This window comes from Taurulus bubalis (genome assembly GCF_910589615.1).
Source record: "Taurulus bubalis genome assembly, chromosome: 1".
Classification (NCBI taxonomy): Eukaryota; Metazoa; Chordata; class Actinopteri; order Perciformes; family Cottidae; genus Taurulus; species Taurulus bubalis.
The window spans coordinates 37,622,415-37,693,124 of NC_136589.1; the positions used below are offsets into that span (position 1 = coordinate 37,622,415).

At 41.1% G+C, this 70,710-nt stretch overlaps 7 protein-coding genes across 8 annotated transcripts in view; 5 read left to right on the forward strand and 2 right to left on the reverse strand.

The window, feature by feature from the left end:
- The first annotated feature begins 30,733 nt into the window (after positions 1–30,733).
- On the forward strand, positions 30,734–32,531 carry LOC306742648 (ATP synthase subunit g, mitochondrial-like). Its single transcript, XM_079225047.1, has 3 exons — positions 30,734–30,830; positions 31,095–31,255; positions 32,343–32,531. The coding sequence occupies exons 1-3, from the start codon at positions 30,779–30,781 to the stop codon at positions 32,439–32,441; spliced, it is 312 nt and encodes a 103-aa protein (XP_079081173.1). The 5' UTR covers positions 30,734–30,778; the 3' UTR covers positions 32,442–32,531.
- A 40-nt stretch (positions 32,532–32,571) lies between these two features.
- On the reverse strand, positions 32,572–34,743 carry ift22 (intraflagellar transport 22 homolog (Chlamydomonas); the record flags this gene model as incomplete). Its single annotated transcript, XM_079220479.1, has 5 exons — positions 32,572–32,926; positions 33,012–33,214; positions 33,346–33,432; positions 33,583–33,665; positions 34,705–34,743. 5 exons carry the CDS (start codon positions 34,741–34,743, stop codon positions 32,778–32,780), a joined length of 561 nt encoding a protein of 186 aa, XP_079076605.1. The 3' UTR covers positions 32,572–32,777.
- An 822-nt stretch (positions 34,744–35,565) lies between these two features.
- LOC306746027 (outer dense fiber protein 2-like) lies at positions 35,566–41,044 on the forward strand (the record flags this gene model as incomplete). Its single annotated transcript, XM_079228891.1, has 16 exons — positions 35,566–35,726; positions 35,828–35,924; positions 36,028–36,159; positions 36,342–36,416; positions 36,812–36,883; positions 36,991–37,107; positions 37,198–37,383; positions 37,468–37,577; positions 37,665–37,800; positions 38,041–38,151; positions 38,627–38,731; positions 39,135–39,293; positions 39,651–39,751; positions 39,839–40,001; positions 40,590–40,715; positions 40,828–41,044. 16 exons carry the CDS (start codon positions 35,566–35,568, stop codon positions 40,999–41,001), a joined length of 2,025 nt encoding a protein of 674 aa, XP_079085017.1. The 3' UTR covers positions 41,002–41,044.
- Positions 41,045–43,529: 2,485 nt separating this feature from the next.
- On the reverse strand, positions 43,530–45,422 carry LOC306735723 (CCN family member 1-like). The gene is made up of 5 exons (XM_079217259.1): positions 45,327–45,422; positions 45,016–45,229; positions 44,471–44,797; positions 44,170–44,372; positions 43,530–44,051 (listed from the first exon to the last, which is right to left on the reverse strand). Exons 1-5 carry the CDS (start codon positions 45,366–45,368, stop codon positions 43,746–43,748), a joined length of 1,092 nt encoding a protein of 363 aa, XP_079073385.1. The 5' UTR covers positions 45,369–45,422; the 3' UTR covers positions 43,530–43,745.
- Positions 45,423–57,700: 12,278 nt separating this feature from the next.
- Positions 57,701–60,287, forward strand: bcl10 (BCL10 immune signaling adaptor; the record flags this gene model as incomplete). Of its 2 annotated transcripts, none has more annotated exons than XM_079220462.1 (3): positions 57,701–57,772; positions 58,469–58,757; positions 58,867–60,287. In XM_079220462.1, the coding sequence occupies 3 exons, from the start codon at positions 57,722–57,724 to the stop codon at positions 59,256–59,258; spliced, it is 732 nt and encodes a 243-aa protein (XP_079076588.1). In that variant the 3' UTR covers positions 59,259–60,287. The 2 variants fall into 2 exon arrangements, with proteins under 2 accessions (XP_079076588.1, XP_079076587.1); XM_079220461.1 differs by having other exon boundaries at positions 57,722–57,772; positions 58,870–60,287.
- Positions 60,288–60,803: 516 nt separating this feature from the next.
- On the forward strand, positions 60,804–65,135 carry mcoln3a (mucolipin TRP cation channel 3a; the record flags this gene model as incomplete). Its single annotated transcript, XM_079220449.1, is given in 13 exon segments — positions 60,804–61,025; positions 61,135–61,302; positions 61,396–61,549; positions 61,817–61,898; positions 62,081–62,177; positions 62,274–62,373; positions 62,798–62,910; positions 63,618–63,767; positions 63,884–64,018; positions 64,020–64,079; positions 64,083–64,205; positions 64,323–64,529; positions 64,640–65,135. Coding segments are annotated over 13 exon segments (1,752 nt in total). The 3' UTR covers positions 64,781–65,135.
- An 816-nt stretch (positions 65,136–65,951) lies between these two features.
- The window catches only part of ssx2ipa (synovial sarcoma, X breakpoint 2 interacting protein a), a 5,548-nt gene continuing 789 nt past the window's right edge, over positions 65,952–70,710 (forward strand). Inside the window, exons 1-13 of the mRNA XM_079220491.1 lie at positions 65,952–66,027; positions 66,801–66,947; positions 67,159–67,325; positions 67,441–67,650; positions 68,087–68,197; positions 68,536–68,671; positions 68,759–68,834; positions 68,929–69,109; positions 69,236–69,383; positions 69,574–69,710; positions 69,926–70,099; positions 70,201–70,318; positions 70,595–70,710. The exon at positions 70,595–70,710 is cut by the window's right edge and continues 38 nt beyond it. Of these exons, the coding sequence (XP_079076617.1) occupies positions 66,905–66,947; positions 67,159–67,325; positions 67,441–67,650; positions 68,087–68,197; positions 68,536–68,671; positions 68,759–68,834; positions 68,929–69,109; positions 69,236–69,383; positions 69,574–69,710; positions 69,926–70,099; positions 70,201–70,318; positions 70,595–70,710 (1,617 nt within the window). The 5' untranslated portion in view covers positions 65,952–66,027; positions 66,801–66,904. The remainder of the gene's footprint in view (positions 66,028–66,800; positions 66,948–67,158; positions 67,326–67,440; positions 67,651–68,086; positions 68,198–68,535; positions 68,672–68,758; positions 68,835–68,928; positions 69,110–69,235; positions 69,384–69,573; positions 69,711–69,925; positions 70,100–70,200; positions 70,319–70,594) is intronic.

Consider the following 70,710-nt stretch of genomic DNA (forward strand, 5'->3'; position numbering starts at 1 on the left):
TTGGGGAAAGAACAAATCATGATTTGGGTTTAAAAAGTCCCGCCAAAGTCCACATAGGGAGCCTAATACTGTTGAACCGAGGGATTTGTATGTCCACCAAGACAAAAGATCCTAGTAGTCCCATAGAACAAAAAGGTATTGTATAGGCGTTACGTTTCTCTAACAATCCCACAATGCAATATATTACACAAACTTTGTTTAACACTTCATCTGTTAGGAATGACACAATATGAGGATGGTGTTGTTTGTAATTCTATCAAGCAATGATCAAATGTGAATTTGTATATTGTATAGATTACCCAGCTGGCTTGTGTTTTTGTGTGGTCACTTCACGTTCGAAGGTAAGTCATTTACTAAAGAAACACCCACGGTCTTATCTGTAAACCACTAACTCGCATGACCTTTCTAATGGCCAGCACAGCAATGTTAAACCATTAAGCACATTCTGCTATACACAACATTCTAAGACACAATTTGTGTTGGTGTTATTTGTTAACACAGCCAGTGAAATATCACACTGAATTATCAATCCACTGCACCCAGAATGCATACGTAAAAAAAAATACCTGTGACTAATTCAATTATGTAGAAATCAGAGCTTGAACACTATGAATAGGAATTTGGTTTTATGTAAGAAACAATGGAGGCCCATTTTGGAGATAGAGTGAAAGGATTGTAAATGCAATAATATTGCATTTAGTTTACAATACAATATAGTTACTTTGTGTCTGATACTGTTGTGAGTATGAGTATTAAGAATATACAAATGTATTTATTTCCCCATTGCATTTGTGTTCAAAATGTCCAAAAACACATCTTATCAGTGTGCAAACAGAGCTATTTTGCTGTTTGTGTGTATTGTTGCAAATCATTTTTAAAGGAGTTGGTTTCTTTTTGAAAGAGTTAGAAGATCTTTAGTTTTGTGTGTCTATGTTTTTATTTGTGTGTGTGTAGAGTTTCAACAAAGAGGCTCCCAGTTTCTGATATTGTCTTTTAGTAATTGCAAAAAAACTGCAATGCCTTTTACTTGAGATGGAAAAAAACAGTCTTTCTGTAACACCTTGGCTGCCTCTTCCTCCCCTCCCTCATCTCTGCCAGGTCTTACTTCCAACCCAGCTATGACCCTCTCCCACTGGCTCACACCATTACCGCCACACAGCACACAGCAGGTCTACTGTACACTCAAGAAACAAATGAGGCGGCTGGAGCCGATTGGATTTCACCAGCTACACCCTGCCGAACAGCTCTCACCTGTCTTGGCAGATCTCTCCAGTCTGTTCTTACATCAGAGCATCATTCTACCAGGCTGCTTTAAAACATCTGTCATCAGACAGAAGATTACAAGCATGAATGACTTCGGTGGCATGAAGTGCTTTGAGTGACTTATCTCAAAACCATTACTCCAATATCCTCTGCAGGGCGCATAAATCTACGGATGATGCCAGAAACCTGCAATATTCTTACAGCACCCCGACAACACACACACAGACAAATGTGCCAGCATACTGTTTGTAGACTTTAGCTCTGCTATCAACACTGTGTTAAGAGCCTACCCGACCTACTGATTAAAAAAAAAAATCCACAATGACGGAAGGCCTGACTGCCAGCAGATTCATGACTTCCTTTCCAACAGGAAATGGTTATTCAAAGTCTGTGACCACATACTTGCAGAATCACTATACCCCAGCACAGGTAACCTGCAGGGCTGTGTTCTCTCTCTCTTCTGCTCAGTACATTTGTTCTACAATGATAAGCAGGGTCTTTGACAACATGTCCAAATGATCAGAGTACTTACGTATTTACAGCGCCTGAAAACAGTTGTCTAGTCAATTATGCAAGGAGAAAAATACATGAAACTGAACCCTTATTTCATGGTCTGCTGGTTAACATCAATGGTTTTCTCCAGACTGTTTACATTCATTCACTTCATTGCAGCGATGGTGAATATTTTGACATGTTATATGTTTTTTTTCTTCTTCTAGATGTAATCCAATTCAGGTGACAAAGATGATTTGCCTCCTAGAGAACTGGTCAGTGAGACGTTGCTCCAGTGCAGCAGTGGAGGACTAATGGAGCACACCCGCCTCTGTTTAAGTGTTTCCATATTGTCAGATTGCCTTTCAGTCATACATTTTACATTTGACCTTTCTGCTTTGCCAATTCACGTACCATTACATACTGGGGCAGCTTAATGTTCCCTGGCACTACAACACAGATAATATAAAATGGCCCCATTCTTTTTGTGTGCATGCTGCCAACATATCCGTGTGCTTATGAATTTCAATGTGCAGGCCTGATCAAGATGATTTATTGACTTTTCTATGCTTCCAGCGGAGTCGTTTAAAGAGTCATTTGAGGATTTCTCATAAACAGTGCATATTGTTTCAGTATAACGAGTGTGGAGGTATTGACATAATGTTGCGCTGTGAAACAAGACAAAAAGTTGTCCGATTAGCAGGAGTGATGCACAGATGGACATAGGGCGGACAATTAGGAGAAAACAGAAAATACATATTTTTTCATCGTTTTACTTTGAGAGCCGGTAGCTGCTAGAATAAACATTTCATTTAAATGATGTTTGCCGCAGGGTAGCTGCTGGCGGGCCACTCAGGTTTGAAACCTAATGGGAGGCATTAAAGGGAAATTAAGGGGCCCACATGGCCTCACACTCACTTGATCTCCCTGCTAGCCAGCGACTTTGGTCTTTACCCTCTTAGCTCAGAAGAAACTTCAAAGGACAGGACCTCAGAGCACGAGCAGCACAGATTCATAACTGGGAACAGAATTTACTGGAGCCAGAGCGGCTTGTTGTTTCTCTCTTTATGTTTTTTTTTTACTGCTATGGAGTTTATTTGATGAATTGACACATTGAAAATAGTTTCTTTGCCAGAAGCAGATGGTGCGACGATTTCAACCCACCGGGCCCCTACACAGCATACGTGCAGCTGCCACGGTAGCTAACTGGAGCAAAACGAAGTCCGAAAATGTGATCTGCAATACATTCGTACTGCAAACCAGATGCAGAGTGGGAACTGTGGATCAGAAATATTGTGATGGAAATAATGAGGCTGAATACATTAAGTTCTCATACGTGGACCTTTTTTCATACTCACAGTGTCAGAAAATCTGATATGAAGTCAAGGTTTTTGGTCGGATGAAGGGTTAACACCTGCCTGGTTCACTCGTCAGTGTAACAGCACACCGGTTTATGACCTGCTGTTGACATGCTTTGCTGTATTTACTGCTCAATCTTAATTAAAAGGCATGATGTGACATGAGCACTTGGGCATTTGGGATACATATTAAGTAACTGAATCCATCAAAAGAATATGAAATACAACCAAGGAAATGTTATTGTTTCCTTGTTTTCTTTAGTTTCTTTGAAAAACTAAAGATGAACAGATGCATTATTTCATCATGTGGTCAATGTAGTTATTGGCCCCTGCTTTGAAATGAAGACTATGTATTATGTTTTACAACATAAAATACAGCATCATGATGATGCTACCTAATCTTCCCTGTTTACTTTTGTTGGATGTTTCCAGTTAGCTGCTTCTCTCTGTGTCTTGTTTATCATTAGTTTGGCGTCTTGATCATTATCATTTTTAGAGCACTTTCTGCTTAATCATTACAATTATCTAATCAATCATTTTTCATTAAATTATTGTTCAAGTAATGTTAACCACACCTGTTCTGCTGTCTGTTTCAATCCTTTTGTGTTTCATGAACGCCTGTGTCAACTCCTTGGCTTAACTCTCCCAAACATGTACTTAGCACAAACAGCTCAATCTGCCCCATCTTGAATTACAAGAATATTAAACACATAACACAATAATCATCTCCCCACGACAAATCATGTATGAATAAAAACGCTTTCTTGATTTGTACATGTCATTTATGCCACATGTAGTCTGTGCTGACTGCAATGTAAATGCATCCACATAACTATCGTTGATACGCTGTCCATGATGGAGTATAAAATGCGACAGAGACAGTTTATGTTGGGTGGGGAGGTGGATGGGTCACAAACACACAACTTGCAACCATGAGACCCATTTGTTCCAAAATGTACTTATGTTACGTTTTCCTAAACCTAACTAAGGTGTTTTGTTGCCTGAACCTAACTACGACTGTTTAACGATAACAACGTGGCGTAAAGTCACACGCAAAAATACATTTGAAAGACTTAACAGCAATGTCTCTTTCCAGAAATCATGACCCGGTTACTTCAAGATAATCCACAGAACTAGTTGTGAACAGTTTGAGACAAGCACATTTTATTTGATGTACATGTTTTTATATATATATATATATAAAAGAAGAAAAAATAAAAATAAATATATTTCCAAATGTTTTTATTCAATATATATGTTCATAAATGTCTTCTTCTTTATTCTCTTCTTCTTTTATTGATGTATACTTCATTATGGCACTCTTTTGACTCCATACCCGCTCAACTATAACTCAAAACCTATGTCATGGGTATCTATGGCAGGATCCCTGTGAACTTCTGCCAATGGAAATACATTCAGCTCCAGGATGTCAAACTGAATCAGCAGCTAAAACATGTTAAAAGGATTAAGAAGCTAACGCTACAGATCACGGTGTAAAAGTGAACCATAACGTCAGCTGGCGATCGAGACAGAAGATTAAATGGTAAAGCTGGGTCGGTCTTTATTCACTGTTAAGCGTAGCAGGGTGCTAATGTACTCTGCTGATGTTAGCGCAACAGGTTTTTACGTAGAAACATTGTGTTTTAGAAACATACATCTCCTTCCAACCTCTCCAGGTAACGAGTATCACCGTTATACACAACGTTTGACCATGACTAGCTCAAAGTCCACAAAACCAGACTGAAAATGAAGAAAATGTGAATTGCATGAGAGTCTATGGAAGCGAAAGGTCAATTAGCTCGCTAACATGAATACGAAAAACACATAAAGAGTACGCCTGAGAGTTGTTCAGAGGAGATAGAAGAAATGGAAGACGTAAACATTCAAACTTTTAACCTAGCCTTTATTTCGGTAATATAAACCCGATCCTATCACCCAGTCTGCCAGAACTGTGTCCATATATTGTCCATATATAAATGACCCAGGTTTCAAGAAAGGTCCCAGTTTTAAATTACCAATACAGCACTGGTGTAACGTTTTAGTTGTGACATTGTAAATATGATGCAAGATAAAGTTGGTTATGTCATCCTTTAATTTAGAACAAAATAACATGTGGTTTTAAACCAATACATATTCCAGTAAACAATCAACTCAACCATTTCTGTAACAGGCCAAAAATAGTTGCAAAACAACTTCAAACGTTTCCAACAAAAGCACATCTTCAGTTGGTAATGTGCACCAGGAAGTAATGAAAAAAAGGGATTGAGAAGGATATTCTTAAAGAACGAAACGTCAACAAGATGAAGACACTTCACCACAGACACAGTTGAGGCATTTGACTTCAAAATTCTATTTCTGTGAAGATTAATAAGCTCCCAAGACAAGTCCTGCGGCTGCTTTATTTTAAATGAAACAGAAAAGAATGACCCTATTACAATTTGTGCATTACCCCTCCAGTGACAGACGGCCATATGTAGTATTTTGTGGGTTCGGCCAGACACAGAGTGACAGAGAAAGACAGAAGGAAAGAGGCGGCGATGGGATCCCTTCGCTTCCTTTCAGAGGAGTGACATTTGGAACAAAGAGGCCAGTTATGTGAGCAGTCCTGACTGGGACCGGCAGACTTACAGAGGCCAAATACTCCCAGCCCGCCAAATCAACCGCCCACGTAGGGTGGGGTCACTCCAGGATGACTCATTCATACACACACAGGGAAACAGGAGCACACACACACACACAACTTTTATTCCGTTCATACTCAAAACTTCCTTCGAAAACATCAGTTCTCCGAGGCAAAAATACGCAACTGTACAAATCTGCAAGGAATCGTTTAATGGTAAACGTCAAGGGAAATACATTTCGTCCTCTTCCACTTCCACGTTTCTTCCAGCGCTTTTCGTCTGCAGCACAGGTGAACGTGTTCCTGGTGGGATTGCCCGTCTGGCTGTCTTGCTCTTGTCACTGATTGTGTGTGCGTAGGCAGCCTTTGTTTCCACTTGCCATGTGGGCAGCCTGCCAGACCAAATAAGGCTTTTTTTATGCTTTGTTTCTCGACCCCTCCTTTGTGAGATAGCACTTGATATCCTTGGAAGGGCTTTGTCAATATTTCAGCATCCATTAAGTCACAGTACATTACGCCAGCCACACAAATAAACACCATTTACTGGAGTTTGTGTGGCTTTGGTATCACTGAAGTCAGCTTGACGACCAGCGGCAGCTTTTGCATCTTTCCCTCGAACATTTCTTTGTGTTTCTGTGTGCCACCGGCTCCTTAAAAGGGGAAATTATGACATTTGGCATGTATGTTGCTGCCGTTTACTGAGCTGTTAATGTTCATTTGATAAGTTCGATAGAGCTGGCTGTTCCCTAGCAACATAATATTTGGCCATAAATAGAAACTAATGGACAAACATCGCCCGTCTCGGCAACCTTCCAAACACCACTTCTGGTTTTGAACACCATTTTTATGAATGATTCCTCCTTTGAATGCTGCACGTATGGACTTTGTAATAATTGTGTTGTTAACATAAGCCAGAGGGACTTTCTGGAAAGGAAATATGAAACAGTTGAGGAGAGGAGTTGTTTGTTTACACACCTTGGATACAAAGTCGTCAGTGTTGAGTCTTTCTTGTTTGGTCTGAAATGTAATGTAAAGTTTGATGGGATTTTTCATTTGATCATTGAGTCCAGGAGGTTACTGGGCGACATGCTTTTACCAAAGCAGTACAATTCAGACAAACATCAACAAAAACTATAAAAACATAAATGAGCCACACTGTTGTGGCAATAGGTCCTATGTTACTTCATTCATCCCACATACACCATGCTGCTGCTGTAAATTAACTGGAGCACCAAAATGTGTATTTATCCGCTGCTGAAAATAGTCCCCAGCAAATACATGAGAAATAAAGTGCAACAGGACGTTTTTTTTCATTGAAAAATATATATATTATTACATATATTAAAGACCCATTTTTAGGAACAACTATTGTATTGGGACTGAGAGTCACGGACAAAGAAGGGAAATTGGAAAGTTCGAGAGACTAACTAGCACATTGTTGGTTTTGGTGTTTTCATTGGATTCGATAACGACAGCAAAAAGTTAGAACATTGGCAACGTTATCCTTTAGGGTAAGTTCCACGTAGACTAGTTTTCCAGATATCGTGTTGTCCCATGCAAAGTTTTGAAGACTTAAATCAAAAGCCATGTGCAACTAAAATCTATTTAAAAGATGGAACGTGGCACTAACTCTGCCACGAATAGAGGTTTAATTCCCGCCACGGCGTACTTCACCAAAAGGCTCTCGTGTTGTAATAAAGTGAGATCAAATAAACGTCAGTGGCAGAAGAATCGCTCTGGGATCGCACATGTTTGGTTAACGCCAAACAGATGTCGGCACACTGTGTGATTACTGCATTATAGCATAGATTGTATACCCACTCAGACAGGAAAGAGATGGCAGCTGTTAGCCATCAGCGTGGAGGCGCAGGCCGCCCCAAACTATAGGCCGCAGCCGTGCCTACTCAAACACTTGTGAACGTATGCACATGTTTTTGCAAATGTACACGCCGTGCAGACGGATGTGCAGACACAGCGGAGCATGTGGAGGCACGAAACACACACAATCTAATCCCTTTTATCTCGGTAATCCGATGTTTAACGTCGGTGCCCACCGTACGCCTACCGCCATCTTAAAAAGTACAGAGAAATAGCATAAACATCGGGAAATGACTGCTGCTCTGCGTCACTGTGTTATTTTCACAACAGAGACTACCCGCCGGGTTATTTCAAGACTCCGGGTGACCCCGAAACCAGAAGTCTCCTCACTCCTCCTCTCTTGTTATTTAAGGAGAACTTCAGTGTTTCCTTTTCTGCTCTGTATCTCTCTCTCTTTCTCTCTCTCTTACTGGGTGTGGTTTTCAAGAGGCAAACTTGTGTGAATGATGTGTACTCTCGATAGTCATAGCTTTGCCTCAGTCCACACCCTTCGACTTAAAGAGGAGTTTGAAGGAGGTGGAGCAAAGCTGGGAGCACAGTTAGAGCTTGGACTTGAGCTCGGAGGCTTTTGTACTCTGTGACCTGTGCTGTCTCTGAGCTGCACTCTGTGACTCTTGGATCTCATCAGTGTCAGCGCGCGTAGAGGCGTCAGGTTTTTCTTCTTTTTTTTTTCTCTCTCAAACTATCTCTACTCAAAGGCGTGTGTGAGTTTGAGAGACATTTCTGCTTCAGTAAAGTTTCAGAGGTGAGTGAAGTCTGCATGTGGCGGCTGTTGGGAAGGTGAGAATGAAAGAGTGGATTCACGACGTGTTTTGGAGAGTTGTGCTGGTTTAAAATGATGTTTTATGTGTACTTTATTTTTTGTTGCAGCTTTAGTCATTTTTACTCAGCGTATTCATGTCCATTCATATTTTCTTTTGAATTTCAAGATACAATTATGAATAGTTGATCTCTGCACTTGTCAAAAATAATTTGTTCAGAGGGGATGTATTGTTTTTTATGTAAGGAAACACATGCCTGTGACAATCAGGGTTTGATTTAAACAACGCAATATAAATGTAAGCTTCAGCAAACAAAACAAACGTACAGTGGTAACAAATATGGAAAATTGGAAATATGTTTCCCGCTTCAGCTTGGCTACTCTGTAGTTTCTGTGATAACATGAACCAACACTAAATGCAAGAAAGAAAGTGCATAAGAAAAGTCCCATTTTGGTGTTGTTGGTGACAGCTGAGTAAATATTAATCAGATCCATAGTCTACGTGGCAGGCTTTGAATTGTTCCCCTTTGTTTTAAGGCTACTAAACGTCTTTTAGTCAAACAGCTCTTGCAATTAAAACACTTTGTGCCCTGTTACTGTCCCTTTTTCACCAGAACTTGAAAGAGTTTCAATTGTCTGTATAGGAATATAACTGACTCTTCCATTCATCATTTCTTAGGCCACCTTCAGCTTTCCTCATCAATAAACGACTCTGTTTCCATACGAATCTGCTGCGTTTCATGTCCGTGTTCGGGTTGATTGTGTTTAACTGTAACTTTAACCGGACACACGGAGAAAGGAAACCCAGCGCATGTGGCTTCTCTTCTCTAACTTTCTCTCTTTTTCTTTCTCGTTGTCTTCCTTCCTCTCTCCATACGTACAAAAATTGGCACAGACGGAGGAAGTAGCCAGTCTTTTCCACCTGACATCATTTAGCCATTACACACGTGTACACACATGTACACACATGCACACACACACGCACACACACACACACACACACACACACACACACACACATACACAATGGGGACTCCCCCAATTCCCCAATTCACTGCTGCCCAGTTGGATTTACTAGCAGGATTTCTTCTTCCCGTAACGAGCCAAACTCTGAGTGAAATAACCCAGCTAGAGTCTGTATGTCACAGGGAGAGTTGAGACGATCCACAGTTGGTTTAACTTCTGGAGCACTGAGCAAAGGACCGGTAGGAGCGATAGCAGGCCGCCATGACAAATTGCTGCTGACAGTAAAATACGCTGTAACATGAAGCCTGTATTTGTGTGTAAATTAAAAGAATGCAATTCATTTTTACATTGTTATGCTGATGCTGATGCAGTAGTGGGATTTATGCTCCACAGAGTGAATCACAATTGAGAGCTGGATGCATTTTTTTAATCATATTCACTGCTGTTTTGTAATGATTATTATTATTTATGGTCTAAGTGGCCTTTTTGTCAATGACAAATGGGAAAAACGGACAAAACAGCAGGAAAACATACTTTCCATGCAATTTGGCAGCAGCATGCGGTTTTGTACGACTGCTTTACATCAGCTTTGGATCTAATAAAATCCGACACATCAGTGGACGTGTACTGAGACAGTGTCCAGGCCCTGCTGATTTACTTTTATTGAGGCTGATTGTAATGTGCAGAGTGGAAACCGGGAAAAACACTCCCAGATTAAATATTTTATGAGGCTGTTTTACGGACTGCTTATAAACACTAAAAATTCTGGAAATAGTTTGTTATTTCGTGAAGAGGAAGAATTCAAATTTAGTATTGTATTGAAATAAATGTCACTCTCTTTCTCATATATTGCACAGTGTAATCCGTCAAATCCTGTTGAATAAATAGTATAAAAGCCGTTAAAAATATTGTAATTTCTAATTAATTACCACAAAAACTATTAATAATAGGTTTTTACATTAAAATAAAACATTTTTAATTAAAAATAATAAAAATGAAAAGCTTCCTTCTGGAGTCAAGAAAAATAGAAGAAGTGCATTTATGTCAGCGAGGTGCTCTTTGGACAAGTCAGGGAAGAAATGGAGAGGGAGGAAGAAGATGAAGGGACAAGAGACAAAGGGGCGAACTGAGAGAAAGAAAGCTGAAGGTCAAAGATCCAAAGCTGAAAGTGAAGCGAGGGAAGAAATGCAGGCAAACAAAGATGAACGTTCAATTCTAGGCAGCAGTGGAGTGTTGGTCGAGTGTGAGAGGATTTCTTCTCCTCAGTCTTGTTTACAGGAAGTTATTCTAAAGCTCCACAGATGGCTGCATTCACAGAAAGGTCTTTTATTGCATTTTTTCCAAGCCCCATAAACTCCCTATACCTTCATTTATGTGTGGGAAAGTATGATTGCTGCTGCCGCTTGGCTCTAGTTTGGTCTTGAGTTTTTATCAAAGTGGATTGCACGCTTGCTGTATGTTGAATGCCGAGTGTCATCATCACCTTCTGAATTATGGATTTTCTTTGGCAGTGTGTGTGTGTGTGTGTGTGTGTGTGTGTGTGTGCGTGTGTGTGTGTGTGCGTGTGTGTGAATCTCATCTTCTGATCAACACACGATCCACACTGTAAAATTTACAGCAAAATACTTCAAACAAAACGATAGTTGAGCTTTATGCAAATAATTCTGCATACCTGTATGATGTAATGTATTATATATATAACATGTCCAAATCATTTTAAACACTCCACTTCAAGTACACTTAATCAAGCATGTAACGTTCTTTCTTAAAATATTAAAATAAAGTAATTGCATACATTATTCAAGTTATAAACTAAATTTGAGAAGAAAAAATATTGTTGCGATTGACAATTTGTCACTTTGATCCTTTTTAAGTAGGCTATTAACAATGAATCAATTGTCAACAATGTTTTAAATCGTTTAAGCCCTTCATCGAGGAAACTTTAGCGACCAAATATTTGTTAGTTAAGGAATATCAGACATGAAGCTTTGCTTCTCTTCTTACCATTATATCACTGGTGATTAAATAATTTAGCTTTGTGGATATTTTTGATTGTTATTTACAATTGTTGCCATTACTTGTGTAATAAATTGTTAAAAATCGATAATGAAAACAGTCGTTCGTTGGACCCCTAACTAGCGTGTAGTAGGTTATACTCTAGTCTATAGTACATAAAACCAGCCTCGGTGTTTAGTATTTTTGGACGCCCTCTTCTGCTGATGTTTGATATTTGTCTTCATATTTGTCTTCATAGTTAAAGGGTTTGCTTCCCAGACTTTGAGTCCACAGAGGGCGTTTTAAAAAGCTGCAAAGGCTACGTTCCCCCGGTATCATGTTGAGAGGTAAATACAGTTAAGGGCTCCTTTAGGCCTCCTCGTCGGTCTGTAACAGATTTAGTGGGCAAGGAGTTTCTGCAGAAGTGATTTGTCTCCAATGGCCAAACCTCAACCAAATTACTTTTGTTGATTTATTTCACAGGCAAATGTGAAACCATCTTATGGTTTATAATTAGGCTTATTTTTAGGCTTTTTTACATTCTTTTACACATATGTTGACAATTGAGACTTCATCTGAAAAAAGATCTATGTTCTAGGTAATGTTTGGAAATTACGTGGCTGAAAGTCTTCAAAGAAGTGCCAGCAGAGAACATGTACTTAATTATGAATAATTCAGTGCAAACATCAGGAAATACGAGTCTCTCAACTTTTAAAATAACTAATAATAAGCACAGCAGGAAAGATCAAAGAAAGATTTTGAGCAGTTTATTCTTCTGAAATACTCAGTAAACTGCAATAAGTTACTGTTTAGTCAAAGTCTGTTTTATAGTATACATATACTACTGTGAAATGACATTACAATTACTCCACAGTAATAGTTTCAAACCTGAGGAAGAAAGAGGACATCCAGTATTATTCATGATCTTCATGTCACTAAAACTAACTATGGACTGTCTGATGTTTCAAGTCCTGAACCAAAAATCCCCAAATCCCAAAACCCAGTTGAAACAGCTTGAAACAATGGGTAAACAGTTCAAATTGATAACTAAAAGTGATGAATTGACAGTTGAAAGTAATGGATGAATGCTTAAAATAGCTGTAATGATTGGAAGCTCATGGGTGGGGTCAGTGAAGGGGTGCTTGAGTTCGTCTGGTAGAGATTTGGGAGTACATCATGCAACTGTTGAAGTCAGGGTTGGTGTCTTCAGCTGATATGTACAGATTGACATATGTTCCTTGTTGCTTCAAAAAAGACACACAAAAACAAGTAAGGGATAATCCTTGAGAGCAATGCATTCTGACTTTTAGAAATCTGCTCTGGAGAAGTAGCTACAGGCTATCTGACATTAAATCTCTCTGAGGCTTCTCTGTCTGCTCATACGTCATGTCTCTGACTTCCCTCGATTCTCTCTTCCTGTGTCTGCCCCCCTCTTCCTGCTAATCAGTCTGTCCTCTCCTCACACATCGGGCACAAAGCCAACTCGGGAAGCCCTCCCGTATGTTCAGGAAAACGTTGTGCTTTGTCCACATTGACGTGGACACTATGGTGCCACCACTTGATCCACGAGCTCAGAAGCTTAGGATGTTGACAAGAGATTGACTCACAGAGTCCCGATACAAACCTCTGAATGTTATGAGCAAAACTGATCCGAACATTGAGTTTCTGCAGCTTTCTTTTATTTAGCGCAGGTTAACTCGGATAAACTAAACATGAGTAAGCTCCAGACAGACTCTGACCGATCATGTGCGCCCTGGGCCCAGTCCCAAAAAAAAAAGATGTGTCTAGCCAAAATACAGCACAGCTTAGGCTGTTAAAAAAATAATCACGGGGTAATCACAAGAGAAGGGTCCTGGCCGGTAGCTCTCCGGAGAGGGGAAAGGTAAGCTGAGGAAGAGCAGAGATTGTTCGGGCACCCACACATGAGGCCAATCTATGTGTTGAGTGGCGGGTTAATGCATTTCCAGGTTGAGGCGGCGATATCAAGGCCACCGCAGCACTCAAACATACCTTTTTTTATACCTGACGAGGGAAAAGCTATTTCTTTAAAATAAACGTTATAACCGTCCTTCTAAAGAACATGCCAGCATTCAGGATTCAGGAGGATTCAGTTATGAGCTTCAGGTGCTGTTGCAATCAGTATGCAGTGGCCGCTGTGGATTTCCATAGCTTGACTCAGAAGAATGCTTCTAGTTAGTGTGAGATGCCTCCCTTCCAGCTCTGAAGGCTGATGGGGCATGAACAGTTTTCTCTCTTCTGGTGCGCTGATTACAATTTCATCAAATCTGTCATGAGGTGAAGGATACGTGTGTCTCTTTAGTCATCTTCTGTATCTGATCATGTATTGGGATGGACAGCATTGCCCTTTCAGTTTTATTTTTTTGCGTGAAGCATGAAGGTCGGTATAACAGAAAAGAGAAAAGTGAGTGGAAGGTATGAGTCATGTACGTACTTCCTGCTGTTATTGAGTAGCCTGGGCGGTCTGGAGCGAGGCCAAGGCAATTGTTGCTCATTTAGCTGTCAAACAGCCATAGCCCAGAGGCAGACACAGGCGAGCTTTATACTTTTTGCTGGTTGAAATATACGACTTTATTTTAATGGTGTCATGTGAGTGTGCTTTTTGGAGACATGTGATCAGTCCTTTGAGGTTGAAATCAGGGGTAATTTTGTTCTAGCTTTAATTTGTTTCACTTTGGGTGCTTCTGTTTTCGATTTGTTGGTTTTGCAGATGGAAGTATATGCTCACCAAGTCCCAGTGTGCAGATTTGTCACTCTTGCCAGCACTAATGCAGTATAGTGGTAATGCATTAGTGCACATCACTATTTAAAAGTACTGCTCTGGGATGTCATTAATCAGTTGGAGAGAATGCGAGGGAGATGGAAACACAGACGCAGACATGCAGACAGCTCTGAGCTATTGAATTAGCGGGACTGGCTGTCAAAGTCGAGCACTGCAACCGACTGGCTTCGGGCTATCGATGTCAGCACCCTGGGAATCCAGATAAACGTGACAGAGGACAAGAAAGTTTGAGCTAGTGTAGCAAACTACCGCAGCACTGAAACCAAGAGACAGATATCCATAACAAAATCTCTTGTTTCCACCAAAGTAAAGTAAATTAAAACAAGCTGTAAGCTAAATGTTGATATATTATCACCGTTGGATTTGGTGAACAACATTATCTTTCACTCTTTTAGATCTGTTTTGGTCCACCATCTCCTGAGGTTAATATCTGTCTCTTTAGCTGCTAAATGCTCCACAATGTGGCTGTTAAGATGTTTATTTTCACTGAGAAATAGCTGCCTGTTGTGTCTTGAAACAACACAATAAGAGCAGTGAGAGAGAACCAAAACAACAAAGTTGCGGGCCTTAAAAACCAAAACAATGAGCTTAAAGATGTTAAAATCCTATGTTAAGTTGTGGGCAACTGCAGCTTTGGGTGATAATGAGTGAAGAACATCATTTGATTCTTTGTTAATATATAAATATTGATTGTAGTAGCTTCAGAGCTGGACAGATGTAGTTTCTGCTATTCAGTTTCTTTTAAGAAATCCCTGGTTTGCAGAAATAAAGGCATTATTTTGTACATAATGACATTAAAAAAATGATTATTGGAAGAGAAAAAGAAATAGGTGACTAACATGTGGTTAAGGTCCCAGCTGGATCAACCCAGATGCATTGTGGATACATAGCGTATACAAAATAATGGTTTGAAACTTTCCAGAGCATCATCGGTCAACAATACATAATAATGACAATGTAATTACATTTTTATTATTATGTCTCGAGGTGTTGGACCACCTGGTAGCCAATATTTACCTGTATAGCTTGGACATAAAATAGGTTTCATTCGATTCACTGGTTCTAAAGGTTATTTCAAGATGATAAATGTGTATTTGAGCCGAGATCTAAGCAAACTCTTCCCAAAGAGCACCTCCCACCTCGTGCTCCATATTAAAGCAAACTCTCGTGATTGAATGAATCTGCGTTGGTAAATTTGAAAGTTAAGGCAGCACAAACATGTATCTGAGAATATCAGCATCAGGGGGAGAGAAAGGCTGCTTATCATGGCTTGGTTATTATTATCATTATTTTATGTTCTAACAAATACTCTTTTGAGAAGAATATTTGCAAAAAGCCCCAGTAGTCAAATCATATTTTCTCCACTTCTTTGAGTCCTCTCATACATGAAAAGGAGGCTGTGGTTTCCATTATACTTGAAAAAAAAGTATAATGAAGCAATGACAACCTGTATAAAAGGACAAATAACTGCTTTTTGAAATGTGCATAATCCTTTGAATGGCATACTAAATAATGAATGCCTTTTGTTCTATATGACGTCGCTGCTGCATAACTGCATAAACTCCTCTTTGGTACTTCCCTCTTTTAGTTTTTTCCTCCCCATCTTTACCAGCACACTCAAGTGCTTCATGACGGGAAGCTTGTGGTGACAAATGCAGGAACACCATACATGGCTTTACCTACACTGTGAGAAAAATATATCCTTTCAAACGTAGCTACACGCTGCAAATGAAGCCTTAAATCACCTTAGATACGTCAAGCCATAAGAGAGTTATAATGCTAAAGGATGTGAACTTTTATATAGAAAAACGGCTCAAGGGGTCGCAAAGCAAATCTGAGGAAAAGAAAAATAGGAAAAAAAGGAAAAACTATCCCTCTTTGGTTGAGACAATGCTTTGTTGATAAGGGATCACAAGCCAAAAGATGTTGGTGACATTGAAATAGTTCATCATAGAGAGAAATTGGCAATTGTGAGAGTAAGTTCCACATTCAATTTGAAAACAAAAATGTCAGTTAATGGTGAAAAATTACAAAATTACATTTTCATCTAAAATTTCACAAAAACTTGTGTGTGATTTGAAAATGTTTTGCATTCACTGGACACCAGACAAATATCACATCCATGTTGGTGATTTGGGCAGCTTCACTTTTGAGTTTACATGGTTTCTAAACTAAATAAATGTATGGGGTAACACCCTGTCATCAAAAACTGTAACCAACACAGTCCCGCACAGACGTACGCATGAGCTTTTGTTGATCCTTCACACACACACACACACACACACACACACACACACACACACACACACACACACACACACACACACACACACACACACACACACACACACACACACACAATGACAGCCCATAGATTTAAAATACTGTTTGTCCAGGTGCGGTAATGACAGAAAACTTGACCGACTCTGCCAACAAGAATGAGTGGTGTGTGGGTGTGCATGTGTTAACATTTAAAAGTGTGTGTGTGTGTGTGTGTGTGTGTGTGTGTGTGTGTGTGTGTGTGTGTGTGTGTGTGTGTGTGTGTGATTATTTCCCATAATCACATAGTGATGAGGGAGTAAATGCTCCGATAGACACCTGCTTGCTCTCTCTGTCCTCAACTGCAACCTTCTTTCACCACAACATGCATCTGTTTTCTTGTCATTATCTGTATGTCTACTTGTCATTCGCTTCTCAATCCCCACCTCCCTCTCCTCCTCCTCCTCCTCCTCCTCATCTCTGTCTCCGTCTTCCCAGACATGCTACTGAATGGTTGGTTTAGCTGGAAGGATTCCTGGCAGAGTGATTTTGTTGTGATGTAATGTAAATCACATTGCCAGGGATTTCCAACCAGCTACAGCTGAGACCAACACCCGATGGCAACACCGTTGTTTGCAGAAGTCTTTTATATGCTTTCTGGCCAAGGGTTAGATGGGAAGATTGATCACTCTACATGAAATAAAGCTATTGCAAGCAGCTTATCTTAGCATAAAGACTGGAAATAGAAGGAAACAGCTATTTTCAGTTTTAACACAATTCAACATCTTTAAATATTGCACATTATGTCTTGTTTGTTAAAGTATAACAATAAAGAAACATAACAAAAAAAACACATGTTTCCGTTTTATATGGTTTATACTCCTGACTTTTAATCTCACTTTTTGAATGCATTGCACAAACTAGATATTTAGAGGTACTGGTACTGGACTTTGTTACCTTTGGACAGACACAGACTGGCTGTTTTCCCATTTCCTGTCTTCTTAAGCTAAGCTAACTGCTCACAGAAGTTGACATGCATACAAGAGTTGTATCTTTTCATCTGAGTCTCAGCGAATAAGCATATTTCCAGCGCTTGATGGAGGGGCAGGACTTAGCTCGCTCCGTGAACAGTTAAGTGAAAACCTGTGTTCACAGTGGCTAAGTTCCGCTCCTCACAAGCCTTTCCAGCATTTAGCTCCCACCGCTACAACAGCTGTAAGAAGTCAACATGGAAGCAAAGCATTTTATGTGCTGCTACGATGGTAAATGGTATAAATGGACTTATTATTATTTAGCACCTTTCTAGTCTTCTGACCACTGATGGCGCTTTACATTGTATAAACATTCACACAGGCGATGGCACAGCCTTCAGGAGCCATTTAGGGTTCAATATTTTCAGTATTTAATCTTCCGCTTAGTGGATGATCCACTCTCTTTCTGAGCCACAGCCGTCCCACCCCAATAAACATAATTGTAAGCGGCTTAATTTGAGAAATGAGGAGACGAACATATGTAAACATAAATATAATTGACATATTCGTTGTGTAACTGACATTGCATTCATTCATGTATTCATATCATGAAAACAATATCTGTTATATACAGTAGTCTATATATGTTATATTGGATAGCACAATAGAGGCTCAAGGAATTTACTTTCTTTCCTCTGTGACCATCCATTTTGTATTTTCTTGACAACAGATGGAGGAAAAACAGCATAATGCACTCTGAGGGAGAAAGAAGAAGACGAGGATCCTGATAAAGAGAGATGCGTAAGAGAGGAAGGCGAGAGGCAGGGAGGGGAGGGCTTACTCATACAGGAAGGAAGTACAGGAAATGTCCCATCAGGAAAACAAGGAGCGATGTAATTGTGATTTGCTGTCTGGGTGGTCGTGAATGAAAAGCACTGATTGTGTGTGTATCCATGTGTGTGTATATGTGTATGCATGCAGCTACGCATGTATCGTATAGGGGAAACAGTGAAAGAGACTTTAGTAAATTGACCACACAATGCTGCTAATTTTGTTCAATAAAGACTCTTAAAAAGTACATGTTTAGTTTGATTCCAATTATATTCCTGTTTTTATGTTGAGAATTATTGTATTCCCTTGCCTTCTCCTCACCATGTTATTCTTGCATTGATTCCATTTCCATTGTTATTTACTGCATGTTGTAACTTATACTGTATAGTCTCTCTCTCTACAGAGAGGGGGGGAGAGAAAGAGAGAGAGAGAGAGAGAGAGAGAGAGAGAGAGAGAGAGAGAGGGAGCAACAATGAGTCAAATGTGAACATTGTCACATAAAATTAGTCAAATTGCCAAATGTAAGACCAATGGCAGAAATAACGGGAATTAAATGCAGTTCACCTAAAGTAGAATAACATATAGGGGGCTATAGTAGCTACAGAGGCTATAGTGGTATATATAGCTGTACATGTATTGAGACAGCTGTACATGTATTGAGACAGCCTCCACCCCAATATGATTTAAATGAATGGAATATGTCATGTGATGGTTTTGTTAAGTGGATTAGTTATGATGTATTTACTGTACTATAAATCAGAGCTTCATAATTAAAATCAGCGGTATCAATTTTGAAGACTTTTGAAGAGAGATTGTGGCCTCTTTGCATGTCCAGACTTCCTGTAACAGTTTAGCCTCATCTCGGTGGTGCAGGTACCTGGGCTCAACCTTCTGTGCCTACTGAGCTGATAACAGTTTGATGTTTAACAAACACTGGCTCAGTTCAGCAGGAACCGGAGTTAGGCCCTCTAGAAACAACAACGGTTCCTATCACCATTCAAGAGGACAGAGAGAACAGCCGCGTTTCCATTCACATATTTAAATGTATGCGCGTTTTGAAATGTCACATCAGAAAAGTGTAATTGAACTTCCTCAATTGAGAAAAAACGTTTTTGCGCTCGCTTGTGGTTGTTTTTGACTTAAATAGTTGATGCGCTAAATGGACGCCTTTGCCGAATAACTTCTGACATAGCGAACATTTAACTCATGTAAGCTGTTGCTGCTGTCGATGTCTTCTCCGATATAACAGTTGGTCTATCGTAGCTCACACGAAAACCAATTAAAACTTGCCAAATTGAAAACCAATTTCTGGAGACCTCTGTCCATTTTCCTCTCTTAGAAGGGTTAGATAGCCAAGTCGGCTGTGTACTGGCAGATTACAGCCATACGTAGTATGTTACGAACTTCTGATGCTGTGGCCGTGTTTTCGCTTACAATTTGCTTCAGTTCACTTAAGGATGCTTAAAATTCACTGGAAACATGGCTAGTGTTGCCATAATACTGTAAATTGAGCTTTTGTGTCTGTAGCAATATATCTGGCTTTTAAGTGTTTTTCTTCCCTCTGAGGATGTCATTATTTCTTTACTGCTTTAAACAGCCTTTGCACTTTTTCCACAAAGCCCCATCAAGGCCATTCTCCAGTACTGAGGAAGCACAGGACTCATATAAACATAGCCACACATCCTCTCTGAGTGGTAACCTTGCACTGTTAAGCTTGTAATGGAGGAAATCTGCTTCTGTTGGTTTGGTATTACTAAAAGATCACAGGAGCAGAGTTTTTCCAGTTGTACTTTCTACATCGGACTGCACGAAGGTTACAACAAGACTCATTTGGGTGTCGTCGCAGTCACGTGTTGCAATTCAGTGTATTTCTGCGCTTCTAGCAGCATACGTCAAACATACACCTAATACTTGAGAACATCAAATGATGGTTAAAAGGGCTCAATACAGAATTCAGAGCATATCTATCGTCTCGACGCGGCTCTCGTGGAGAAGGCTGAGCTGAAAGCTAGAAGCTAACAGCGCTAACGACACAAACGGTTATAGTGCTGCCAGAGCTAGCGGTGCTAACCTGGTATGGAACCGTAGGCCTCGCTTGAGCCAGGACAGTGGGGCACGACAGAGAGACTCAAAGGCAACTTATATACGGATACTCTGAATTTAGAATTCAGCAACTTGAAGAAAAAATGTACAAAGTTGCAGTTGAGTTACTTTCCTACTAAATAAGCCTATATGTTTATGAATATCACTATGGTTTGTTAAATTATGTGACGGAAAGTTAACAAGTGCTAACATTGTTCAATAAAGAGTCTTAAAACATACATGCTAAGTTTGTTTTTTCTTTCTGTTTTTCTGTTTTGAATTGTTTTATTACCTTTCCTTCCTTATATAGTATATATTATTATTATTATTATTATTATTATTATTATTATTATTATTATTATTATTATTATTATTATATTATCTGACATCTGTAGTTACTGGTTACTTTTTAGGTTGAGGTAAGATTCTTTACTAAAAGATATTTGATAAAAATATAAAATGCAATACATTGTTAAAGATTAAACCACTTGAATTTCAAATGTAGCATATTTAATGTACGTAGGCTACGATACAATCACATTCAGGGCACATTTTTATGCAGAAACAAGTGCTTCTTCTTTTGATACTACATTTATCTGCCTCTGTACATTTTGAAGGCAAGACTTTATCTTTAATAAATTAGATATTTTATGATAGATTTGTCTCTGCCATCTTCACAGCATTTTTGTCTGTGGGAAGGATGTAATAATAATTTGCATTGCTAATCAATACATTAAGCACCACATCAGGTCTCTATATATAAACCCAGGGCATTGTTCCAGCCTGAATGCTATAATTCAGGCCTGTTTATCATTTATAAATGTCTAATCATTATGTAAGAACCTCTTTGCATAGCACCCACTCAGTGCCCGAGACTGCATCTGCTTTAAGGTAAGGGAGTTTATTGTCATTGTAAAAAACATACAATGAAATTAAGTTGGTGACTCAGTCAGTACAGCAGTAACAGGTAAAAACATGTATAAAAAACATTAAGACAGGACATTCTAATTTAAAACAAGACATTCAAAAATAAATAAAACATACAACACAGGCATCAACGGCTTAAACCTGAAAAAAGTGTTGTGCTATTGTCTATTTTTGTCCCCCAAAGTTATTGCTCTGACCAAAATGGCGTTTGCTAAAAATATTTCGGAAATAAATAGGTCAATGTGAGGTCAATGTGAGTTTTGTAATTTTAAATGTAGAAAAGAAGTTGGAACTGGTGGGAAAACACAATAAATGACACAACTTTTTAAAAGCATATTATTTTGTTTTTGCTATTTGTCTTTTCTGGTTGGATCTCATGTGCAAGTGAAAAGAACTTGAGAGATTTTCAACACCTTATCCTTTGTTTTCTCCGTTGGCATTCTGCAGCCCATGAGTCATGTACCTAGCGTTTGTCATGTGACCTGTTGTATCAGCGCACAAAACCTCCACAATAAGGTTCACACATGAACATTTATAAACACACCCGCATCAACACAGCCTCCACTCTTATCGAACCTTCATTTTACATACATGAAATCAAACTGTAGATCCATATACGATGCAAACATTTGGCTCCATTTGAACTCTGACCATGTAAAATCATTAACACGTCATCAGAAATAGTTTTTCAACTCTCCAAGACAGCTGTCAAGTCAAACTGAAGGAGACGCCAGTTTGCGTGATAGATCATCTTCGCTATGTGAGAGAAACCATAGCAACAGTTGTGTGTGTGTGTGTGTGTGTGTGTGTGTGTGTGTGTGTGTGTGTGTGTGTGTGTGTGTGTGTGTGTGTGTGTGTTGAGTGCAATACAAAAGATAAATCATTTAAAAGCAGGTGTCAAGCTTGTTTGTGACAGACTCATAGCCAAACCCAGTATGAGGTTTCAAATTTCGATAATTAGACTAGACTTTACACACAAGTCCATGCATGACTGGTTCATTTCAGAAACCATTTATCATGTGTGAATAGACTGGGCCAAAGCTGTCTCTAGAAAAGGCGCTGTACTGTTTTTAGACGTAACAAAAATGAATTTGGACAAACCTGAATAGACTCCGGCTATTTTTTTTACCTTCTGAACATCTAATGAAGCAACCTTGAGAGAAATATATGGGATAAACAGTCTGAGGCAGTTTTGAGGCGCTTTAATTGGTTTCAGTATACGCTTCACAAAGCTCTGAGAAAGCTAATGACTGTGCCCTCTGACCTGACTGGATCTGTATGTGAGACGTTCTGTCTGCTGGTTTGGTGACCTTTGTGTGTTTTACTGGTTTATTTTACCTTAGAATTAAAGCTCAAATTCATGGCCAAGCTTGTAGTTCTTACTGAAATAGAAAAGCATGATGTGATAACAGAATGTGCACACAATTGCTATAAGCCTTATGCATTCCTAAGACCAACATATATACGTATTACCCTCCTATTGGCTCAGTTTTTTACACACTACTACAACCATTCAGGGGGAAACATCCTGCAAAACTACCACAGGCCAAATGCTTGTGAGAAGTCATATTTCACCAGTATTTAAATCATCAGTGTGAACACTGCATCACACTGCATGTGCTAAACGGAAAAGATCCCAGTCACTGCAATTGGTCATTTGAAATGAACAACAAGGCACATACGTTGCTGACAGCAGCATAAGAGCATAAATCAGCAGGCAGCCAGACTCCATATGGCCCATAACAGCAGATCAGTTTGAGAAACTAAAAACTGAAACAGAAACAGACAGCTTACTGGTACTACCAAGCACACACACACTGAGATATAGCAGAGCAGACTGCTGGTCAAAGCGACCATTCCTCAAATATCCCTAACATTTAAGCCTTAATATAATTTAAATAGGTGAGTTATACAAAAATGTATCCCCGGGCATATAGACACCAAACCTGCATTTTGCACCATATTACAATGGTGTTTGAAAAAGTGGGGGTACTATTATATATTCCTGTAATACAGAATGTTTACACATTGAGCATTAGAGGTTTTTGTAGCTTTAATGTTGCTCGGCTAGTACATGTCGGTCCTAGAAATGTTGAGTTTAACATACAGCGGTTTCTGGGTAGTGTAGCGTGTTTTGCTTTTGCAGAGAGAAGATTCTCCTGGAGACCTTTACCTGCCAGGTGAAGAATCATCTGTCAAGCAGCCAAAACATACATATTAGTTTAATGAGCAGCTTAAAAAGAAAGAAAAATGCTAAGTATACCCGACCGCTTCCATGGTATTTTCTGCCGCTTGCATGCTTTTAAGGTTTCATAACAACACTTTAACACCCATTCTGAGAAATAATGTATTCCACGTTATGAAGGAAGAAGTTATTCACCTGAGCCCTAATTCTGGAGATCTTTGAGGTTACGGAGAGCTGTAGAGTCCAAGAAGCAGGAAGTTATCACACCAAATTAGCTACTACCAGTGATTATCAGTGCATTAAATGAAACTTTACTACACTAGAATAAACCAACTTCATTCACTGTCAATGCCATTAATATATATGTATATATATATATATACAGATATATATATATATATATATATATATATATATATATATATATATATCTGTATATATATATATATACATATATATATATATATACATATGGTATGTCAAATTGTTATGTATTCCTGTTGGATGAGGAGGCAGTAGCCCTTTAAGCCCTAACCCTAACCCCTAATCCTATTTATTGTTTGAGTTGTGTTTAGAGGTTGTCCATCGGGATTATATATTATTGTATGAGTTAGTCATTTGTGTTTGTACACACAAAGTACACACTTGGTCTTTGCTGTTCACTCCTTTCTTTTTCTCACTTTGGCATTCACACATTCCAACAATAACTCAAAACTGTGAAGCAATTTCTGGATTTGTATACAGATGTCCATCCTCATGGCACAATAGAGGTGTGTGTGTGTGTGTGTGTGTGTGTGTGTGTGTGTGTGTGGGTGTGTGTGTGTGTGTGTGTATGTGCGTGTGTGTGTGTGTATGTGTACGCGTATGTGTGCGTGTGTGTGTGTGTGTGTGTGTGTGTGTGTGTGTGTGTGTGTGTGTGTGTGTGTGTGTGTGTGTGTGTGTATTCTTAACAAATGATTTCTTCTAAAACCCCAAATGGGCTTCATTGTAAATGTTGATTGTTTAGCAGACTCCTCTGATTGAACATCTGAAACAATGGTTAAAGGGAAACAATCAACATCAAAATCCTTTCCTTTGACTTAACCACTTTACTGACTCAGTTTGATTTAAATGTGTCTCTTCAACTTCTCTACTGTTATTTTGTGCCACTGATTGATTGGTACTGCACTTTAATTTCCTTCATTTTGTTGTTTACTGTATTTTTAAATACCAGTATCATACATTTATTCGTCTTGTAGAAAATACTTTGAATTGCCCCTGCGTTAAGATAAAAACTAAAATTAAAATAGCTGGATGAAAGAAAAAAGAACAGAGTATTAATTTAGGAATTAAATCAAATTAACTTAAACAGTAGAAGTGCAAGAGTGCAAGTATGTATGTGTATATTAAGTGTGTGAGGTGTAAATAAAAAATAACAAACAATAACAAACAATAGGAGAGTGCAAAATGCAAATAATGTATGTAATATAATATGTGAAGTGTAGATAACCATAAACATGTACAGTGGTTAATCCACAGAGGATCTGGCAAGCGGTGACTTGTTGTAAATTCTTCTTGCCGTCGGCTGGATTGTTCTCCTATAGCGGTCCTTGGTGCAGCGGAGCATGAGGAATCTCTAGAGAAAGTGCTCCGCTGGCCCTGCAGCAGGGGGTGGAGAGGGTGGTCCAGGTTGTCCAATATGGCCAAAAGTTTCTTCAGCGTCCTCCTCTTCACCACCTGCTCCAGAAACTCCTGCTTGCAGCCAATGATGGAGTCGGCCTTCTTAACTAGCTTGTTAAGTCTATTGGTGTCACCGGCTCCAATGCTGCTCCACCAGCAGACAATGGAGAAGTACAGGGCGCTATATATATATATATATATATATATATATATATATATATATATATATATATATATATATATATATATATATATAGGCAAGGTTCTACAACAATATGTTTAAAAAAAGATTAAATAGGGAGGATGTTGGGATGGATGGGCAGGTCTGGTGTTTGTCTCCCAAATTATTATAAATGATGTAGGCTACACACGTTTAAGTTATTTTAATTATTTTTCTTTCCTCACAATGTAGTTTTGAAGCCTAAACCTAAATGGATTTCATGATGGCAGTGTGTATTTTTAACCCATCACGTGCCAACACCGAGTGATGTGCTGTCATGCAGTCGCAGTCATTTCACCTGTGAGACCACGTTGTCCAGAACTGTGATGTTTGGTGCTCATACTGATCATTAAAACCCACTCCTCCATTTATCCATCAACCTATTTTTGTAGCAGTGAGATCGGTCCCCTCAGTGTTTCTGCACAGGGGTCTCTTCACAAGAGGGAACCAACTCAACCGCCACATCACATGACTCTCTCACTATAAAGAGGGAATGACTATAATTGCCTTCTGCACTGCTGAGCTCCTGACTGCATTTAAGCTTGTCTCACCTGGAGCCTCTGGCTATAAGTATACAACAAAGATCAATCTGTAAATCAAGACAGTGAGGTTCTGAACTAATTGTACTTCATAATGGTCACATTACTGCTGCTAGCACACTCAATCGTCCACAGAGGAGTTAGCATTTCTGACATAATTGACAACTTTACACTGCTTGGACCCTAACAAGAATCTGCTGTGTTTCCGGTTCTGTGTAATATTTACTGTCACGTTTAGTTTAGGTTTGGGGAGGGTCTGGCTGACGGTACAGAGGGTTATCTGCTGTTTGCAGATGGTGCAGAGCATCTGCATCGTCATCCGGCGTCGACAATGTGTGCTGAAGCAGTTTGTGTCGCTCGGTGTGAAACAGGATGAAATCAAGATGTCTGATAATGTCCTCTCTCAAAGGGGAAAGAGGAAGAGTAGCTGCTTAAAGTATCTCAGATATATTCATGAGTGACAGTGAGAGGAATCCAACACCATTTTAAAATATAAATAAATGAGTCCAAAAACCAGAGATCATTTAAAAGCCTGCAGTTCATCACCTCTTCGGATATTGTCTTTTGATCCTCTATATAACATACAAGTATTGCTTTAAACAGCTTCGAGGCTTCAGGTGAAATCGAGTCACAGACACAAGGTGTCACTTGACATAAAAAAATAAAGTCGTGAAGCCTGTTCTCATATTAAAATGTGTGCTGGGTGATTGGATCACAAATGAACATGCAGGTTGGAATTAACACCGCCTGTGGTGTTTGGTGCATTTTGAGTTGGATGGCTTTATCCAATACTCAAATACAGACAATAATCCTCTTCTCTAGCTGCATGACCACAGATAAAAATGTGCAAGCGGGGAAGCGAAATCTAATCAGAGCGTGCGCAAGATCAATTTTTAAACACATTTTGAACCGCAGTCTGTTTCTGAATTATCTACAAACAGTCAGGATGTGTGGACACAAGATACTATCTGGACGTGTCTCAGATAGAAGACAACGAGAGAGAAACACTGATCAGGATAAAGATGTTAACTATGAAGAACAAATGCAATAAATTAATCAGTTTGGTCTCAAATTCAGAAGTATAGATACATGTGAGATTAAAGTAAATGATGTCATCATCTCACTCTTGGCAATAATCTGTACACTTCCCCACTGACGCACACACAGAAATGGAGGATGTCCTAATCTGTCTTCATACCGCCCGTGGAGGACTAAAGACTGATTACTTGACTGTACAGCTGCTATATCACCAAATGTGTGTTTGTGTCTGTTTGTGTTGATTGCCAGGGCTGAGGTGGTGATGTCATTTGTTTTAATCTCATCTGCCTGTATCATAGATTGTAGGCTGTACGATCTGTCTTAGACCACGAAAGGCGATATTTACTGAGTCACTGCAGCCTCCTCTCATGCCTGTTTTTGTCTTCCTGCCTGTCTATGCATATTTTGATTTGTCTCCGTCTGTTATATGACTCACACAGTCCTTCTGTATTCACTGTGTAGAACTAGCACATCACTGAGGAACATTGTGCTGTAGAGGTCACATGGATATGTGCAGGGCACGAAGACGTTATGCTCCTTAAATTGGTTTCTTATCTTTTTTTCATTTCATAATTTAAGCTAATTCCCTTAATGCACTAAGTTTCTCTATTTAAATGTGTCAGTCATAAGCCAGCAACTATGTCGTTTTTGCAAATGAATGTTTTGTCTTCAAATGTATTCTGCTCTGACCTTCAAGAAATAGTTCGACACTTTGGGGGAACTATTTGCTTTTCTTGACAAGAATAATGTAAAGATGATTACACTGTCGTTCCTGTCTGTGCGTTAAAGCAGCAAAAAACACTGTGTGTCTCTGTGAGGTCTAACAAACACATTAAATACATTTTCTTCTTCATAGAACGTTTGCTGATTTTGTTGTTGTTTGCATTCATGCCAGCTTGCAGTCTTCTTCTCTGCTGGCCCATTGCTACATTTCTGAAACCATTGGCAGAAGTGCGGATGGCATCACCACCTGTGTGTGCACGTGCATGTCTGTCCTTGTGTGAGTGCATGAGAAAAAACAAAAGATACTCATTCCTAAATAAAATGCTCCATAGAGCCATAGAGGTCAAAATATTGATTTTTTATGTACGCAGCCCAAAAAAAGAATCACTGCTACTGTTCCATTGTATTAACGTTTCAAAATATATAATTTAGTCACCTATAGTGACTTTTCAATAAGCCTCCCCTCGAAGTAAGCTCAACATTTTTTCCCACACTGCGACAATATCACAAAGCTGTTACACTCATACTGAATTAAATGTCAGATGACATTTTCATGGCTGAGATGCAAGTCATTGATGCCTTTTTTCTTTCTTGTGATGACAGTACCCCGTAATTCAGGCTGGCATATTTGGTATTTATGAAAACCATGGCAATTTGAGTTGACTCAAAATAAATTCTGTGGGGTTCAAACGGTGTTTTTCTGTGCAGTTAGAAATCATGAAACCACCCAAACCTCTATTGAGATGAAGGACTCCCCCATTAGGCAAGGCAATCTCCTTTTATAAAGCACATTTCATGACAGGCAAACTCAATGGGCTGAACATAAAAGTGCATAAAGCAACAACAGACATGATAATATGATGTACAAGCCTGGGAATTAAGAAGAGTATTGCACAACTTAAATATCAAACAAGGCTTTTGCAGAACAAAAAGTTGTTGATCATATTGGAGTTCAAAGCAAAGACAGTTTCCTGCTCATTATCTCTCGCTAACTGCGTTTGGTATTGATTGAAACCTATTAGAGAGCACCCTCTAGTGATTAATCCTTTGAAATATGAATTACACTTCATGTCAACTGCAGCAGGCGGGCTGCTCTCAGACCTGTTTCTGTACTGAACTCTGCAAGGATTTAGAAAATGGGGTGGGAAGATCTCAACACTCACAGCTATATATATATATATATATATATATATATATATATATATATATATATATATATATGGTATGTCAAATTGTTATGTATTCCTGTTGGATGAGGAGGCAGTAGCCCTTTAAGCCCTAACCCTAACCCCTAATCCTATTTATTGTTTGAGTTGTGTTTAGAGGTTGTACATCGGGATTATATATTATTGTATGAGTTAGTCATTTGTGTTTGTACACACAAAGTACACACTTGGTCTTTGCTGTTCACTCCTTTCTTTTTCTCACTTTGGCATTCACACATTCCAACAATAACTCAAAACTGTGAAGCAATTTCTGGATTTGTATACAGATGTCCATCCTCATGGCACAATAGAGGTGTGTGTGTGTGTGTGTGTGTGTGTGTGTGTGTGTGTGTGTGTGTGTGTGTGTGTGTGTGTGTGTGTGTGTGTATGTGCGTGTGTGTGTGTGTGTATGTGTACGTGTGTGTGTGTGTGTGTGTGTGTGTGTGTGTGTGTATTCTTAACAAATGATTTCTTCTAAAACCCCAAATGGGCTTCATTGTAAATGTTGATTGTTTAGCAGACTCCTCTGATTGAACATCTGAAACAATGGTTAAAGGGAAACAATCAACATCAAAATCCTTTCCTTTGACTTAACCACTTTACTGACTCAGTTTGATTTAAATGTGTCTCTTCAACTTCTCTACTGTTATTTTGTGCCACTGATTGATTGGTACTGCACTTTAATTTCCTTCATTTTGTTGTTTACTGTATTTGTAAATACCAGTATCATACATTTATTCGTCTTGTAGAAAATACTTTGAATTGCCCCTGCGTTAAGACAAAAACTAAAATTAAAATAGCTGGATGAAAGAAAAAAGAACAGAGTATTAATTTAGGAATTAAATCAAATTAACTTAAACAGTAGAAGTGCAAGAGTGCAAGTATGTATGTGCATATTAAGTGTGTGAGGTGTAAATAAAAAATAACAAACAATAACAAACAATAGGAGAGTGCAAAATGCAAATAATGTATGTAATATAATATGTGAAGTGTAGATAACCATAAACATGTACAGTGGTTAATCCACAGAGGATCTGGCAAGCGGTGACTTGTTGTAAATTCTTCTTGCCGTCGGCAGGATTGTTCTCCTGTAGCGGTCCTTGGTGCAGCGGAGCGTGAGGAATCTCTTAGAGAAAGTGCTCCTCTGGCCCTGCAGCAGGGGGTGGAGAGGGTGGTCCAGGTTGTCCAATATGGCCAAAAGTTTCTTCAGCGTCCTCCTCTCCACCACCTGCTCCAGAAACTCCTGCTTGCAGCCAATGATGGAGTCGGCCTTCTTAACTAGCTTGTTAAGTCTATTGGTGTCACCGGCTCCAATGCTGCTCCCCCAGCAGACAATGGAGAAGTACAGGGCGCTGGCCACAACCGACTTGTAGAACATCTCCAGCATCTTGCTGCACACATTGAAGGATCGAAGCTTCCTCAGGAAAAAAGAGTCGACTCATCCCCTTCTTGTACACAGCGTTGACGTTGGCCTTCCAGTTCAGTCGGCTGTCGATGGAAACACCCAGGTACCTGTACTCCTCCACTAAATCCCCGTCCTCTCCCAGAATACTCAGAGGACGAGGAGCTGTCGTCTTCCTCCTGAAGTCGACCACCATCTCTCTGGTCTTGGCCACGTTCAGAAGCAGGTGATTCTCACCGGCCCACTCCACAAAGTCACTCACCACTGCCCTGTACTCCTCCTCCCATCCATCCCTAATACACCCGACCACTGCAGAGTCATCAGAGAACTTCTGCAGATTAAAATGATGTAATTGTCCAGTTTGTCCTCAAACTTCTATATAGCTAAATTCACAAATTTTACCAAACTAATTATCTGCCTGTGTATGAAATATTTCATTTATTCAATGTATGACTTATTATGTTTTAAAGCGATTTTATTTTGAAAATAAATATATTAATTGCATTTGTCGCTTACCGCTTTTTATTTTGAAATCCACAACCCGGAAACCTCTCCTGACACTTTTCTACTTCTTCCTTCTTCTGGTTCCCTGAGCTCGCTTCATTATGGCTCAGGCAGTTCAGAAACTCGTTGCAAAAGTACCAACTTTAGTCGGTGGTAAGTTTATTCGTACTAATTATTATTCTTCTTCTTTCACCAATGATATGAGGAGGTGGAGTTAAACCGTGTAGCACTCGCTCGGTCACGTTGTTCCAGCTCGTTAGCAGCTGCACAACTTCAGTGTGACCTTTGGTCAACTCAGGAGTGGACACATCCACTCCGAGTCATCCACTGCGACAGGTTATCTGTTAGGCTCTGAGACTTTGCTGCTCATTACCCAATGTCATTTCTGACCGAGTGTCTTGTTTGAATAATTTGCAGCCGCTGTCACGTACTCCAAACCCCGACTAGCCACCTTCTGGCGCTACGCGCGCGTGGAGCTCGTGCCCCCGTCCCCCGCTGAGATCCCCAAAGCCTTGGAGGCAGCGAAGGGCATCGTCAAGAGCTTCCAGTCAGGACGCGTGGGACAAACGACAGTAAAGGTGTGTGTGTGTGTGTGTGTGTGTGGGTGTGCACACTTGAATGGCATGAATTAGAAACGTTTATAATCTAGTTTGTTGTAGAAATACAAGCTGCAGTCACGTGGTGTCACCTTCTTGTTCCATCAGGGAACAGTAAGGGCCAGAACATTGAGTACAGAACAATAAGTCGATGGACCTTGAAGCAACAGAAAATTAAAAGAATTTTGAATATAGATAAGATGCCGAACACTTGGTTTGATTGATTTTTATTTCAGCTTCTTCACTCAGACAGCTTTTCTCCATTTAATATGATGGGATACCTTTTATTGTTGGACTGTTGGATGGACAATGCAAGCTATTTGAATATGCAACATCAGGATATGAGAAGTGTTTTTTTTTTTTATTTTGTGACGTTATTGATTAAAGTTTATTTGTTTAGTCACTAAATTAATAATTTCAAAATAATCAACCAAATAATTGATAATGGAAGTAACTGTCGTAACAGTAAAATCCCTGAAGTCATTCCCCCAAAATAAAGATGCAAAAATGCCCGTTTGAATCAGCTGCACACTGAACACACTAAGACTGTGATCTTACAGAAGTTTGTAAATCTTTCTGGGATGTGACTGAAGTTATGAAGGCCAGATGGTTAGCCCTTTGGCTGTCCCGTTCCTCTTGTATACACCAGTTGTACGGTTGGGTTTATCTGCATATACAATACAAATGACTGAATAACTGTATTGTGACAATATAAGTAAACTTTGTGGGCCTCATGAGTAAACTACCAGTGGAGGAAGATAAAATACTCAGTTAGTTCACTGGAAAATGAGCAAAAAAAACAAGTAATTTGTGCAAAGACGTCACACAATGTAAAAGGTTAACAAGGACAAACGTCATATACAACAAGTCCAATTAAATGTGTGCGTGTATCCGTCGTGTGTCATCTGTGACTGGTGGTGCGTAATTGTATGCTTGAATTGTTTGTCATGTTACATTGTCAGGCCTCAGTTGAATATAAACTACCATCATTGATTTTCTAATTCTATAAAATGTTGTTAAAGCAATTGTCTTAAGTGAAATCCAAAATTGTCTTTGTTTTATTTCGTAGGATGCAATTAGGAATGGACTCGTGGCCACCGAGGTGCTGATGTGGTTCTACATTGGAGAGTGCATTGGCAAAGGAGGCATCATTGGATACAATGTCTAAATGTCGTACTGTTCTTTCACCTTTTGCACTTCTAACTGTCACATTCTCAACTACCTGCACCAAAAAATAAACAATGCCCATAGTCATAGAAGTATACTTGGTTTTCTCTTGAGTATTTATTTCCAAAGTGAATGAGTTAGGTTATATTTAATTCACAAGCAATGTACAAAATGAGACGAACACAAAAACAAGGTGGATGTTCCCTGCAAAGCTGAATGACAGCAAATATGTATATTTAAAAAAATGGAAAGTGCCCATGAATGTGACTTTAAGAGAGATTACTGACGCCAACAAAAATATATCCTCGTTAAGCTGCATATTTTACAGATGTTGCTGCTATGTAATGATGGACATCTCCTCTCGCTCTCGACATTCCGACATTGTATTTACAACATTTCCCAAGTATCTGCAGAAAGCTTGCCTCACGTCCTCTGGTTCCTCCTCCAGGTCGGAGTGAATAAGTGCCAGTCGGCCCAAATGTGAGGCTGCATCAAAAGAATGAACAAGTTAGCCCAGAAAGAGTAATAATGACTCAAAAAAACAGCTTTGGGAGACCTGCAGTGAAAGTACCTAAAGGCAGCCGTCCATCTTCCACGGTGCTGCCGGGCTTGTGATGAGCCATGAGTAAACACTGTTTGTCCTGCAAACCTTGAGAGGAGATGAACATCGAATACCACGTCTCTATTTCTTTGAGGTGACTTGGAACATCGGGATTGAAAATGATCGCCACACCGCTGGAGTCCTTTATCATTGCAGGCCAGCATGATTCAAATCTGTATGAAGAGATTATATTTTATATCTACGTTTGGGTATTATACACTGAGAACAAGGGGACTTTTTAGTATCACAAGATGGGACACGATAACATATAAGTCATTGAAAACATTTTTGATATGTAACTTACTTAAAATCTCCTGAACAGTCCCAAAGTTCAACTTCACACTTTGCATTGTCACCACTGCCTTCAAGTTGTGATTCAAATTCCAGTATCCTTAAAAAAGTAGAACAGAGTTTCATTAAGTTGTTGCAACTAACCCCAAATGGCTTGTTGGATCATGTTATTTCCATCGTCTCAAGGATTTCATATGTTTGGGTGAACTGTACAATGTAGAAAGCCGTAAAGTGGACACGGGGTTTGTACCTCACTCCTCGAGTAGGTCTGTATTCACCTTCCACATTTTCTACTGTGTCTGAGAGAAAATTTGCAAGAACTGTTTTCCCACTCTGAAAAAAACAAACTACGTTAGGAAGTAAAAAGTTACAACAAGAACATGGATAAATCCTCTTTAATATGACTCTACTTTTCACATGCAAGTTCATTTTATGGAAAATAGGAACTTCTCACAGCAGACATTTTTTTACAGGAGGAAAAGCACATCACTTATAACAATGGATGCATTCTGTTGCAGGGATCTGGTATTATGCTGTCATGACTTGGCAGTATGACTTAATAAACCCCCCAAAGGGGAACAGTTATCATTAATGTAATTACTTACACCTGTGCTTTTCCTGCGAGACAAAAAAAAAAAACCTGTGCTACTTTTACTGAAGTTAAAAGTTGTGTCAGACTGACAGTTTATAGCCAAGCAGCACACACACACACACACACACACACGTAATATTGCTTAATTACATAATGCAGGGAGAATTACATATTTCGGTTATTGTGCATTGTAATACCATATCCTTATTACTAAAACCTTCATGTGTGAGCAGCATTTCAATATCGAGGTGGAGTTTATTTACTTATTCTCTTCATGTTAGGTCATTTAATCTATAACATGGTTGCTGTGTGTTTTGTAATGGAAAACATCAACCTGTAAAGCAGTCAGTTGTAATATTGATTAAGGTGTAGTGAGAAGTTCAGAATGTAGCCTAACAGGGAAATACTTGAATTATGTAATGTACAAGTAGGAATTGCCTTAAAATAGTTTGTATTCCAACACTGCACGCTTCTCAACTAACATAAACAAACAAACAAACAAAAACACACACCCTCTGAAATGTAGACTAACCGGGAAATACTTGAGTTATGTAGCATAGCTATACAAGTAGGAATTACCTGTAAATAATATTTATTCCACCACTGCACGCTTCTCAGCAAACATAAACAAACACACATACACATACGCTCACACACACACACATACGGTTCAAGCTAGTCACTTTAGTTGTGTGATGCATGCAGCGCTGTTAAAACTATTAACCTGGCAGGAACACTAGGCTAACGTTACGCCGCTATGAAGGAAAGCCGTTTACGTACCTCGCTGGGACCAATAAAGAGTATTTTTGCTTTGAACATTTCCACTCGCCGAGCATGAACGTTAGCTAGTTAGCTGTCGAGCTAACTTCGACTGAAGAAACTCTGGCTAAACTACGTCACCAAAACAAGTTATAAAAAACCACTCCGTTCTAATCTGAGTATGTATGTAAAGAATGCTATGGTGGGGTTTTGAGTTTCACGCAACGTTACGTTAATGTACAAAGTGTTAATAATCTCCGTAAATTGATGTTAGCCCGATGTTGTCGTGAGACATCACGGCAATAAGCTTCCTTTTCGTTTCTATGGTTTCATCGGTTTCTTTCTTTTTCATTGGCTGTTTGCAACTTTAATCAAACTTAGTTCCGCCTACTTTATCCGTGGGGAACAAATCAGCAGTGAGCAAATACGTTAGCGTCTTTACTATGCGTCAGTGCTAACCAATCAGGTTCGATCTTGTAAGAGAGGGGGCGTGGTTCTTCAGTTTGGAGTAGCGTAGTTCTCAACGGACACAAGGCGAAAGCGTAAGTAATAGCGACAAATTCAGTGGTATTGTTTTAGAAGAAAATGTCATGTTTTAGTTGTATTAGCCGTAATGTAGACAGGGAATTTGTTTGGCAGACATTTAACATCATATATGCAGTGCAACCTGGACTGTCTGTTGCTATGGAAGAGGCTTAGTTGGCTTGCTTGACAACCTAGTCTCACTGTCTTTCTTAATTAATAATGTACAAGTTAGACTGTGCAGTTTAGCTACGGCCAAGCTGCTTTATAAAGTCACGTTGGTGTGACCTTGCGTCCTTCCCTCCTCTGTGTGTCAACATGAACGTCCACTGTGTGTTGTTCTGTCAGTAGTAAAGAGTCATGTCTCCAGATGATGAACTCCACAGTCCCCTTGGCTTCAGCTCCATCGGGGAGGATGTCCCTCTGAGCTGTGGGGATCTAGTTAGCTCTCGTGAGCTGGAGATAAGGAGCAAATCACGCAACCGTCTCCACACAAGAACCCCAGAGACCCACATCAATGGGTGAGGTCCTATAGTGCATTTGAACACTCACCTGTGGGGCCAAACCATCCCACTCACCAGCAGCCACAGCGTAACACATTTTCTTCCTGGTTTTCATTTAGTCGTGGAAAAAGCCCTTTCCTGAAAACACTGATGGATGCAGAGGCAGCCGCCAACTCTGCCGCCATACAACTAGTGTCCTTTAAAGACGCCATGGAGGATGAATTTGCTGTATGTTGCAATTTTGTGTACACGTTCAAGCATGTTGGGTTTCAAGCATGGGCCCTGCATTATTCTCACTTATGTTTCTCTTGCAATTAAGGATTCAAGACGGTGTGTTATTGATAAGCGCAGAATTACAAGGCAAAGAGGACTTCTGCTGGAGAAGTTAGAGGATTTTAGACGAATAAATAAATCAGTTCGACAGAAACTGAAACAGCTCCAAGATGCAGAGGTTGGTTACGTTACTTCCACCTTATTTATTGCTCAGGATCGTTAGTCATGGGTCTGTAGTATAGTAGTACTGTAATTACTTAAAGTTGATACCAGCACACAGAACACTCTGACTTAAATGCTTCTTGAAAATGTCTTTGTATATTTTTTTCTCCATTCGATAATTCATGTCTTTCCTTGTAGGCCAATCGAATTGAATCCGACCACCAAACGGACATCTTATTGAAGAAGATCTCAGGGGCTGAGATTGAAAATGAGGTGTGTTTCTTTACGTTTATGCAGTGACTCAAAGAAAATAACCTAATTTAAGTGTAAGGGATAGAAATGTCTGCTTAACAGTAACCTGTGGCGACCTGGTTGAATATTTAGTCTGTGAAAAAGGCTAATCTGACGTACTATATTGTGTATACTGGTTTAACTGGTTGAATTGGAACAATTTGAGCTGGTCAAATTAATGTCTAGGCTGGGTCGTCCAACAACATAGCTCTATTTGGTCTGAGATAAACGTGAAAACTGAAAGATATACAAACATATATGTATGAGACCAGCTGCCCTCTTAGAATAAAAGAGCAATTTTATTGCAAAAGACCTCTAAAATAATGCAAATTCCCATCTGAAATCGTGCACTGATTTCTGTCCTTGTCCTCCTGAAGCAATTAAAAAGAGACTTGCGCGTGATGGAAAGGAAAGTCGAGGAGCTGATGGATCTGCGGAGAGAAGAGCAGGTAAACACAGCGGGATTTTCCATATAGATGAGCTTGCAACGCAGACTGTAAAGCTGCGAAGGATACCGAGTGCATATTAAAGCTTCTGTCTGTAATGGAATTCATAGGAGAACATAAAGAGTGCACTTCACATGACCAAGTCTGTGGAGGCGGCTCGCGCTCACCTGCAGGGTCAGCTGCGCAACAAGGAATCTGAAAACAACCGTCTGACTGTGCAGCTGCGGGTACTAACGTTTACTTCTCTCTTGGCAAACCGCTTTAGAGAAAAATGTGCAATGTTTTAGCCGATCTTATCGTTTTGTCGTCGTCCCCAGTCTGCGGAGAGAACCCTGACCGAGCAAAAGATGGAGATTGATGATCTGAAAGGATCCATTACCTCTTCGACTGAGAAGGCGGCACAGGATAAAGAATCTCTGAAGAAAGCTACTCGAGCTCAGAAACAGAGAGCTGAGAGATTTGAAGCCGCTATTGAGAAATGCTATGCACAATTGAAGGAAAAGGTATTTAAAAGAAGGTTTCTTCCATGTGCACTGTTGCATCTTTCAGGATCGTGTTCTGACTTTATTTTCCTCGGTTGCCATCAGGATGCTCAGCTGGCCAAGGCCCGTTTAGAAAGAGACTCCAGGAGACAACGGAAAGAGCGGGAGATGGAAGAGAAAGACAAACGTGTAGTTCACATCGAGCTGCTGAGAAGGTACGGCACTTTTATATCGGGAGTACACATCAGTACGCACATCAACCGATTTTTAACGGGACTTTTAAACGTGTATTTTCAATGAAGTCAAATTACCGACATGGCGGCGAGGCTGCAGAAGGAGAAGGACGAGCTCACCACAGCGAATGAAATCGTGATGCTACGCGTTGAAAAACTCGTCGCCGAAAAGGGAGATCTCGACGTCAATAATGCAACGCTCAAGGTACACGGTGCCAGACAGCCTCCACGTGAGAATCCTTTCCGTTAAAATTAAAACACTTGATGCATAGACATGTTGTCCATAATTGTTCAGAGAGCTATTTAGTAACTGACAAGCAGCTGACAGATAAACTAATCAATCTGTTGCATTTGTCAAATCTGAAACAACTTTCTCTCTCTCTCTCTCTCTCTCTGTTTCTTTATTTCAATCGCTAAAATCATTTTGATGTTCATTTAATTGCAGGCTTCTGTTGCTCAGCTGGAGCAGCAACTGGCTGATTGTGAGTCTGCCCTGACAGAAGGAACGGTTGTGTCTGAGGAGAGGAAGCATCAAGTGGAACAGGGCCAGCACCAGGTTGGAATCAGCTTCATTCATTGGAAAGTTTAGTTTTTTATAGTTTTAAGAACTTTAAGAAAATCAGCAGAGTTTTGCATTTAAATAAAGATAATTCACTATATAGTCAAAGAAGACATTTTACATAAATGAACACACACACACACACACACTAAATATTTCTGAACTAACTATGTGTATATTTTTCTGTTTTATGAATGGATTATAAACACAGTCATTTGGCCCGGAAACACAAAGTGATACCAACAAGTTTTAAGACTACAACATTTCCAGACAACTGTTTGATCTTTTCTTTTCATGTCAAAAATGATTCATGCTTTGAGCTTTGAGAAATGCATCACACAAAAGAGGATGATCATACTGATTATATAGAGTTGAAATAGTATAAATGATTCATCAATAATAATAGTTTGTCGTTTTGTGCTAGAGGGAAAACCCCAGCAGGTTGATCGTCCTGTTCTCTTTTTTCTTCTAGGTAGCAGAGCTTCAAGCTGAGTTCCAGGATTTGAGGATAAAATATGCAAATCTCCTAAAAGAGACAGAGAAGACACGAGACGGGAAAGATACAGATGTTGAAAAGGTAACCTCTCGTTTTGCCATGAACATCTAGTCTTGTATTTTATGAAATATTTAAACTCTTGACGTGCACAAGTATTAACAAATATGTATGTTTATTTAACAATATGTGTGATCTTTTTTCTTTCTTTTAATACAATTTTAATAACAAATTCTCCCTCTCCTGCTCTTGAATGGGTGAACTGTTAATGTCTCTTTGCTGAGTAACATGTGTTGCCCCTGGACCTTCTAACTACCAAACTTCCTGCAGTAATTCTGAGCAGCAAAAACAACTAATGAGCTTAGTCTCAAGATGGATCTTGGCCCGCCCTGCACGCTTAAAGCATGCACATCTATGAGCATCTCTTCGGGAGGTGTGCTGACTCTTCAGGCTAATATTTTGTCTGCCCTCCTCTGGAGCACCCCAGGTGAGGCAGGAGCTGCAGGGCCGCGTGGACGAGCTGAAGTCTTACCCCGAGTCACTGAGCACGGCTGAGCAGAGTCTCTTCGAGTGCCAGGACAACCTGCGACGCTCGAAGAGGAAGTGCTCAGAACAGTCAGAGTCCGTTAGGCAACAGCAGGTTAAGGTGTGCAAACGTGAGCATGTCGCGGTCAGAAATGCTGTCATTCCCATACAGCTGACCACTAGGCGGTAGTGCAACCCCGTGTTTCTGTCGACGCTTCTTGTTTTCCGGTCCTGCTGTGAGTTTGATGTTTGTGATTTTAAAAAAAGAAAACAAAAATCCTCTGATTGCTAGGCAAACAATCAGGTTCCCTCCGTTCAAACGTACCCGTTTGTGAGTGCTTTTGTGCTGTGAGAGTCCTTTTTAAATCACCCACATGTTCTATCAGCAATGATGAACTGGCGTCTAGAAAACTGCACATTGAGTGTTTGCAAGATTGTATTGATTTGAGTCACTGAGCTTTACATTCTGCATAATCAGATGGAGAGTCAGACAAACTTGCTGAGATCGTCTGTGGAGATGCGAGACTCCATTCGTGACGCCAATTTACAACTCAACGAGAGAGTGGCCTCTCTCCAAAAGTAAGACATCTGTTGTCTCAATGTCAAATGTTTTGCGTCTCCTTTGTGCAGATTAAAAAGAATCTGAATGGTTTCATGTGTTTGTAGGAATATGGACACACTGCAGCAGGAGAACCTGGAGCTGGTGCGGAGGCTGGCGGGTCAGGAGGAAGGTCTGAGCTACAGTAACCGGCAGCTGGACCAACGCTCGTCAGAGTGCCAGGCCCTCAGCAGGCAGCTGGAGGCGGCTTTATTAGACGTCAAGCAGCAGGTACAGCTCAGACCCACGTGAGGAAGGAGAGCAAAAACATTATGAACATATAAACGTTATGAACATATTTTTGAGACTGTAGGTGTTTGCAGATACACATCTGGCACCCAGAAATGGTGCTAATACATTTTATTTTCCCATATGCATGGTTCTTACGGTCATGGAAAACCTGGAAAGGTCATGGCATTTTAAAATGGTTATTTACAAGCCTGGAAAAGTTCTTGAAAAAAATGTAATCCCAAAAGTTTAGGAAAAGTCATGGAAACGTGTTGTATTTATTTGTTCATGTCGTTCATTTACGCTGAGTTTGAAATAATGAATATGCTTTTAAAAGAAAGACGCTCAAAATACAAGCAGGCATCCATACAGGCATCTATATAAATGCTTATTCTTTTAATCAAACTATTGTCTCTCATTCATTTGTGTCATGTAAGTAAGTACTGTATACTTTGTATTCTCATTGTTAGTTTAAATCCAAAATGTTTACACCGAGATTTCCTCAAAATGTTTGGTCATGGAAATTGGGTTTAAAGTCATGGAAATCCTTTGGTCAGAATGTGTATGAACCCTGCATATGTGTCCGGTCAGGTCAACAAAGTAAAAGACAAGGCTGCTTCCAGAGACGAGGCCCTTCAGACCAAAATCCTGGAGCTGGAAGCCGAGAAGAGCAGAAGGGGTAACGAGCTGCGACTCCTCCACGGGAGCAAGCTGACCGTAAGTACTGTGCACTACCTGAACACATGAAGCAAACGGCTCTCGTGGAGATGTGTTGATGTCGAGCAGAGATCTGGGGAAATTCACTGCCTGAGTGTTTCTTCATCTGCAGGCAGAGAAACAGTTTGAGGTGCGTCTGAAGGACCTGCAGCTCAGCCTGGACCAATCAGAGAGTCGCAAGCAAAGCATTCAGAACTACGTTGACTTCCTCAAAAACTCTTACAAGACGATGTTTGATGAGGAACTGCAAACATCAAGTTTTGGATCGTCGTATTTTTTTAAATGATCAAGGATTTATCTGTTTGCATTTTGTATTTATTCATTCTATTTTGTGTATGTAATATTTATACGGTATATTTAAAAATGAGAATGGAGGTATAAGCTAACAATTTGGGACGCTTCCCCCCAGATATCAGTGGAAATCTGCTGGTTTTGTGGGAGGTTTTGATATCTGTTTTTAGCTCGTGTCCCAAAAGACATTTAATGATATTCTCACCTCTGTGCAATTGTTGGGCTGTGAACTCTTTTGTGTGTGTGTGTGTGCGTGTGTGTGTGTGTGTCTTAGTGTGTCTTAAGGAGCCAGTTGCATAAATTCAGCTTCAGACTTGTCAAACATTAGACTTAGCTCTGATTGCCTGGAGTAAGGCCTGGTACCAGCCACACAAATGTAAGATTTTCCTTTACTACTAAATTGAATACCTTTGGGTTTTGGGTTGCAGGTTGTAGATGTCACTTTGGGGCCCTGAGTAACTGTAACAGACATTCATTCACTTTGTTTCGGATATTTCTTGGACTAAAATTATAAAAAGGAAAAGGTGTTTCCAGCTGGAGAAAAATATTGTGCCACTAGGTGGAACTGTTTTGTTAGCTTTTCTTTTCTGTCAAGTGTCTTAATTCTACCCACAAAGCACTATGCATCAGTTGTACCTTTGTCAATGCTAAATTGCTCTTTTCAATAGACAAAGTCCAATGTCTATTGCAATTGTAAGCCTAAGTCTGTCTTTCGGCAACTGTCTCCAGACCAAACTTTTTTTTTTTTTAAAGCTGTACTTTTACCTCATCATTGAAGCAATGTCAACCAAAGTAGTGCTTGAAAACCTAATGTTGTGTGGGTGCACATGTCCCTGCCAAGTTTACCTGCGGGAGAATAAACCATGTTTTCCAACACAAAATATGCTCCAATTTTGCTCCCATTCAAATCCTCATAATTCCTCAACTGTGTTAATGTTCTGATTCTCAGCTGGACTGAGATGAATGATGCAGAATATAATTTGTTAAACTGTCAGTTGTGACGCTCATGCCTTTAGGGCTGCAGACATAATTACTGAGGTACATTAAAACACCCAGACAGTTTCCAGACAGCCTTAAACTCTGTTGCTGGTTTGCTTTCATGCATTTATAATGGAAGTGACACGTATAGAAACACGATTTACCTAAAAACCTGTCTTATGTTTGTGTTGTACTGAACCTCTTTGTCGTGTTGTTCTTCTCTTGTTGCTCGTGGTCCCCGTACTATATCTATGAATATAAACTCCCAGACTTGATGTGTTCTTGCACTGGTCGTATTCCCCCGAGTAAGCAGTTCTCCTCTAAAGTTCTCGCATACAAAGCTCTATTGTTGTGTTCTCCGTCAGGGGATGGAACTATTTCATGGCTGCATGCGTCAGTACTCCTGTTTTTCCTTCGCTCTTGTTCTCGCCCTCTCGGTCTTGCCCGTTTACGTAATTCTATTGATCACACTGGGAATTTTCTATTCTATGCCATTTGCTGGAAAATGAGCTGACGTGTGACTTCTGGCAATTTGTTTGATATGATAGACACACCCTGCGCTCATGTGCTTGTTCGACTCAAATTAGTTGGATTTGTTATTGTATTTCATTATTTGTTTTACAAATTCTGGACTGCTGGACCAATGCTTTAAAACAAACAGATAGACTGTTGCATATAATAGAACATACAGTCACATACAGTGGCCTAACTCATGTATGGAATAAACTGAATATCTGCATTGACACAAAGTCACACTTCAGATTAGATTAAACAACATAGCATCAATTTAGAATTAAACAAACTTACTTTCAAGAAGAAAAACCGTCAGGGAAAGGAGTGACATTGCATACTCATTGTGTTGCATTCAATATTAAGAGCAACACATTTAACAAGTCAGACTTGTCCATTGTTCTGCATGTAACATTTCTCTGTGCAACGTTTAGATTATTCTCTGCCACCCTTTAACTTTGTCATAAAACAAAATTCTGCAGCTTGTGCTCAGCAGCTGTCCAGCAGCAGGGAAACCACTCTGAGGTTTACGTTACACTCGTTCCCTCAACTGTTCAGTGGCATGGAGGTTGTCTCAGAAGTGGGTCAGCCAGATGCAGTTGAAACAGTGTAGCTCATTTCCTATTGAAAACTGTTTCGCCAGACCTCCCGAGAGTTTCAATTTTTTCAAATTATGGTAAGCCCCCGAAAAAGAAGTTATCTGAAATCTGTTTTATGTGTTTATTTAAGAAAGATTTAAACTGCAGAGAATTGGTCAAACCTACAGTATATTTCCAGCCATATAAATTTGATATAGGCAAGTGAGTGTAGAGGATGTCGATCCAACATCATTATAGAATATCCCACCATCGGATACAACGATACACTGAGTGAAGTATTAATTCTTATAAATAAAATGCTGTAGAGTAAATCAACAGAAACATGGTGACGTACGTGTAATGATTTAGCAGCTGCCATTGTTTGTACGTCATTTCCATGTTGTCATGTCTCGTCAAGGGAGGTGTAAATATGATACGTATGTGTATGAAATAGAAGTGTAGAAAACATTTTTATTTATTTCGAAAAATAAGAATCTTTACAATGTAAAAAAAGACAGAAAAAAGAGCTTCAAAAAGAAGCAAACTACAAGGCTCCAATATTATGAAGCAAAATCATCAACTATACATTCAAGAGATTCATCCTGCAGATGTATGCAACCACAAAGTGCATTTTTTTTAAGCCAACACTTAAAGAGGTCTTCTGTCCAAAACTTTATATTTTCCGTCTGTGGACATCATTAGGAAGTCTGTAGCGGGCCGGCGTCCTTTTTTCGTTGCTGCCGGAGCAGTTAAGGTTACATTTGCACGACTGAATCACCATCACCATCCTTGTGAAGATCTCCCCGTGTTTGCACCGGAAGTGGACGGCTGACGTCTGGGTTCGGTGAGGCCTGCAGCATCGCCCGTCTGAGCAGGACCCGCAGTACCTCGGCTGGAACGCTTTCAGGCTACGGCAGCCTGCGTAGGACAGTTTAACTGGACGGCTGGCCTCTTCTATGTGGTTACATTTCTGACCTTTCTGTTGGATGGAAAAAACACCAAACGCATGTGGAAATATGTAATATGTTTAGGCGCTAACACCACCATAATATGCAATAACCAAAATACATTTGGGACATTTAAAAAATGTGGAATACCTTCAATTTGGTCACGGCCATTTTGCACGGGCGGACTTCACAGATCCGAGTCTCTTTCACCAGTTTGCACTGGGTGTTGCTGCTGGTCGCCCTGGTGGACACCCCGGTGCCACAGGATTTGGAGCAGGGTGACCAAGCTGTGGTTTGAGACACACACTTGGCTCCTCTGACCAACATGTGGCCCTTTGGGTGACTCCTGAAAGCTGCACGGAGATTAAGGAGGTAAGAGAAGTGCAATATCACATGCATGTGTCAGCAGTTAAATTAGCAATGTCCCCAGAAAGGATTGGACGCTGCTCACCCAGTAAATAATTCGATTCCCCTCTCCACGCAGGAGCCAACTCATTCCTGTTGGCAAGCTCGTGTCTTTTTCTGTGTTTCTTCCCCGCAGAGCTCTCCGTCTTTGCCTCCTCGGGGCAGACGAGTCGTTCACAGCAGCGACCCCACACCTTGACCCGCTCGGGCTCAGCACAGCCCAGCGTGGACAGCGTGAGCTGGCGTGGGCAGAGGGAGACGCATCCCACGGCACCGTCCATGCAAGTGCACTGGTGTTTGCAGTTTGGACGGAAGATTTCCCCGTTCTGGTAAATGTTGTTGCTGTACTCGCATGTTCTTCCATCTGATTTGGCTTTTTTTTTTTTTGAGAAACAGAGAAAGTAGCGAGGTTTCAAATGAGAAAAGTAAACAGACAAATCAGAATCAGCTTTATTGGCCATGTGTGTTTTACACATACATGGAATTTAACTCTGGTGTCACATAGCTCTTATTGTATACATATTATATACAATAAACAAGTTAAATATAAAAAAGACAAAGACAACAGAGACAGGGAAGACAATAACTCACCTCGACAGATGCCCTTAGCAGAGCTATAGCCGCCTCCAAAGTTGCACTCCAGTCCCTTCGTGTGATCACATGGCTGCGTCTTGCTGCAGTCGTCAAAGAGCTGCCGTGTGCAAACTTTGCAGCATCCGCAGCCGTCCAGCGTGAGACTGACTCCAGCTGCACACCTCGGGGTGTCCGGGGGACACCGGCAGTCCTGCGGGCACGAGGCTGACACCTGAGGTAAAAACAGATATTTCTAATTGAAACGTTTGCTTCCCCAAAAAAATGGTCTGGAGAAGCAGCTGATGGATGAACAGTGATTGTTTCCTCACCAGTGAAACACAGAGGATCACACAAAAAAAGACGCTCCACATCTTCGGAAGTTGAAGTTTATCTTTCCAAAGTAGAAATGGGAAAAACTAATCTCTACCATACAGCAGACCTGGCAGTGAGTTAACGAGTGCTTGTTCTCCTTCCCGTCTCCTTTTATACACTCTGAGCAGACCTGACGTAAGCGCGGGCTAAAGAGTTGTCCTGAAACTATGAGAGGAATGCTTCAACCACGAGTCCTCCCATAAGGAGAACGCCTCCACTCCTCTCCTCACTCGGTGAGACAAGAACCACCCAGACGAACTTCCATTATTTAGGGGTTTCTCTCCAAAGTGACCCTGTAATTATATGTTCTATATCTGTTCTGTAATCATGAAGTAGCTCTTCTTAGAATTGCCCAGGCGGAAAAATATATACTAAGTATATTTAATCTTATCATACTTGAGTATACTTTAGTATACTTGAAGCCCTACTAATTATAAGTATACTTAAAGTGTGCTATTTTGGAACAAATTATTTTGTACTAAATATATTAAGTATATTACTGTGTATGTGCTAATAGTATACCGGTATATATATATATATATATATATATATATATATATATATATATATATATATATATATATATATATATATATATATATATATATATATATATATATATATTTGCAGAAAGTACACTTCTTTGCCAGTATATTTGAAATATACTATTGGAAATGTAAATATATTTGAAATATACAAAAGTATATTTATTTTTGGCCTGGGTGAGTAATTAAACATTTAAAAAAGTGTGATACCTGAAAATGTCCACCTAATGCTCGTGGAAGCAGTCCAACAGAGATTCAACATCGGGGCACCACAAGTTCTGACATAAATATTGATGAAAAGCTACATATTTCTATGAGCAACTGAATTTATATCGCGGTCGAAGCGGTGTTTAGACTGCTGCACCGTGTCTGGGATCAGCCTTTGTATTCAATCCAACCGCGCTATAGTGTCAGTCACCTGTGAGGGCGTGGATGGATTAGACTTCATTCGACTTAAATATTTTTTAAAAGACAAGAGCCTCATGGAATGTTTGAACCGTGGGACTCTTTTGTTCGGCCTGAATGAGAAACACACCAAAAGAAAGAAGAAAGCAAGAAGACAACTTAAAAATGCCTGAAGCAACATTCCACTAGGGATGAACATTGACGGTTTCTTTGAAAGAGCTGCCAGAATAAAAAACATCCTCTTCTATCCACATCAAAGAACAATAAGAGTTATCAGGGAAAAATGCCCTTCCTTTCATTATAACCTGTGAGAACAAGAGACGGACTGGCACAGCCTCCCCTCTTATCTAACCGAGGTTACAAGGGACGGTTTGAATCAGCGCCAGTTCAGGCAGATGAAGAGCGAACAAGCGTGAGCTCGGTGCATTCACAGATGCCTGGATATTGCTGACTGGAGTGGAAACTTCTCCCTCCAAAGTTGCAATAAAATATAGAATTTGCAGAACCATGTTAGGTAAGAGGGACATTGGATATATGTAAAACATAAAAGGCAGCTGGGGAAGTTTGAAAGGATTACAGTTGCATGTTAAACTGGCATGTTTGACAAAGTTACTGTCATTCTGTAACACATGCACGTCTCAATTAAAAATGTGTATTCAATTGTATAAAGCATTGTACTTAAGGGCCACGTTCTTTTAGCGTTTGTACTTTGTGTTATGTGAAGATTAGCGTCAAATATGTGTAGTTTATTTTTAGGCTTTTCATCTGTAAACCTCCTCTTTGGTTTTCCTCTATTCCTCTTGCAGCTCCATCTTCAGCATCCACCTGTGACAAACCTACAACAAACTGCGTCTTTTTTGACTTGCAAAATTGTCTTTTAAATTTTCAAACATAATCAGATCAAATAGATATTTATTTTTCATCATACAGTACATATTCTTTGCTGAAATAAGGTGATAACGAAAAGGAAAAGGACTTTGCCTCTGTGTGTTTTTTGACAGCAAGAGATGAGTCTTGAGGTCAGGATACTGAACACAATTGTACACTGTATATTATTTTGTATGTACTGTATATATTCCTTTAAAAATATATAAAATGTCATTTAGTGCTACATTGATATAGTTCAAGTTTGTATTAATATAAATGCTCTAAGTTGATGTAGTGGCATCAATAACCTTGACTTGGATGTTGAAGTCAGCAGGACTGGACAAGAGCGAAAAAAAAGTTGTTACTTATCAAAAATCTTACCTTTGGTCTCAAGTAGGTTACTGGAGAAATGCAATCTACTTTGAAACTATAGACTACTTTCAAATTTTTGCATGGTCTATAAAATTCTAAATGGTTTGGCCCCTCTTCCACTGCGTGACTTTGTGTACAGTTGCTCAGTAAATTCAATCAGATCCACCAGAATATCATCCATACCAGACTGCACCACTCCATTTCGCCGCACTGCATTTGGTCAAGCATCCTTTTCTGTGAAAGCCACAAATCAGTGGAACACCCTGCCTGATGCGGTGAAGAGCTGCCGCTCTTCACCGCACATTTAAAAATAGTTTTAAAAAAAATCAGTTAAAAGCTGCTCAGCGCTGTACTCATTGAGCAAAATGATTATGTTTTTTACTACTTACTTTAAATGTCCGCTGCTTGTATTATGTCTTTCATCCTGTACGGTTTGAACTTGTGTTTGAAGGCAAACTTGTGAAGACAAATGCAAGATTAGTTTGACTAATCTTTACTTAAATGATTGGGAGTATGAACTGTTTCTTGGTGCAGTCAAATATGATGCAATGTGTACTGTATTCAAGTCACTTACCTCTGTTGTGTCTCCTCTCCAGGGTGTTCCATCTAATAATTAAATTAAATTAAAAAAAAAAAAAAGTCCCTTGGGTGCCTGAGCACCAATTTATGGTCCCGGGAGATACCAAGTGATAATTGGTGAAGTTGATTTCCCTGTTAGGGCTTTATATGATCTCTATGGTGACATGTGGCACCAATAGAGATCATGCAGATTATTGACAGAAGAATGTATGTACATGTATGTATTGTGGAAAAGGTAAATGTGTTGTCAGGGGAGGGGCAGTTACTTGTGCTGTGGTGGGGTTGAGGTCCTCATCAGTATCAGGCTATATAAAGCTGCCTCATGCCATAGAGCGGGGTTATCTTGCTGCTGGGACCACATGATGCCCTTTGTACACCATGACTGTCCTGTTTGTCATAAGTGTTGGTGAAATAAACACATGGTTGGCCTCCATGAAACCTCTGTGTCGAGCTTCCTGCTTCAAAAATCCAGCCGCTATGTTGCCATCCTAACACTCCCATTAGGAATTATATAAAAACGCTGTGGAGACATCAAACAAATATCAAAACATGATAAAGTTACATAATATAAACTGTAGGACAAACAACTTTTAGCCTGCCAGAATGTAATTCACTGCAGCACAGTTTGACCCCTTCCCATCTCAACTCACCTCACTACCAGGCACTAATGGAGCCAGTGAGCTGCACCAACACTAACATGTGTGTGGATGAAATAAATATGCATTAGTGTGGAGTTCAACTTGGTGACTTTTGACCCTCACTGATGGGTGTTTTGACATGTCACAGTAGGAAAGGCATGGTGTAAATAATACATGTAATGTATGAGCTTACAGGGACACAGAACAGAGCCATCATTCATGTTATAACGCTGCATTTACAACAACTCGGAAAAACTAAGAAGCAGTTGTCTACAACACTGTAAATGGTCAACCATCAACTAAAAGTCAACCCTAAGTGGACTTGCCTGAATTTAATTAAAATAATACATACAAGGACAGTAATAATACATCTTCTGCATGTAAACTGATGTCAAAATATGTCACCAATCTGATTATGTGGCTAGTTACGTTAAACAATATCTGAAAGTTATTTTTCTCTGCCCAAAAAAATGTGGAGTCTGCACGGCTGAGAGTTCAGTTGTGTGTTGCCAAAAAGGCCCCAGTTTGTCACGGTCAGCCATGGTTTTCTAATTTACGTTTGGCGTTGTGCGCCTGGAATGCTTGGAGGTCGGAAGTTGTAAATTGTCTGCTGGAAGAAAGTCAATAGCAAGCTGCCGTGCCCGACCAACATAGAAGAAGCTAGCCGGTTAGCTGTGTTGCACCTGAACGTGGGCATTACAATGTATTGTGTCTGCTACAGCAACATATATACTTTGTACTCCTTTCAGACAACATTTTAAAAAAGACACCAAAATGGAGGAATTCATATTATTTTAAATGAATAGACAGTTCCGGTAACCGTCTACTTAGATGGGGACCGTATTCTAATATGAACCAATCCTGTAGCATGTTAGACCAAGCAACTTCTTATGAAACTTGTATTGTTCTGCCAAAACCAAAGTGCCTCTTTAATAACCTTTCTTTGAGCTCAATGATGTGTAAAGAAAATACCTCGGGGGAGTGCACGCTTGTTAGCTAGGACCGCTTCATCCCTCTTCAATAACTTAATTGAAATACATGTTGTACAATGGTAAACAAAAAGACAGGAATGATTAAATAGAGGCATGCTGTGAGCTAGAACAGCTGTTTTTTCACTCTTCAATAACTTTTTTTTAATAATTTGGTGAACAAAATGGAAGTGGGAAGGAAAAGCTCCTTCCAAGGGAGAGGAGTACACGGTGGAGCTATCGAGCATTACTCCTCAAAGAGCTGCTGCATGGCTGACTATTGTTGAAATCTACTCAATTACATTCTCGTCACAAATTAAAGCAATATTTAAATTTTTTAGAATTACAGCAGTTTTACTCTTTGGTGTAGTATTATAATAGACCTTTGACCAGTTTCACTGACTTTAAAAGTCATCGTAAATCATCTGTGACTAGATTGGCAACAAGACTGTGTGAATGAGAAGGTTTTCTGGGAATATATTAACAAGTCAGAACTTGAAACCATGGGAATTAAAAAGGCCAGTTTAGCTTACCATCAAAGACTGGAAGCTCAGGGAAACAGCTAGCGAGTGCTTTCTGACAGCGTCCTGGTCTGGAAAGGGATGACAATTATACAAAAGTAAAAAGACAACCACAGTTCATATAACCCAATGAGATTAATCTGCACGTCTTCACAAGAAATGTGGGTTTGGAGGCTTGGTGATGGGGTTATTTTTTTAACTTTGCCTGGGGAGCTAACGCTCACTGCTAACATGGTAGCCAGCAGGGGACATGGAAGTGTGAGTCAGTCACAATAGCATCCTGAGCAACAACACAGCTAATATTGTTCCATTTTGGACTCTCTTTGGGCTCTTCACTCAACAGCCGGCCAAAGTTTAGCAATCTCCGTCAACATGAAAAAATAACACTCTGCGATTTATCAGATTGTTCTTCTCCAAAATGACCAATGCTGGTGTGAAGGAAGCCACTGTGTCGCAAATTTGTCAACAAATAGCTACGTGTAGGCTACATGTTTTTACATTTCTGTTTGTAAATAGATTAAACAAAGATATAACTTGTTAGTTAGTGAAATTCAGGCATATTTTTTTTACTTTGACCAGTCATGCTAACTGTTTCCCCGTCTCCAGTTTTTACAAATTTGGAAGGCAAATCCTCTCATCTGACTTTTTGACATAAAGCAGTATATTTCCCAAAATGTCAAAATTTAGTCCGTTACCCTACGTCCCTGAAGATGACATTTGGGAAAGGTGGGTGGGCAGATACTTGATGAGAGGGTACACAAAAGAAGAAGAGTGTAAAAAGTTATTTCATACTTAAATACAATTGCAAGAATAAGGAAAAATAGACAAAATATGGGAATCAAACTCTGTGTGGCACGAAGACTGGCGACAGTGAACGGAAAGGCAGAAATACCTTCCCATTGCTACTCGTTGTGTGAAACCATAATGGTGAGACACACTTCCTTTGGCTGTTGTGAGTGCGGGTCACATACTGTAAGACAGACGGGAATGTCTGCGAGGGTCGTGACGATATGATTTCAACTCAAATTCAATACGTCCTTTCTGTCAACGACTGCCCCTTTTCTTTGTGTCTCTTTGTGTCTCATCTGAGCCTGAATCTTTCACAGATGACACAACATCATTTCCAGGGTACTGCTATCAGCAGTTTAACAGGAACGATGTGACTCATCATGGAGCTCATGCTCTGTTAGTTTCTATGCATGCTTTGTCACCATTTAACAAACACTGTTTTGACCTTTTAACACCTGACCTTTAAAGGGCATCTTTCTGCTCCTCCAGAAATTGTTGGGATGCAACAGCAGCCACGTAGTTATCGGAGCCTGTATTTTCCCCTCAATTTCAAATCATTATCATTACACAGAAAAACCTTTGAGCAAGCAACAGAAGGTGGTAGCCTGATTTACAGTTATCATTGCGTACTGCTTGGTGTTTTCCAGTTACACAGTACATTTTTTCATTGCAGGACGTGACAAAACAAGCCTGACAACAATCTCCTCAGGGAGCATCCATCCTCAAACGGTTTGCGGCATATCATGATTACAGGGAAGTGAAAATCTTGTTTTGCCATTTTCGTGATTTATTTCATGTTTACTGGGTTGTTATTTTGGTTTTCATCATGCACGGCAGGTCACTGTGCCACTCTGAGGACACTTTGTTATCGGTGCTTTGATTCACACTTTTCCTGCCGATCCCCTGTGCCAATTTAGACTTCCGACAATATGTATAACGATGCTTTAATATTTAATGCCATTTTATGCCACGAGCTTTCAACTTTACTTGTAGACGAGCAAAGTAGTTTACAAGACAAATTGATTATGTGTGATGTCTGCGTTGACTTTAAAATCACATTCAAATATGCAGAATTGTAATAAAGGTGACATTAAGAATATGGTGGAAAGTAACTAAGTACACAATTAAGCTATCTGTCGTTAGTTACTTTGCAGATTAAGATTTTACAAACAAAACATATAATCACTTTATCAAATATGATGCAGTGTTCTTGAACAATTAACCCATATATAAAGTACTTTAAATCAGCGGCAATATTAAGATGCTTCCCATTTGTTAATGCATGAGTAATTATAATTAAATATTTACACCGTATATAATAGAATATGCTGAACAAATAACAGACAAGCCGAGAGGACGCTGGCGTGTTTGTCGCCGCTTCTCAGTTCCGTAGCAACAACTTCGCCTTTTGTTTAAATCTGTGCCTACAATCACTGCATGTAGGAATAAGTTATCACTGCATTCCCTGCTGCTGCTGCGGTCCGAGGTTGGGAGCCTCCTCCACGGATTGCGGCTCCAGGATTTAGCTGGCGCTCCAGTGCTGCAAACATGGTGTTCTTCAAATACTCATCAACGCAACTCCTGGACCTCTTCTGTCACTTCATTCCAAACTGCATCGATGACATTAAGTCCCTCGGACTCCTACGTCGCCCTCGTTATGTCCATAGAGCCTCCCGGTGCAAGTTTGTTTACACTGATCATGGTGTTCCCTCAGTGCTGTCTGACGGGCGCTCCAACGCGCAGCTACGACGTCGTCACAACAGACCACACGTGTGTACCCTGAATAATCTGAGGTCCCTGGTCTGTGTTGACAGTGTCGTTCCCTCCACACCACCTGCCCCAGCATTCACTAACAACGGTGCAACATTTATGCTGCAGAATGCTCGCTCAATCAACAATAAAGCTCTACTCATCCATGATATCATCACTTACAGGAAAATTGACTTTCTCTGTCTAACTGAAACTTGGCAAAATCAGCAGGATTTCATGGCACTTAATCAAGCCACTCCCCCTGGATATGTCTACATACAAAAGCCTCGCTCCATGGGTCGTGGCGGCGGGCTGGCTGTTATACATCGAGCTGACATCCTGGTCAAAGACCTCCCAGTACCCAATGTCACCTCGTTTGAGTGTGTCATTTTCTCCCTGGTTGGGTCTACACAGCTCCAGGTTGTCCTCATCTACCGCCCCCCTAAAGCCCCCACCACCTTCATGTCTGAGCTATCTGAGCTTCTCACCTCTGTCTGCTCCATGTCTCCATCTACACTCCTGCTCGGTGACTTTAATATTCATGTGGACTCCACCAGCTGCTCGTTTGCCACCGAATTCCTGTCACTGTTGGACTGTTTCAACTTCACACAGCACGTTAAAATTCCCACCCACACTAAAGGCCACACGCTAGATCTGGTGTGCTCCACTGGCACAACTCCCTCCCATCTGCAGTGCCTGAACCTCGCGGTTTCAGACCATCTCGCTGTTCCTGTCACCCTGCCCAGGCAGCGCACAAAACGTACCATCCAGTACAGGAACATCAAGACAGTGAGTACACCAGCTCTGAACGACCTGATAGCGACCCATCTGGCCTCAGATCCACACGACAGCTCTGCTGATGGGCTGATTGCCCACTACAACGCCACTTTATCCGGCAGCCTTGACTCCCTTGCCCCCCTCAAAACCCGGACTGTCTCCTATACCCGTCCCGCCCACTGGTTCACCACTGAACTCCGCACCCAGAAGTCCACTGGCCGTCAACTGGAGAGGCGCTACAAAAGATCTGGCCTCACTGTCCACCTTGAGGCTTATAAAGAGCATGTGAGGGCCTACAAAGTATCTCTCTCCCAGGCCAAAACACTGTACTACTCCACCCTCATTACCAACCAACAAAACCACCCTAGACTGCTGTTCTCCACCATCAACCGGCTCCTTCGCCCCTCCCCTCAGGTACCCCCGACCTCTGCACTAAGTTCCTGGACTTTTTCCAGGACAAAGTCGAGTCCATCCATCAGCAGCTCCTGGTTCCTGCCCACCTCCCTCCACACACACCTCAGCCACTGGGCGTGGCTCCCTCGGATGTTCACCTGCCTCAGTGCTCCCTCTCCTTCTCCCCTGTATGTGCTCCTCAGGTTGCAAAGTTGGTCACTAAGGCCAAAGCCTCCACCTGTTCTCTGGACCCTATGCCCACAGCCTTGGTCAAGGCGTGCCTACCTGCCCTGTGCCCCATTATGGTGAACATCATCAACTCCTCCTTGGCATCTGGTCTTGTACCCGACAGCCTCAAGATGGCCTCAGTCACTCCCATCCTCAAAAAGCCAGGTCTGGACCGGGATGACTGCAACAACTATCGACTGATCTCCAACCTCCCTTTCCTGAGCAAAATTCTGGAAAGAGCAGTGCCCGCCCAACTCCATCAATATATGGCCAACCATGAGCTCTACGAAACATTTCAATCTGGTTTCAGACCACATCACAGCACAGAGACCACCCTCATCAAAATCACAAATGACCTCCTCATCGCTGCAGATTCTGGTCACATCAGCATCCTCGTCCTCCTGGACCCCTCAGCTGCCTTCGACACAGTCTCCCACACCATCCTCCTCACCCGCCTATCTGACTACCTTGGCCTCACCGGTTCAGCTCTCTCCTGGTTTCAGTCCTACCTCACAAACACAAAACAGTTTGTCACCATCAGAGACTCCAGTTCCACCCCGGCCCTAGTAAACTATGGCGTACCTCAAGGCTCTGTGCTGGGACCCCTCCTCTTCACCATCTACATTCTTCCCCTTGGTCAGATCATCCGCCACCATGGTCTCAGCTTTCATTCTCATGCTGACGATACACAACTATATCTCAGCACCAAACCATCCACCCAGCTACCCCCACAGTCACTTGTAAACTGCCTACATGCAATAAAAATCTGGATGTCATCAAACTTCCTAAAACTCAACAGCAAAAAAACTGAGCTCATGGTTGTGGCTCCCAAGGCCCTGCTCCGGAAGGTTGGAGATCTCCACCTGGACGTTGACGGCTGTTCCTTCTCCCCATCCTTGGAAGTCCACAACCTGGGTGTCATCCTGGACCCAACACTATCATTCCAATCTTATATCAGGTCCATCACCAAATCCACCTTCTTCCACCTCAAAAACATCTCACGTCTCCGGCAATCACTCTCTGACTCTGTGGCAGAAACCCTTATCCACGCTTTCGTCACCTCCCGTTTGGACTACTGCAATGGAGTTCTGTCCGGGGTTCCCAGCAAAGCCCTGGACAGGCTCCAGTATGTGCAAAACTCGGCGGCCAGGGTTCTCACCCGCACCAAGCCCTGGCAGCACATCACCCCCACCCTCATCCACTGGCTTCCGGTCAAGTCCCGCATTACCTACAAGATCCTCCTCCTCACCTACAAATCCCTCAATGCCCTGGCTCCTCAGTATCTACCTAACCTCCTCCACCCTTACACAGTCCCGGAACCTTCGATCCTCAGGCACGGGTCAGCTCTCCATCCCTCACACAAAAATGCGAACTTTTGGGGACAGAGCCTGCAGTGTGACAGCCCCCACACTTTGGAACTCTCTCCCCATAGAGCTCCTCAACACACCATCTCTGGACACCTTCAAAAAACTCCTCAAAACCCACCTCTTCACCAAAGCCTATGTCCTCTAGCTACTGTTGCATTTGTTATGTTTATTTATGTCTTTGTTAAGCGTCCTTGGGTTTCATGAAAGGCGCTATATAAATCCTAGCTATTATTATTATTATTATAAATAAGTACTCTAGTTTAGGTAAGATTTCAAATGGCAGGACTCCTAGTCTGCTGCAGGACTCAGACCCTGCAGGCTCACAGGTGTTTTCACTTATTCAGGCTGATTAGACCTGCTCAGGTTAAAGGTGGGTGGAGCCACTGCATGCTGGGAATTACACAAGGTCACCCAACTAAATGCACAGCACCAACAACAACAACAACAAAAGTGCTTTAACAAGGAGTGTGACGGAGTTGTTCGCCGAGCATGGTCCGTAAACGCCCACACGGTATTGAATAGAGGTCTAATAAGGCAAAATAAATTAAAACACCTGTGTTGGTGGGTCCGTGTGTGGCCTTTTAGCAAAAAAAAAAAAGCACCGGAAGCGTGTCAGCGACACACCGGATGTCCTCCCCCAGCGTGAGCCAAATGCAGAGGCCTTTTTATGGCCAGGCCACACCGGCTCAGCTGTGGCTCGTCTCAGCTGACGACCCGCCAATCAGCACCTGTAACAGAGGATCGAAACAGTGACACCTAGTGCATGGGAGGAGGGTCGTCACAGCGACACCTGGCTAATGCAGTCTAATACAGCAGTTCTGCAATAAGTCCTACTTTCATAAAACACCAGATATTCATCAGTATTCTGTGCTCTTATGTGTACTATAGTTACTTAGTAAATGTAGCTGATAATACCTTATTATTTGCACATTTTGGTATTATTATTATTATTATGCGAGTACCTCCTATCATGTCAATCAGTGCACATTTTCAAAGGTGATCTCTGTGTTATGGACAACTTGCAAACTATATTTTTGTTTAATAACATATTTAAAATAAAATACATCTATATAGGCAGATGCATGCTTTGGTTTTGAAACACATTTCCAGCATTTAGATCCTGTAAATATGCTACTACACAAGCAAAGGTCCGGAATTAAAACAACTAATACTTCAAGAATCAAAAGTAAAAGTACTCAATGAAGAAGAATGGCTACTGTGAGCATTATTACTATTAATGCTTATACATACTGTACTTCATACATACAGTAGCCTTTCACTGATGTAGAGCTGGTTTTAACTAGTTCGTACACGGTTTTGTCGTTTATTTCGTCACCTTGTACACTCCTTTTCACTATTTTGTTCTGTGGGTTTACCTTATTCTGTGTTTCAATGAACTGTCATTATTGTATTGTTTTAAGGCATACAGCTCAAACCGTGTGAACAACGAAGCTTTAATTAAATACATGACATATGGGGATACAATGGGGCAGTTTAATCGTTTTTTTTTAAATGGATCATACTATCTTATGGTGTGTATTTGTGGACAGTGCAGTACGTAAAAGTAGCTCAACATTGTCCTTAAACAGTAATTACAGAGGTATAGTGTGTGGGAAAAGAAATACAGAGTGTGTGTGAGAAAGAGAGAGAGAGAAAGAGAGAGAGAGAGAGAGAGAGAGAGAGAGATCCAGCAGCGCCACCCAGTGGACTGAGTCGAATTAGCATCTCACCTGTATCAGAAACATTAAATAGCACTTGAAAACCATTAACGAAGAAAGTTACACAACTGCAGCTCAGTCTGCTGTTGTAAGATACGTTTTTATTTTAGTAAGTAGTCTTTAACTGATAACCAACCAACATAAAACGCCTCTCCGCGTGAAACTGAGGACGTTGGTGTCTGCACTTCTCTTCTTCTCGTGTCGACGTAAACCTCGACAGAATCAGGAAGTCCGGGGATTTTTTTTTTGGAAACATAAAAGTTGAATGGGCCGTGGGATACGCCACCTTTTTACCGACACACAATGAAGAGCCACATTTGTTGACGCTAACCAATGTATCGATGTGGTTAATGCCACTATCACTAACTTATTGACTTATCTCGGTCGTCATTTGTTACCCCGGCGCGCCTGGATTTTTACTTTCCGAGTGAGAGTGATGGATGTTCCTCACCTCACTGAGGAGGAAATGGCAGAGATTAAGAAAGACGTGAGTACGAACATTTACAAATCTCGCTTCCGAAGCGAGCCCCGTTCTGATAAGGAAAGGTGACCGGACAATAAAGACACATTTAATGCTCCGTGGTCTCTTTATTGCCTCCCTTGTGTGGCGTTAAAGGCCTGTTAAAAAGGAGGAAATACCCCACCGCACCTTCTGTGTGACCGCATCAACACACACAACCCTATGTGGGGTTTGACCCAAGAAAAGAAACACTGTTTAACCAGCGGGCCGGGGATTAAGTGCAATTATTTAGTAGATACAGCCGGGGTTTGTTCGGTGTGCCTGATCAGAAAGCATTACCGGAAGCAAAAGTAGTGATTTTTAAACCACCTGACATCGACGCTCATCCCTGAACTTGTATCCCTTTGCACGTCCCTCTATCGACATGTTTGCTGTACCCTTTTAATACCCTTTTAATCATATGTTTTATATTCCATATTGTTGTTCATGACTTAGTACTGTGCCTCCTATTTTTGTATTTTCCTCTTAATGCACCAAGACACATTCTGTGTGAGTGAAAAACTCCTTTTAAACCTTTATTCTGATTCAGCCGCAGACTTCTGTGAGTATTTCCCAACCAGACCCCTTTTAGAAAGAGTTTCCCCTCCTGTTCAGAGGCCTGGACGGCTCACTTTTGTTCCCCTTTCTCGCCTCTCCGACATGGCTGCTGCTGTGGGTTTCCAGGTGCTGACCAGAATGCGGCACTACCTCTGCGACAAGATCCGAGCGGAGCGCCACCTCGACTACCTGCGCTCTCGCAGGATCCTGACCCGGGACGACGCGGAGGAGGTCAGCTGCCGGACCACGCAGACCAAGAGGACGGCCATGCTGTTGGACATGCTGGCCGAGAACCCCCGGGGCCTGGATGCCTTGATTGACTCCATCAGGGAGCTGCGCTCGCAAAACTTCATCATCACCAAAATCACAGATGAGGTGCAGAAGGCCAAAAACGAGAAGATCGAGTCCCTCAAAGGTGAACGGACCGAGATAACAATGCAAGCTGTTTCACATCTGCTGTTCTTGGGTGCTTTATAATTCAACTTTTCCACTTTTCCCTTCTTCTTCGCCCGTCGCCCCCACAGCAGGGGCTTCCAGTTCCTCGTCCGACAGCAGCGTCAGCGCTCCCAGCGACGCCCCCTCCATGTTCTCCAACCACTCCACCCTGCTCTTCCACCCAGACGGAGAACGAAGCCCCTCCTCTTCGGACGTAGCAAGCTCACTCAACCTGCTGTCTTTACAGAGGGGCGGAGACGTCCCGTCCGCGTCCGACGTCGCCTCCTCCTCCACGGCCTCCTCCATCCTCCCGAGGCCCGGAGAGCCCGGGGCTCCCGCGCTGCCGGAGGAGGTGATGGTGGAATCCCCCTCCAGCATGGATGCCGGAGCGCCGGGGTGCACCAGCAGCGGAGGGGACCCAAACTTCCAGCCCCTGCGGTCGCGCTCTCTCACTCCGACGTCACACAGGAGCATCTTTTAATGTGTTCACAACTCGACAAGACACTTTTCATGGGACAAACCAGCAGAATCCTCATCCGCTCAACTCATCCACAAACACGCTCTCTTTCTGGTGCTGCCCGTGCCTTTTGATTAGGCAGAAATCAGAAACCGTTTATTGCCAGGAATGTTTACACAAACGAGGAATTTTGTTAGGCGGAAGGTGCATACATTAGACGAGACAAGCAACAGTCAACAGCCAACGACAGCAACAGTGCAATGATATTTAAATCAATTATAAGATAAAGATACTGTTGCACATGGGATTTATTTCTACTAAACCGATCAGCCATTCATGATAGAGACGGAGACAATTTGTCACTTGGGTTAAAACTTTGTTAGAGAGTTTTTAAAACTGGTGCCACTTCATTAACTTAGTTTTGATCCCAGGCCAAATAATACCATAGTTTCAAGAATATACACGTTTTTCTCCAAAACCTTTTATTTTAATTATACAAAATGGTTTTCTGCAGGTGTACAACAACGTTGCCAAAATATAATACAGTTTGAATTGGCAAAATTATGATTTAAATCTAAACTATGAATTGGAGCAAGCAATCGATGCCACCTCAGTTCTTAATAGTTTTTTTTATACTCTTGAATCACAACCTGATAAAGTAACAAACCAATGTCCCACTTATCACTTCATTCCCTGGTCATGTACAATCATCGATTACATACTAAAGGTGTTCTGTATGAATTCAACTCGTGTTTCTTCTCTTCATTGGTGACTGTGTGGTGGTTTAGAAAGGAAACGGTGGAGTTCATTTGCGGTGGAGTTTCTGTGTGCGCAGAGTTTCTGTAACTGTTTTGGAAAAACTGGAAGAGCTCCACATGACGCAGAGGAGTGACATGGCATGTCTTTGTGGCGAAGGCTGGTGTGGCAACAGCGCTGTCTGATAGTCTGAAGCACCGAGCGTCGCAGTAGTCGCTCTGTGGCTTGCTGGTGCACAGGTAATTTATTTATTGTTATTATTTCTGTATATCTTGCCTTTTTTCTTTAAAGCTTGCTGCTTTTACTCACCACTAAATGGAAATCAAAGGGGAAGATTGTTCAAAAATATATATTGTTAATTATATAATAATATTTATATTGTAACTGGCTTGCACTTTCATTCATGTATGTCTACTGTTTTGTAATTTAATAGTGTGATATATCTTAAGTAATAGAAGAATTTGAAGTCTGCATTTACTGATTGCTACATGCTCGGAGTGCTTTAATACGCGATGTTTGAGCTATGAGTGGATAAATAACCCTTTTTTAAAACAGCTTTTTGTGAGTTTTTAGAGTTTAGCTGAAGCTTATTTTAGCACAACTAGTTTTCACTCCAGACTAAGATTTTAAAGCGGGTTGAGAGCAGAGGAGAGACACTGAGCGCGTGCAGGGGAACTAGTTTGATAGACATCAGAATGACTGGAATGGTTGAAGCCTTATCTTCAACACGTGTCGGGTGCATCTTCAATCAAAACTAAAATATGTGCAAACTTACTGTCAAAACTCTGAAAAATCAGTTGTAGTCTGAGTGTGATGGAGGACCCGCAGTCGCTGTTGGCCTCGAGGTCGGAGGAGACGAGGGTGAACGGAAACTGCGGATGGAGCGCTCGCACTCTGGAGTCGAAGGCGGTGGAGGACTTCAGGCGGCGGCTCAAGTACTTCTTCATGAACCCCTGTGAGAAATACAAAGCCCGTGGCCGCAAACCCTGGAAGCTGATGTTACAAATATTAAAAATTGCAATCATCACAATCCAGGTGCGACAAATAATTATTTATTATTTTGTTATTGGGCATGAATGTAGATATGTTTCTCAGAATGTATATTGTTGTTGTTGTTGTTTTCTCCCCCTGGTCGATGCTTCAGTTGGTCTCTTTCGGCCTCAGCAACGAAATGATGGTCACCTTCAAAGACGGAAATCTGATGACCTTCAGACACCTGTTTCTAAAAGGATATGAGGATCACCAGATGGGAAGCTATGCACTGTACACAAAGGCGGACGTGTACGATCACATCCACCACATTATCAACAGGGTACTGACCTCTCAGAGTTTACTCCTCACCGGGATTTAATGTTATGAAAACATGTGTTGTACTCTTCTTTGCCTATTTCTTTGTTTTCTTCAGTACATCAATCTTCAAAACCTGACAGTCGGTAACCTTGCATACGAGAGTGTTGATGGCAAGTACACTCCTCTGTCCGTCTGTCAAGAGTTTTACAGAAACGGCAGCATCGACCCTGGAAATGAGACCTTTGACATTGATCCGCATATTGATAAAGGTACAGTACAAAAGCGCGCATTTGCGATATAAATACATACGCAAAGTGGTAGCTGTGTGTTCATGTCTAATAGCTACCATGAGTTGTGTCCATATTGTTTGATGTATTTATGGAAGCTGATTCATGGCATGAGTGGAAAATCACCATAATGCTGATATTTACTTGTGACTCCATGAAAAGAGGAAGCAGCATATTCAGAGAAATGTAATTCCTCTGTTGAACTATCGAATGAAACTTGACCGCCTTTTTTGTGTTTTCTCCTCACAGATTGTGTCTTCGTTTATCCCGCTCACCTGTTGGACGACAGCGGTTTGGCCCCACCCGTGAACTTCTCTTTAGATTTCAAAAGGTGACCGCGCTGAAAATGCTGTTTTTTCAAGCCTGGATTGGAGGGAGCCACTGCTAATATTTATATATATTTATATATATATATATATGTATGTATGTATGTATGTATGTATGTATGTATGTGTGTGTGTGTGTGTGTGTGTGTGTGTGTGTGTGTGTGTATATGTGTGTGTGTGTGTCTAGGCTGCTATCGGTGAACATCTACCTTACTCTGAAAACAATCAACCTGCAGACAGTGCGGCACCACGAGCTGCCGGACTGTTACGACTTCCATATCACGGTTGGTGACGACGCCTGAACGCACCCTCGTCCGAGCTTTTAGCACGTTTTACTCCTCAACTTGCCACTCGATAATTACATTTTTGTTTTCATGCAGATCAAGTTTGATAACTGCGCACACAGTGGAAAGATAAAGGTTGATGTTGAGAATGATGTCAGAATTTATGAATGCAGAGACTGGAACGTGGAAGGAGCTCGTAAGTTTGACCCAAACCCAAATATACGTTATGACCCAGTTTACCAAAAATACTCCTGGTTTATTATTTATGGTTATTGCTTTAAAGGCCAGCAGGGGGTGCAGTGGTATAACTGTATGACCTGACTCAACAAGATTTCTGACCTGAGAAAAATATTTAGTAGTATGTCCCAAACAAAGTATGTAAAATGCAGTATGCCAAAAATACCAAGATGTCCGGTCACAATTTTGCAATGTTATTGCAGTGTTGTGTTGACGTAGTGTGTCACAAATGAATGCATACTGCATGCAACAGTGCACACTTTATAAGGTCAACTGCAGAAAAAGTATGCGCTCTGAAGCAGCTTTTGTGCCTCAGCTCTGTAAAAGCATTGGTACTTAGTAGTTAGTTACTGCAACCTGAAATCTGTGGCTCTGGTTTCCAGCTGGTAAGAACGATTACCTCCTCGTGACCTTTGACTCTGTGGTCATCCTCGCCTGCTTCATCTCTCTCATCCTCTGCACACGGTCTGTCATCATTGGCGTCCAGCTCCAGTTTGTAAGTTGTGAGGAGCAAGTTAATTATCACCATGACCGCCACTGATGATTGTACAGAATGTTGGTGCATGTATTTACTGTGAGGCCATGAGGTCATTCATTCAGTGATGAGTAACTAATTCAGTCAGCACAGCACTTCATATGCAAACCAGCATCAGATGCAGGACATTACAGGCCACTGAGGTCATGTCCTCTGTCCTCTGAAATGAGACACATTTAAAGTGTATTTAAGAACCTAATTGCAGAATAAGCGTCAAAGTTTAAAGTAAATTATAAAGAAAAAAACCCCGTACATTTCCATATACATCTCATATTTCACATTAGATTTTCTGACAACTTTAAGTTTCAGTATGTGCTTGATATTATTAATTTAGACATTGTAATTGCGTATCACTATATCTTGATTTTTACAGACCAATTATAGTGTTTTCAGACTCCATATATTTAAACTGGGCAAGCTTAAAGCAAATAATAAATAAATAAATGAAATCGGTGTGTAGTCAGATATTTATGTTGAGGAAAATAATGAATGTTTTAAATGTCTCAAATGATTTTTGAGAGGGTTGCATGGTGGGGGTCCAAGTCAGCGCCTCCTCATTAAATACAAAGTACAAACCTCTCATTAGCAAAAACGTGTAATAATTTCATATGGAAGGTATAAATCCTGGTTTATTGCGTATCTGTTTCACAATATTTTCTCTCGTGCAGGAGTTCAACATCTTCTTCCATGCGTACTCCAATAAAATGGTGTCTTGGTCAGACCGCATGGAGTTCGTGAACGGCTGGTACATCCTCATCATCGTGAGTGACACTTTGACCATCGCTGGGTCAGCACTCAAAGTTGGAATTCAAACAAAGGTTTGTTTTTCATTGAGCTTCATTTTCTGTATTTTTAAAGGCAATTGATGATATAGTTTGGGCCCTTAACTCTTACTTATTTGATTTGTAGTTTAATTATTTGTTTCCTCTTGCAGTACCTGACAAACTACGACGTCTGCAGTATCTTGCTGGGAACAGCCACGATGCTGGTCTGGGTCAGCGTGATTCGTTACCTCGGTTTCTTCAAGAAATACAACGTAAGAACTTCCAAATGTTTTGTTTTTTCGGCATAATGCATCAGCCAAAGTAGAAACGGCATATCCAGGAGAACTGAAAACCTTAATTTCTCTCTAGATATTAATCCTAACGCTCAGGGCGGCGTTCCCAAATGTGATACGGTTCTGCTGCTGTGCGGCCATGATCTACCTCGGCTACTGTTTCTGTGGCTGGATCGTGCTTGGGCCTTACCATGACAAAGTATGGAAATTATAGTCACGATCAATCGTTCTCAGGCGTGTCCTAATAAATCCCCCGACGCATTGTGGAGCTCTGCCCTGGTGAAATGTGATGGACTTCTTCTTTATTTATTTTCAGTTTCGAACGCTGGACAAGGTGACGGAGTGCCTCTTCTCTCTCATCAACGGGGACGACATGTACGGCACCTTCCTGAAGATGAGACACGCGGGTTACATGGTGTGGCTTTTCAGCAGACTCTACCTCTACTCCTTCATCTCCCTCTTCATCTACATGGTGCTCAGCCTCTTCATCGGTGTCATAACTGACACCTATGAGACCATCAAGGTCGGTCCGATTCACCGCACTGAGAAACATTCTGTGGTTTTGTTGTATACAGCTGTTTTTTAGGTCATATTTGAGTGCCCTGATACTATACACTGGTTATTTTCCAGCATCACCAGCAAGACAAGGTGCCGGTGTCCCAGCTCCAGGCCTTCATAGCAGAGTGCAGGGACCAGCCTGAGTCTGGAAGGTACCAGACTGGTGAAGAACCAGCTGCCTGCTGCCTCGCTCCGTGCTGCTGCTGCTTTGGATGAAGCCAGAAAATGGTGGCTTTTACCTTTGCCAAGTGTGTCATAAGAATGAATAACGCTCGAAGACACCCGACTGTGGATGATTTGATTATACTGAATCGTGATGAGAATGCCAGAATGTGTTTTTACTCAAGTAGAAGTTCTTTAACTTGTTTTGTTACTTGAATTGCGGAACACTATTGACGTAAAATTACCAGTTAGTTGTATGGTCACCAGTGCAATAACCTGATGGTAGACATTTCAGTCCTTAATGCATTTACAACCAATCCCTCCTCAGTTTAGTTTGTTCCAATGTGGTTTTCACCTCACCTTTTTATTTTCTCAAAGGACAGCACACAGTAACTAACCTACGTGAGTCTTTTTTTGCACTTGAACAGACTACTTAATTAGAAATTAGGAAGTGAAAGCAGATTCACTTTAATATACTATATAATGAAACAAAACTACTCAATTAAGTTAATTGTGGTTGCTTGTCCTCGTTGGTAGTATCTTGTTGCACTTTGCATTTTGCTCTGCATATTTTCTGGATGTAACTATATTGATATATAAACTGCTGATATGAATTGTCTCAATGGTTTGTGTTTTTTTTTGTGCGTGTCTTTTTTGCAGCTCAGACCAAATCAATATATTCTTTGCCAATTAAGTTCATTCTTACTCATTATATTCTATATTTTACTTTAATATACTTCACTTGTCTTTCGCGCAACATAATATTTTTACTGAAAACTATAACAAAGAAATTAATAAAAATGCTCTCATTATATTATACATTTATTTTTTACCACAGCCTACTCCAGAAATAAACAGTTAAAATACATATGTAAGCATAATGCCAGTAAATGTAGTATTGTTGTATATTTTTGTAAAGTACTGAGATCCTGTGGCGCAAGTGCCGCTACCTCTCGCTGCCACAGAGGAGCCATCGTGACACCTGACAGACCTTCTCATTTGCATATTAGTCCGCTTGCACGTGCTCTATCCAATGCACGGCGCGGATACTGGTTGCTTAACAACGCTGCCTCCAATAACAATGGCGGTTGGTTCGAAGGCAGCTGAGGAATAGACTTACAAAAAAACATCAACACACACACACACACAACCACAACCAGCAGCAGCAGCAGCAGCAGCAGCAGCCCGTCTACCTTAACACAGGTGACGTTAGTGCTTCCTTGTCGGCAACGACTCAACCCGGGCTCGGCAGCTAATGGTGCCGACGAGAGAAGGAGTTGACCCACTTCACGACTCGCCTCGTGAGTATGTGTTCAACTTCGCTTCCATATCCTGCAGGTTAGCAACAGACACGACAGCGGCTCACGTCGGTAAGATAAATGGTTCTGGAAACGAATTAAGTCGAATTAGGACGTGTGTGCTAAATTGACTAACCGATAACTATAACCGTTAAAGTTATTTCACCATAACTTTTGCAATGAAAACACGGTAACGTGAGCGAACCTCGTAAACGTTACCTATTAATTCAACGGACGTCGTTTTAAATGTATGACGTAATCTTTAACTGAACATGGTGAACCAACGAAACTGAGGCGAAGCTCGCTTGACTTTATCTCGACATGTTTTCTGGTTTGTTAAGATAACGATATGTGAGAGAGTTTGGACACTTAACGTGATCAACGCAACCTCAACACAAGCTGGAACACTTTAGCAACTGCATTGTAAAGTTGTGGGAGTGGTAACCATATATCTGGTTTAGCTTGTTTCACCAGAGCAAGTCAAGATCATAATAGAGTCCTGAAGGCACAAAAGTAGAAAACACACATGCATGCACTCTCAGATTTAGCACGTCTGCAATGGATTCTCTCATTTTGATCTTTGTAAAGCTCTTGGCTTTATGCTGATTTAACTTTCACACCCCTGCAATTCAGTTGCCAGTGACCAATAGGAGGAGCCTCGTAAACCCCAATCTAAACCCCACTGCCACACAGCAGGACGGCTAATCCTGTGTGGATGAAGCAGCAACCCAGATTATCTATGGCCGGTCTAACTGATGCTTGATGCTACTTTGCAGGGCTCCGTTCCAGTGGGAGCCTGCGATCCACCGGCCTGACTGCTAATCCACCTCCCGGTTGGTAACTCATGACCTGGCATCCCGCGTGCTGATGTGGCGGTGATATGGGCGAGTGGTGGACAACCGTGCCAATAGGGATGTCTCTGGGTACGTCTCTCTGCTACTGGGGATGTATGGAGTTGGTAGAAAATGTCAAAAATAGAAAGGCTCATCAGTTATGCTTTTTTTGGAATCTGCTCGAGGTGACCCATATTTCTGTTCTCATTTTAGAGAGGCAACCTAATTCAAGCCTCTCGGTATGAGAACATGCAGTCGGTGTAATGTGAGTTGCAGTGATTTCCCTTGTCTTTGTTTTTAGGAAACGACGAGATCTCCAGCATATCACATGTGACGATGTCCCCCTCGAGACAGAACAACCTTGTGTCAATGTACTCTTCTTTGCCACTGTCCAAAGGCTCCTACAATGTGATAAGGGCCTTTTGCACAGAGGATAATATTCCTCAGTGCATTTCATACATCAATCAGGTACAGAAATTGCTATTATTACAAAATATTAATTGCACTTGTGGAAACTTTTTTTTCCTTTTTTCTGTAGAGATCATTCACTACAACGGTGACATAATTCCTCTGTCTTTCCCAGGAGCTTGACTCGATGGGCCTCTCCTCTACATGTATCGAGGCCAGTTCGCCGGGGGGAGCCGGCCTGAACACAGCGCCAGCTCTGAATGCCATGTATGAGCTCATGCAACTTCACCGGCGCGATATGTCTACTTTAGAGGAGCTTGAGAAGGAACAGCTGAAGAAATGCAGCACCTTGGACTACATGCAGATGAACAATTCCAGACTCAAGGCATGTATGACCACTAGAGGTCAGAAACTCCCTCCCATTAATCTAAAAATAAATGAATATGACTAGTGTGCCACAGAAACCAAACAAGGACACAAATTACAAAGTACTGTGCTCAGACGTCTCACTACTTTATCATTTTGAATAGTACAATAATGGCCATGTTCCCGTATCTCATTTGTTGTATTTGCTTGCTAGGCTAAACATACCATGTCATCTAAACCTACCAGTGAAGAATTCAAGGTTATTTGTATCGTATCACAATAATATGTAGAGAGGTGGGAGTGATGCAAGGGATTTCTGTCTTTATTAAATCCTCAGATAGGGCATGCCGATGTTTTGATAGGGGGTTGAGGAATTCACTCTTGTAGCTGCAACCCTGAACTAATCTGTTCTTATCATTGAGCTTATAATAAGAGTTATGCGTATTTCCCTCTAGGATCAGTTGGAGTTGTCCATAAGGGAGAAATCAGGTCTACATGAAACCGAGCGGCAGCTACAACTCAAAATGAAAACTCTGCAGAGCTGCTTGAAAACCGAAAAGGATGAGGTATAATTTCACTGTGTCTTTTTATAATCAGCAACACTTGAGCCCCGCTCTGCATGCAGGCGGGCGACAGAGAGCAGCGAGTACGATCTGATCCGCGCTATTAAAGTATCGATACATCAAAATCGTATCGTTTTTAACGTACGGGTACTACCTTTTTAGTATCTATATACCATGCAACATTACAGAGTAGTGTACAAAAAAAAGTATTTAAATCGGCTCAGGCACCGAAATCTGTGTTGCTTTTCAGTCCGGTAGGTACCGGACGTGTTGGAACCGGTGCCATATTGGCACCGGTTCTCGGTACCCAACCCTACTCATGGCTCGATCCTCCTGGACAGGTTCAGAAGCTGCAGAGTGTGGTTGCCAGCCGAGCATCTCAGTATAGTCACGATGCAAAGAGAAAAGAGAGAGAAGCTGCAAAGCTCAGGGAGCGCCTCAGCCAGCTGCTGGTGGACCGAAAGGATAAGAAACTAGGTAAATATGCTAATCTTCAGCAAAAATGTATTCTGGGAATGTCAGAACCAGTTAATAAAATGTCGGCCTCCTATTCCTCTCAACTAGCTATTGACATACTGAATAGTTTGGGGCGGTCGGACGGAAAACGGAGCCACTGGAAGACTGCGAAAGCGACAGTCGGGTATCATTAAAGCCATCGTGTCACTTGTTCTCCATATTTGCAGAATGTTTAGTCATAAATCGGAAAACTGCATTATGTAAATTGCTCTCTGCAGACACGAGGGTGAGATGTACAAGTCCTTGCTCAAGGACTACGAGGTGAGTCAGAGGTCCCTGGTGCTGGAGAACGCTGAGCTCAAGAAAGTTCTTCAACAGATGAAGAAGGAGATGATCTATGTCCTGAGTCCACGCCAACCCTCTCCCAGAGGAGCCACTGCTGATGACAGTCGGGATCAGGTATTTATTTTCTGATTGTAATAATGCCCCAAAAAATGTATCTGTGAGTTTACATGCCACAATTATTGAAACAAGATGCTCACATGTTTAAGGGTTACCATGTTAATTGTTGCCGTTTTGGCTCAGGCCTATTCGGACGGAGAGGAGAAGGCGGGTGACTCTAGCAGGGAAACTCTGGACCAATCCTGTGAGCATGTCAGGGAGCAGCTCTCCAACAGCATCCGCCAGCAGTGGAGGAAACTAAGGAATCACATGGAGAAGTTGGACAGCCAAGGTACATGCAGCGCCGTCGCATACCCGAGTAGCTTTTGGGCTTCTAAATGTGATGTTCATCAAAAAAGTTGATGTGAGAACATTGATAAGTGAGATTCTAGAACAATGTTGAAGACACACACACACAGACACACAGAGTGTGCTGAGGAGGACATTAGGATCATCCACCTTTGGTGTATTTGTTTGCTCAGCCTCGCTGGTGCAGAATCAGCTTGAGTCCAATCAAGAGGTGATACCAAGGGAGACTCACGAGGACGAGATGGAGAGGATGAGGCATGAAGTGCAGCAGTGCAAAGAGTTCATTCATGCACAGCAACAGCTCCTCCAGGTCAGTTTCTACTTGTGGATTTAAGCCGAGATGGCCAGTAGGATTGTCATGGATACATTTTTACTGAGCAGAGTTTTCTACCAGTATATGAGGCTTCTCATAATGCACATTATGGGATGAAATGACAGATAAATGAGCCTTGGTCATATTATTTTGAAATTCTAAAGAATAATTTGGTCAAAAATGATTAAAACGCTTGTTTTCTGCCTATCCAGCAACAACTCAACACATCATTTGATGATGAGACGGCAGCTCTTCTGAATGACTGCTACACGCTGGAGGAGAAGGAACGTCTCAAGGAGGAATGGAGGCTCTTTGAGGAGCAGAAGAGAAACTTTGAGAGGGAGAGAAAGAACTTCACAGAGGCTGCTATCCGCCTGGGACGAGAGGTTCTCCAGCCCTCTGACCACAATATTCTTCAACATATATTGTGGGTGTTGTAATTTTCACTTCATTCCTTTTTTTTTGTTTATCTGTTTTTTCTCCACAGAAAAAGGCCTTTGAGGAGGACCGTGCTTCTTGGCTCAAGAATCAGTTTTTGAACATGACTCCCTTTACGGACCGTAGGAGATGTTCCTCGTCCGACGGTCAAAGTGCCTTATCAATCAGTAAGTCTGTGTAATCATACAAATATTTAAATAGCTTTTTATTTGAGAGGAAGATGGCACAAACGATGACAATGTGATTGAAAGAAAACTACAATGAACACGAGCATGATTTGTGTGTGACTAATGGTGCTTTTCCTTTATGATGACAGATGCATTTCATCAATTGCTGATGAATAAAGAATAGTTATGATATACAAAAAGTAATCCAGGTAAAAACAGTGACTTTACAAGAAAAGGGTTGTCATTGACTTCTTTTATTTATCCACTGTATTTCAGGAAGTGAACCAGAGATGAGGATGTCTTCCACAAAAGCTCAGCACACCAAATCGTCAACCTATACTACGTTCTCCACTCCCAAACCTTTACAAAGTGCTACTGTGCCATCCACCGCT

Excerpts from the sequence above, each read along its gene's own strand:
- LOC306742648 (XM_079225047.1), top strand. The coding sequence starts at position 30,779 with ATGGCTCAGGCAGTTCAGAAACTCGTTGCAAAAGTACCAACTTTAGTC. Across the intron at positions 30,831-31,094 it reads AGTACCAACTTTAGTCGGTG|CCGCTGTCACGTACTCCAAA; the intron begins GTAAGTTTATTC and ends AATAATTTGCAG. Across the intron at positions 31,256-32,342 it reads TGGGACAAACGACAGTAAAG|GATGCAATTAGGAATGGACT; the intron begins GTGTGTGTGTGT and ends TTTATTTCGTAG.
- LOC306735723 (XM_079217259.1), bottom strand. The coding sequence starts at position 45,368 with ATGTGGAGCGTCTTTTTTTGTGTGATCCTCTGTGTTTCACTG. Across the intron at positions 44,798-45,015 it reads TGCTAAGGGCATCTGTCGAG|CCAAATCAGATGGAAGAACA; the intron begins GTGAGTTATTGT and ends AAAAAAAAAAAG. Across the intron at positions 44,052-44,169 it reads TGGCCGTGACCAAATTGAAG|AAAGGTCAGAAATGTAACCA; the intron begins GTATTCCACATT and ends TCCATCCAACAG.